Source organism: Pholcus phalangioides, unplaced genomic scaffold (assembly GCF_987345545.1).
Source record: "Pholcus phalangioides strain wild (caught in Gottingen) unplaced genomic scaffold, Ppha-v1.0 ptg000042l_1, whole genome shotgun sequence".
Classification (NCBI taxonomy): Eukaryota; Metazoa; Arthropoda; class Arachnida; order Araneae; family Pholcidae; genus Pholcus; species Pholcus phalangioides.
The window spans coordinates 33,231,974-33,294,076 of record NW_028301628.1 but is presented as its reverse complement, the minus strand read 5'-3'; the positions used below and the strand labels follow the sequence as shown (position 1 = coordinate 33,294,076).

The window sequence follows — 62,103 nt, the reverse complement described above, 5'->3', positions numbered from 1 at the left end:
AAGAAAGTCATCATTTTGTCATGGCGAATAAGTTTGCAAAATATGTGCGTTTAGAGTCTAAGAATGACTTCGGTGAGATAGACATAGTTTTTTTGCTGGGCAAAAAAATTTTCTATATTGTATAAGGTAGCATGTTATTTTGTCATTCTGCAAGATATCGAAATTCTGTGAACGGAGAAACAGGTCAGTGCAGGCAGGGCCGGATTAAGACACTTGAACCCCCTAAGCACTTGAATGGTTTTGGTGACCCCCCGATCCCTATAAGTATATTTTACTTGACATTGAATCCATAAATTAAAAAAAAAATAAAGTTTTATATTTCAGAAGTAACTATTCTAAGGCAGAATAAGGATGTAAATTATGGATATGAATATATAAGTATGGGCATTGAAAGTTTGCCCCCGCCCTGTTTTTTCTACTTGCAAAGCCTTTGATAATTTCTCCTGGATTTTTTTTCTTTTGAAACATCTTTGGAAGTTTTTGGAAAATTTTTCTTTTAAACTTTCCAAAAAGACAGACGATAGATTTTTATTGATTTTTTTCTTCAAAATCTTTTGAAAACATTAAAAAAAGTTTCCCACAGACTGCTTGTTAGGATTTCATAAACCAGCTTTAAAAGCAACCACTGAATCTCTTAACATGTCCGTATATTCGGTATTACTCACTTTATGCGCTGATATGAATAAACATGAGGGAGGCGAAAGTTGCTGGTCGTACGTACACAGGAGAGAGAAGGTGCATTGCAATGTTTTTTCATAATATTATTGGGGGGGGGGGGCTAGTCCCCTTACAAAATGTATTTCGGGGGGGGGCTCAAATGGCCTCAGCCTCTAGGTTCCAGCACCTATGCTCACAGGTACCTTATTTTTGGTGAACCACGGTTATTGGTACCTTTTCTTTCTGATACATTTTCGAGTTGTAATCCACATCTGTATACGGATTACAACTAATATCTTTAACTTCTACGGTAGATGGAACTAAGGCGTTTTTATATCTATATTCTAGGGGCTCTATATCAAACCACAAAAGGGTGGCTCTAGGCTGTGTAGCTTATGCGGACGCATGGAGTACAAAATGACGGGTGAAAGAGAGAAATAATTACAAAAATTTCAATAACAATCAGAAAAAAAAAGTTTTTATGCAAAATTTCAAACTATGAGGAATGACTCGCGGTGAAAACCATGATTTTTGACACATTCATCCGGCTGGGAAAACAGCAGTGAATTTTGAAGATTATTTTACTGGTGCGGCTTATACGCTAGAGGGGCACAGAAACTGTCTAGCATGCGATAAATAACGATAAAATAATGCTCCTAAATTCATCATTGCCCATTCGCACCCCATTCACCGCAGATATTCATTGCATCGCCTTTGAAACCATGCAGTGGATCCACTTAATGACTCATAAAGATTTGCACATTTTTCAGTTCATGTCCTTATTCTGTAGAACTTGGATTACTCTTAGTGCTTGGGTCTCACCCGTATACGGCCCAGACAATTAGATCTGTTTACAATTTGCGACAAATTGGTGGGCAGGTAATTTTAGCTTGATTGGTTGGGGGGAAACGGCTCAGAAAAATCAGTTTGTTCAAGGCCCCCCCCCCCCCCCCATGAAGAAGGCCCAAGCTTACTTTATGGAAATTTCACGAAATCTCATTCCAGAAGCTCAGCAACAACATGTGGTTTCTAGTTTGCAATATTAGTTTTTTGTGCATTTCTGCTATTCTTTTGATAAGGTCTTCAACTATGCAATCAACTGAAACTTCTAGGATTTTTGCTGGATGCTGAAAAAATGTGCATTTTGATAACTTTTTTGTGGTGCCCCTTTTTTCCCTGATGCCCTAGCACGTGCTTATTTTGCTTAATGGTTAATCTGGCCCTGAGTGCAGGTAAAATAAAAGACAAAAAAAGTTAGATATGGTACATTTTTCATGTTGAAATAAAAATTTTCCTTCCCTAAAGAGCATCTCGGTGGTTCTCATGCCCCCCCCCCCTCCGGAGCCAGGTCCCCTAGACTGAGATCCTTTGTGACCCCCCACCGTATTGAATTTATAGTGTAAAAAAAGCAAAAATAATGACATTTGTCTTGGGGCCTCGCGCTAGAGCCCTGCGCTTGTAGGGATCATAGTGCTCACTTAAAACATTGAGAATGGATGCTTGATTTTGTTTACTCAGGAGATATATTCAACAACACCGATGAACACACCCTATGATTCGATGATTAGCATCGTGATCATTTCAATAAAAGCCATTTCGTTAGAGTTCTTGCACGGGAGCTCTTATTCTGGTGATGTTTAGGCCACAATCAAAGCTCTTGATTATCTCATGAATACATTCCCCCCCCCCAATTGGATGACAGGGCTCTAACCTCTTGTGTTCCAACCATGAGCAGGAGTTTAATCGGGCACGGTACGGAGACACGTCCCCTTACATACTGCAGTAGGGGCCTTAGGCTGAGATCTTTGGTGGGGTTCAAAGTTCAGACTCTTCACGGGCCCCTCATTATAAATTTAAAGTGTGAAAAATAAAATTTAAGAGAATCATCTCGGGCCCCAGTCTGGAGCAGTGTCACCCTCATCCCCTTTGTAGAGGCCACGGGGGGGGGGGCCTCAGGTGAATAGGGGTTCCACGATTAGATCTGGTACAATGATGATTTATGACAATAAGTATGTATATTAAGAGCAGAGCGACGTACACGGGGAGGGTGGGGGGATCCATGCCCCCTCTCCCCCCAAGCCAATCAAAAATTAAAGAAAGGGTGAATATTTCTGTTTAAAAAATTAAGATATCGAAAGGAAATACCTTTTATATGCTATTTTAACCAATTTCTGTTAATTTTAATGCTTTTTGAAGGGTGGCAACTCAAACTTTATCGGGAAGGGAATTTTTGTGCCTCCTCCAAAGGTCGATTCTGCGATTCTGCGTACTTCCCTGTATGAGAGGTGTGATTAAAGCCCTCTTTTATTTTGCCCTGGGGCTATGATGCTGTTGAGACGACAGTAGGAACACAATTATTTTGGGTAAATAGTCATAAACTTGTTTGATTTCTGTAGAGCAGCCTCATTATCACCTAGATTTTTGGGTGATAGGGTTCCGCGGAACAGCCTTATAACCATCAAGGGTACCACGACAAGTTCTACGTCGGAAACCCCTACTCTGCTGTAATGCCCCACTTATTAGAACACTTGTTAATATTCTATTACAGCTATCATTCCAGACAACTGAAATCGCTATTCCAGTAATCACTGTATAGGGTCGGAAAGTGTTCTCTATAGTTTTCAATGTTTAGTGAATCAAAAAGGAATAAGCATTCTTTATTATCTTTTCATCCATATCAAATCCATTCATCAAACGACCGATGTACACGGCTCCTACGCACGTACAGAGTCCATTTTTGGATCTAATGTCTTCACATTATTCGTTATCATTTGTTCAGAGATAACCAAGAAAGTGGATATACAGTGAAACATCTCAATAGGTGACACCTATACAGGCGCGGTTCTATAGCGATATGTTAAAAGGTGCGATTCATTGTTTAGGTTCATTGAATCGTCACGTATTTTACGGGACAAATAAATGGGCCACTGGGCGCACGTGCAATTTTTCTCCCTAGACATCGGATTCAGTCACCCATTTTTGTCAAATGGCTTATATGTTGCATTGAGTTGATGGCTGTCTTCATGGGGAGAACGACGCGAGTGATTCGAAACTTGCGAGCACGGGGCAAGAGGAGCCACCACTATAAATGTTTGCTAACTTTTCCGAACATTTTGCTAACTTTTTCTCTGCCTCTTTTGAGGTAACGGAAGTAATGTGCTTTGCATCAGTCCGGGGTTGTGAGCGGTTCTATCTATTTATCTAGCCCATCGTCTGGATCCTTCTGGATCCACGCATGAGCCGAGGCAGACATCTTCAGTTGCGAATAAAGCATAGACAGATATTTTCAGTTGCAAATAGGACTGAGGCAGCCATACTATCAGTTGCAAATAAAGCAGAAGCGATATCTTCAGCTACAAATGACGCAAAGGTGGACATCTTCAGCAGTGAATGAAGCCTAAACAGACATGTCTAACTGCGAATGTAGCCGAGGTAGGTGCAGATGCAGGACGATGGGTTGGGAGGAGCGATTTATTGTTTAGGTTCGTTGAATGAGCCCGTATTTTATTACGGAACAGATAAATTTTTCCCCTGTGTTTTTATTCTTGGGGGGGATGATCGCCCCCCTGGATCCCCACATGCACCCACGGGACCAGACTTCTTGTCCCTTAAATAGAGATGCTCTTTATTCAGAAGCAAATGAGTTCTCTCATTCAAAAGGACACGTATCAGCGAAGGTCCCTTAAGTAGAGGTGTTCTTGTTCGCAGTGCCTCTCAAATTGACTACATACAGGGACATAAGTCAATTGCTTTGGCAGAATGAAATTATCACGCCCACCACACGTTTCCTCGAGAGATTTGTCATCAGCCAGAAACGTGCGCAAAGTGAAGTGGGGAATAATTACTTGCGTAGAGTTGGCTCCAAAATTTGAAGCTTATGATGTCACAGAGCATCGGGGAGGGGGGGGGGGGGTTGATGACAAAAGTGAACCGGAGAACAGGATTGAAGCCGTAAAAGCAGATCGTTGTCCACGTTGGATCATACTACAATTCTCCTCCAGATTCCGAGTTCACGTGTCATAATATTGCAAAAAAAAAAAAAAAAAATGTAAAATAGGTTACATATGGGACTGACTGCAGAGCAGTTGGTTATACGCGTTTGTAATTACAGAATGGATTCGTGAGCCAGCCAGCAACTAAGAAGCCACCTTAGAAAATGCAGTGACCATTGACAATACACGGAACGGATCGTATCACGTATTTCATCTGGACGACCTGATAGTTTTTCATATATCTGTTGCATCGAATTTTTACCAGTATTTTATTTTGAGACAAGCTGTTTTTGTACAACCTTGCGTATGTTATTATAAGTGCTAAATGTTTCTCCTGCCAGACACTCTGTAGGATTGAAAACAACATCATCAAGAAGAATGAAGAAGATGAGATAGTAAAAAAAAATGGCGATGTCTCCTGCCAAAAAATCTGAACGACAGACGCTGATGTTGCTCTTTAAAAATACACCCAGACTTTTCCTAGAAGACACTTTTTTTTGAGTGTGTGTGTGTCTTTCTCCATTTCTCTTCGTTGTTTTTGAGTTTCGCGCTTCTCACTTTTTTTTGTATAATGTTCGCCAATGTCACCTATTTCCAAGACCAGACACCCGACGTGTTCCTTTTTGCACATACTTCCTACTCTTCCTCTTTATTCTTCTTTTTCCGCAGACTGAATACTACCTCCATCCCAACTTTGAACCTAACGACTTCTCCAACTTGGTACGCAACGACGATCTTTCATGTAGCCAACGAACTAATCCTCAGGAAAACTGCGAAAGATGGAGAGAGAAACCTTCGTTACATTCTGTTGCATGCACAGTTGTTTACGAGGCTTTATTGATCACGTGATATTCCCCTATTTTAGGGAAGGGTTTGACGGACATACAAACTGTAACCAAGGTAACCAACATGGCGACCTCCGCGGCGGCTCATGAAAGAGAGAAATCTAGATTAAAGGAATGTAGAAAGGAATAGTTTTTTTCTCTATGTGTGAGCGATAAATATTTCGATTCTTTTTTTTTTGAAGTTCAAGTTATCAATTTGCCTGTTTTTGTTTAAAAAAATGCTCAATTAAAGCTGAGGAATTTCTTCAATGTAATCAATCTATGGGCCACTATTTATTAAAAAAAAAAAATTTAAACTACATGAATTGATGCAGTCGAATATAAGACAATACAAAGAAGTTAATTTTTATTGTTATACTTGAGAAGATATAATAACAATTGAAATCAATGTTATTGTATAGATATCCAATTCAAAAGTAGGTCCTGCTAATTATTTAATTTTTAATTTTCTGGGCTTCGTGTCCCTAAGCGAACTCAATGTTTCGAAAATCATGAATTCAATTCAGTTTTTTAAATTATTGATGTGGCTGGAAACACCACTGAATTTCAACATTTCTACCGTAAAATTGGCAATTTTAACATTGATTTCTATGGGGGATCATTCTGTGCCTATCCTCAAACTGATGCTGATGATGTTTATGACGTCTATTCGAAAAGATTCATTAGCCGTAAGTAGGGTGGCCATGCGACCAGTATCTGCCTTTAGTTCTGATCGTCCAACTTTTTGAAATTTAATTGCAATGCTGTTGTAAAAAAAAATAATAAATGTTTTTATACTTTTGCAAGACAGAACATATGGTAATGACAAGAAGCTGGATTAAAAAAAGAAAAAAACTTTATTTTTTTACATCAATTTTACAAACATGTACGCTATCATAATACTATGCCTCAACACGAGATAATGTCAAGGAGAAAAAAAAAAAACGCCAAGCCTCTGGCACGCGTGTGAAATAAAATGTATTTCTTACATAAAAATGAAAATACTGACTCTACCCATATATAATTCCGAAACGTACACAGTATTTACATTTTCCTGAGTTGAATAGATGGCATAATTTAATTATGCAATTATTTTTTTTTGCCATGAAATGATGAACGTTAAAAACACCGGAAAAGAAGAAAAAAATTGTGCGCAAGACGCTGCTCTGATCTTTATAATTGATTGAAAATCCTACTGTTGAATACGCATTCATTTGTAAATTTGCACACGTGCAGTTTTTTACGGCATCCCCTGTTCATAAGCAGATGCCATCCCGAATCTTGTTGATAGTATGCAGTATGGTGGAAATGTGTAAGATCGAACTGATCACACCAGAAAGAGTCTTCAACTGCTGTTTTTGAGATGAAGTTCATTATTTGCGTCCAGACCGCAAGAAATGTGACACCGGAAGAGATTCACTGCCAGATCTGTGAAGTGTATTGACCGAATACAGCAAAACTTCGATTAACCGTCACCGTCCGGACTAGGGCTGTGACGGACAACAGAAATCTTTTAATACATATGTACAGTAACGTGATTTCATTTCAGGTTTGGGACGAAACGGAAATAAAATCCTTTAAAAGCGTGAATATTACATACACATTGTATTTCATTATACAAAACGATCAATATAAACTTCACTATAAGGTCAGCCCAAACAGTATCTCTTCCGAAATTCGTTGGCATCATCAAGTTAAGCAAGCCTTCGATAAAAACTTTTCTGTAACGTCGCTTTATATTTTCAATTATGACCTGGCCCATAGGCTGGATAAGTGGAGCTGTATTCACTGGGAGAAAGAGACATTTGGGCATAATAGTTCACAGGCAATGCGTTCATGTTTAAATTTTTGAAAGCACGTGATTTTTTGGATTTACCAATTACAAGCAGGGGTAATCTATGATTGCCTTTGGAATTTGCACAGACCATAGCTGTGATCCAATCTTTTTGGACCTTAAAACCTCGGCCTGTTTTTTCTGTGGTTTTTTTTTCGATGACAGATAACAGAAACTGACGGTTAATCGAAGTTTTTACTGTACTATGAATTTTGGAAAGGTTCGTGAATGGAGGAGACTGAAGAAGGCTGGAAGAGAATGTGAACGTCCTTTTCCCGGTCACCTGTAATACTCCACGATCTAGTGTGTGTGTATTAAGTGTAGGTTAAAGCTTTGATGTGCATAAAACATCCCGACTCTCCAAGTTCTTTAGAGGCCTTCATAAAAAGTCTCACCCATTTAAGAATTTCGCCAACATTTTCTAGCGTTAGGATTTAACTGCAAAGCTCTGTTGGTGTCTTTCTCGCAGCCAGGAATACGAATATGAACATTTTTTTTGACGGGAAGCTGACGGATCAAGCTTGTCACACATATCGACACGAAATGCACACATTGCCGACGTGATTAAAAACGGCTTTCGTTTGTGCGCAAGGGTTGCCGGAAAACACCAAGCACGTGCGAAATCATAAATATGTGCTTTCAAAACTAATATTGATATGCCACACGGTTCTAACCACGATCAATATTAGACTTTTGATAATTGGTCAAACGTCTGCGAATGATTTCATTTGTTAAAAAATACTGCATATATTTTAGTATATATATAAGGTGGAAGGTAATTAAATTTTTTCAAATAACTTTTTTCGAAACATTCACGATGAACCTACGAAATGTTAACTAGGAACTCCCTGGCATAAGAAGGAAAAAGATAACTTTTTTTAGCAAAATTGAAGCTTCTTTATGAGCTATACAAGATGTTGCTGTTTCAGTGGGACATCTCCCACAGTTTACAAAAAGCTTTCTTAGCAATTGAGGGCTTATGATTCTGATTTGTGGTTCGTATTTCCTATCCTATCACCAGAAGAAAGATCTAGTGGAGTCATATCCAGTGGTCTGGCCACCATTTCTTCACCGTGTCTGATCGGGAAGTTCTTCTAAAATTATAAGACATGTGTGCCTTAGCGCATAGGTCCCACCCCCCATCTTGCTAGAAGATAACTCGGCTCTAAATGCTGCATTTGGCGTACAGCATGAAGTTCCACCGTTATCCAGGTAAATATGTACCATTACAGATGTCTCAGAAAATGGACCACGCCATATCACGTGAGAGAGAGAGCACAAATTGATTTTAGAACTCTGGTTTTCTTCAACTTCAACAATGTCATGGGAATATTTTGAGCGCCGAATCCGACAGTTGTACTTATTAACATTTTTAGACACATGAAATGAGGCCTTATTTGATTCTGAAGAAATCAGATTTGTGATCGATAAGAGCATATGCAGAAGTGGTATCACCGTAGCAAAAGGCAAGCCATATCCTCCTGTGATAACACCATTTTTCTATTTGTCTGCTGGCAAAATATGTAGCATACATAATGACACATTTACAAAATTTGTCGTTAAATTCTCAAGAGATCTGCAGCCTAATTTTTCGAATATCGTCACATTACGGGGCATTCCTGATTTTTTTCTGGATATTTGAACAAGATAACCCGCACTCTTTAGTGCTTGCCATTCCTTTTCTAGTTAAGGATTACATAGCTATGTTGCTTATTTTTTTAATGACATGAATTCGGCAAATATACAACAAATTGAATGTTTCTAAAACCATTTTGAATGAACGAAACAAATAGTAGTGAAATAAGAAAATGAAAAGTAAAGATATATAAGCGAAAAAAAATACCCGTCTGTGAGAAGCCTTCAACGTTATTCACGCCGAGACCATCTTAAGTCGCCTTCTTGAAAATGACAAATATATGAAACAAATATCTAGGTTGTTCTTTTTCGAAGGGGACAAAAGAAAATACTTAATAAAAACTACTATCAATTGATTATTTTTTTTCCAGTCATGTTTGCCAACCGCACTGTCCAAAAACTACTACTGATGCTTTGCATGGAATGCTCCGTTGAATTCCGTCCATTTTCCCACTCCTTTCGTCTTTGCGGTCTTCGTCGACTGACCAGAGAAATTTCCAGATGGATAATTAGGTATATATGTACAAGTTTTTTCATCACTGACTCGGAAAAACAAAATCTCCTTAACTATGACTTGCAATAGCATTCCGTTGGCACGAGATCCTCTAGGATCGCACCTTCGAGTTCGTCATCTTCTCCGCCGCTGTAAATAACTGGCAATGATTTGTAACTTCCCGCAACGCATTTTGGTTCCTGAAAAAAGAAGAGATGCGATTTATAATTTCCAAAAACCAACAAAATTTTTCATATTTTTCACAGAGAGGTGCTTTTCTTCTTTTTTCAAATCTGAAACTCACCGAATTCAATCTAATGTGTTTGATGATGGACCTTAATAGACCACCGACCTTACTGAATGAAGAAGCGTTCGAATTCCAAGGCATTTGACTCAACTGGGTTTCCTCTTCTGAAGCCGTGGAAGTGCAGGATCCTGTGCAGAAAGTCCACTGAAGTTCTTTAGGGTATATTACGACATTTTCCAGTTTTAGATCTATCGGAGAAAAAGAAAATCCATCAATATAAATAGAGATGAAGGAAAAATTATTCCTGAAATTTCCAGTTCGAGATCTGTTTGGGGGGGGGGGGGAATCGATGAATAAATAGTGGTGAAGAAATTGGTTGCTGAAATTTTAATGACAGGACGAGCAAGGAAAAGCTTACTGACCAGAAACGCTGACCCGTACTGTTTCTTTCCTGCAAGATCCTTCCTGACTAGGCTCTTGCATCAGACTCCTGGGAAGGACCGCCGATAGCTGTTGCCTACGCCGTTGTGCTTGCTGCTGGCGTAGAGATAAATGTCGTTTTCTCATAACCCTCCGGCTGGACTCTTCTCCGTTGGGAAAAGGTGACGATGACTGCTGGTACAGATGGAAACTCGTGGTAGAGTCGTAAGTTGTAACGTCCGCTGTCTGCAAGTCCAAAGTCGGATAGGTCTCGTTGTCAAAGAGCGAAGAGTCATTTTCTCCTATCATTTCTCTGTTTATCTTAATTATGTGTGGGAATGGAGGGTCTTGAGGAACTACGAAAGATAAAAGAAAATTGAAACTCAATCAACAAGGAGTGATTTATTCAACGCTGAAAATATCTCGTATAGAGTGTAGCTTTTTAAGCCGGCTCCTCGGCAGCAGAACAGCGCAACATTCCACAGCGCTAAAACTGGTTTTGGAATGTGGCTACGCTAAATAATCATTAAAATCATCCGCGCTGAGCTAGCCACACCCTAAAACCAGATTTTGCGTTGCTGAATTCTGTGCAGTTCTCCGGGTGTGGACCCGGCTTTAAAAAGTCTTTATAACATAAAGAGTAGTATTATTCCTCACGTGTCGAGAAAAATTCCAAAAATAAAAATATGCGTTTAAAACGTACTAGATTCCTTGCAGGAGCAGTTCATGGTCCGGAAGAAGAGATTAGGATTCAGCTTATTTCCGAAAGCATCCTCGACCCCGATATCGAAGCCGAAGTTCTTGTTATTGTGGCGTAGCCAGAAATTGATAGATGTCACCACATTGAAGTCTACCCATCCCTCGTGTTCTACTGGTAGTGACAGAGTGTCCACCAAACGTTTCCTCTCTGAACAAAAAAAGGAAAATCATTGTTTTAATTGTGCAAATTAAAATGCACAAATCGATATCTACAGGCTGTCCCGAATTGTTTGCACAGCAGATATCTCTACAACTGTTGAATTTAGAGACACACTTTCAATCAGAAGGAGTTTTGAAATGTTTCAGACGAGTAGTTACTAAAAATATCAAAATTTGTCTGAGAGGTCGTGTACATAAAAAAATAAATTGTTTTCTTACTCAGTGCTCGTGTAGAAAAAGTTTCGATTATTGAAATGTGAATGCCTTGATGAAAAGTTATTTGCAAAAAAATACGGAAGCACTATGTTTTGGCAACTTATCACTGTATTGGCAAGTTTTTATTGGCTCAAAAGTTGTCGTGTTTAGGGACTGTACACAAATAGAAGGAACTTAACCATTTCATTATTATTTTTTTTGTGTTCCCAATAAATAAAAATTACATTTTTTGACAATTACAGAATTTTTCCAACATTGAATTGAATTTACGTTTCGCGTTTATGAACCACACTCTCAATCATTGGCGATAAATGCTGAAAACTTCAAATTCAAATATCTCCGCTCATATTGTAATTGTAAACATTTCAACTAATTGGAAGTTTTAGGACACAGGCTCAACATAAAAAGTTAACTTTTCTATTTTTTCATGTATACGACCTCCTTGGAAAATTAAAGACATTTTGAGTAACCGCAGCTCATTTGAAAACTTTTTGTAGCTCAAAATATGTTTGTAGTCAACGGTTGCTGAGACAGAACACTGCTGAGCAAACGATTTGGGACAGCCTGTATAAGGTGTGATTGAGAAATTTGCGTACGTATCACGAAGTCGAAATTCCAAATTTAAATCTCAAACTCACCTTTCCTGTTGGAACGAAGAGGTTTCACGTACTGATAGACGCGCACGTTGATAACATTCGATGGAGAAGTGTGAATCAGAGTATCTATGAGGTTGTAGCGGGAAAGATACACCAGATCAGGATCAGATACGTCGGGTTGGACAGGAGACACTTTGTAGAGTCGTAGCCTTGCAAGAATCACGATCATTTCAGGTCCTGAAGAATAACGACTCAAAGGAAGCTCGTAGTAAACTCTCAAAGCTCCGGGGAGTTCCCACATGTTTTTCTCTGTATTATTCGGCAACGAACCTTGAACGAAACCATCAAATAGAATTCAAATGACTACTGGTAATACGTTATACTGGTTACATACATACAAAGGTGAGTTGTTCTAAATCAAGGCACCTATTACATACATGGTTCAAAGTTTCACGGACTTTTTCACATTTAATACGAGATGGATAGCGATTATTAGTTTTTTTTTTGGGGGGGGGGACGGGCTCCTAGGCCTCAATGGGAAATCGAACCACTGTTCCCTCGTGATGTCCCGCAAGCCATTTAAGGGAACTTCAAATATGTCGCGGGTCACTCAAGTAATCTGAGAATGACCCGCAAGCCACTTAAGTGATGTGGAACCGCGGGTCACATAATTGATCGATCTGGGAAACGTTTCGCTTAGTTCATTTTCACAAAGTTAGGTTTAAACTAGCGGGCCACACAGAGCCCGGATCTTGAGTCCTGCGAACTACGCTACCTCCGAAGGCGTTAACCGAAAGGGACCGATTTTTTAGGACGCTAACTGAAGGGAAGAGGTGATTTTTTTCTCACCAAAATATCATTCGCTTACTCTTGAAAAATGTCCAGAACCGGTCCCGGGGCCACATCAGATGACTCATAGGGTCACATTTGGCCCGCGGGCTATGAATTGAGAACGTATGCATTGCAGCATGCATATCATTTTTATAAAAGCAGGTTTTGAGTACTATAGATAATTTTCAGTAGTCAATATGCATCAGTGGAAAAGTGAATCGCACCAAAATTTTAACCAGAATGTATTAACGTTTTCAAATACTCACAAGAAGGATAAAAGCTTTGTACTTTCTGGACGGTGGTGTGGAACCTGAAAGTTCTTGGAGTGGCTCCGCTGTCGTCACCATATTGCTGTTCGAAAGCAGTCCTAGGATCCGAAGTGGAGTTTTCACTGTTGCTGTTATCGTTGTGGTTGAATTGGTGAACGCGTTTCACGATGGCATTAATTCTACGTTGCTCTTCTTCGCTGAAAACATTCGCGCTGATGTTAGGCTGACGATTCATCCGTAATCTTCGGAGAATTTGTGTCTGTATCACGAGAAGGCGTTCTTGACGTTTTCTGAATGAAAGAAGAAGACTTCCATCATAATTTGATCTTAAATCACCTGCGATAGATGCAATTTTTTGATGAATCGAAAAATAATTTTTAAGTGTTTCGTTGTTTTAACCTGGTGTGGCCCAATTGATACTTCCTCGATTATCCAGGTACAAATTTAAATGTCAACAACCAGTGGCGTGGGAATCGGGAATGCTGGAAAACCCACACTATTTTGTAGCACGGGGCCGAGCTCCCTTACAATTAATTTATAAATCGAAATCTCCTACGCGACAATCAGAGGCATAGGAACTTTTTAGATTGTCGGTGCTCGTCTTAAGCTTTATGTAAGGAATTTCGATTTGTGAACTAATTCTGGGCTCGTGCAAGGTACTGCTGGCGCTCGATTCCGGCGCCACTGATAACATTCAACCAAACATCCACGGGTTTGAAATACAGACGCTCCTGTTAACAACTACGCTTAGAACGAATTGCTAAATAGTTTGAAAAGAATCTTATATGTAAATGTGAAAGTATGTTTGTTCTTTATACAAATCTGCAATTTTAGACCGATAGTCGCCAAATTTTGCTTATATACCAAACAGGGCCGGGATTGAACCATAGGCTACTTTAAAAGTTCGTCAGAGCTGGGCAAATGCCAGAAATGGGCGAAAAACAGGCAACAAAGGTTCCTAGGCCCTAACAATCATTTTCGGAATGTTTACTTCGGTTACCGTTGTTCCCAAACAATGCGTTTCAGACATGCACATATCTGTACCATGGTTTGCCTCTTCTTTGATGCTGTGCTAGTATCATAGTTTATTCCTTTATAATGGTTTGTCCCTTTTTCAATTCTCCCAGCAATTGAAGAAAACCCGAAAAGCACGGGGTATTTTTGCTAGTATCTTATAAGAAAAGAAAATGTCATTCTGACTGAATGATGTGTTTTTGAACAATAATTGTGAACAGAAATGGCGGTTTAAGAAGGATATAGCATGTATATAACAATGGCTTTGTAATAGTACTCTGAGTGTTAAAATACACTGAGAGGCCGAAAAAAAATTGTAATAGGCTATATTGTACAGCAAGTTTTAGAAAAAGCATTACGATCTTAGTAATTTGTGTTGGTCTGCACTAGGATCAGCAATACCGGGAGCCAGCAAACTGAAGTTAGCTGAGTCTCTCAGCATATTTAATGATCATATTTATCTGTCCAATGAACAAATAAATGTAACGATATATTCTTGAAGACGATGAGAAATTGGGGGGAATTGGAAGGAAAAATCATTGGGGGGTATCACTCGGACACTTGGATTGGCCACCATCTGGTCCCAACCAAGTCGAATGGACAGTTTATAGACATTATTAGCGAAGAAATGTTTATTTCTTTTCTGATTCAACATGGATCTTGGTGTAAACAATGTGAAATCAGCTAGAAATACAATGCTCTAAGTGCAAAAATATCAAGTGTTATCGTTATATCGTTATCGTATTAATGATGCTCTGCGGATCAAGAAAAAATATCGTTGCAGGGGGTTATCGTGTTATATCGAGAGGTAGCATTATCAGACCCGCAACTAGAAACAAAAATTAACTCTGTCTCCCGGGGCAGGTATCTATTTTAGCATTCCCCCTTCCTCGTAATTTTGAACGAATAAAAAGTAAACTTGGCACCCTACCTAGTGCAGCACCTGGGGCAACAGAACCTTTCCACCCTGCCCTTCCCTCCCCCAGTTGCGGCACCGAGCATTATTCTCAGGTGCCGCCAAATTTATGCTGTTGTTGCTGGCATCTCTCCTGAATTAGCGTTGTGCAGTACCCCCATAAAAAATGTATTTATAATTATTTATTAGCAGCAAAAAATATTATAATTATGATTAGTTGATTAACCACTTCACGTAAAACTTTTTGGCAACAAATTTGGATTATCTTCTATTTGACGAATCGGCGATAAATCTGGTAACCTCGTCCTAACGTACCCACACGTTAGAGAAAGGAAGGAGAAAGGAAAAACACTATAATAGGAAAAAGTATAGTAGATAAGGCAAGTAAGAGATTTTTAGTCTCTTTTCACCTTCACCCTACGTGCTCTCTTTCGCTCTTGAATGCATAGTGCAAAATACAATGTGTGTGTTATTAAACATCCTCGAAAGAACAAAAACCGGTGAGGGATTGAAAAATATATTGAACGTAGATTTTGGGCGAAATATAAAAAAAATTGTTGTAGCGAGTTTCGAAACATCGTTATAGAGGGATAGATATATCGTAGCAAAGGATATCGTTGCATCGAAAGGAGTTTCGAAAACAACAGGCTTTTCGAGGTTTGGATAGTCTTTGGAGAAACTGGTTCCATTTTTCTTTTAGCATTAGATTAAAGGCAATTCCAAACAAGATTTGGAAAAATATCGTTGTAGATTAGATTTATCGTCATATTGAGTATTGTTGTAGCGAGGTTTCACTGTATTAAGTGCGAACTGTGTATTTCGCATATTTACCCAATGTTAACACCCGCAACAGGATGACTTTTCGGGGAAAAAAAGCTTGGTTCTTGAATCGTGTACAACTCATAAGCGTTATGGGATTAAAGCTGAGATGGATTCGATTAACATTAGGTGTCGTAATTTATAGGATTCGTCGCAATTTCGAAGATCGCGTAACGAACATATGATGAAATAGATGTCTCGGACAAATGTTCACATGAAAGGTTTCACCATTTTCCAAGACGTTCAAAAGCATCGCCGTCTGCCACAAGATGCATTTTTAGTTTTAAGCGACAGGTTAGAGGGGAAATGAATAGAGATGGCGTGTCTTTTCCATTCTCTTCTCTTCTCTAACGTCTTTCTCTCTATTTTGTTTTCTTTTCCACTTTGGTAGTAGACGTTAGACGTTTCGGATAATTACAAGTAAGAAGCCAGACGGTTCCTTTTTTTTTTTTTTACACACACACTCTCTCTTAAACTTGTTTTCGTAAAACCTGGCGAATCCTAAAAACATCCTATAATTGCCCGAATTTTTTTTTTTTTTCCTCTCACTTGTGTCTCCTGTAAACACACTCGTAACAATTTTTTCTTTCCGTACGTCTCGTGGTAAACAAGATAAAGAAGAAAAAAAGAAAAACCAAGTACACGTACGCAAAGTATTTCAAGAGATCATCCAATTCTTTCTTTCACACATCAATCGTCAACAAGTTCTCGTAACTCTCGGTTGTGGGAAAATAGCCAAAACTTCTTCAGTTTTGTTTGAAATAATGATTTAAAAAAATAAAAGGCGTACGTAAAAAGAGAGAGAGAGTCTTGTAAGTTAATATTGCACGAGCTCTTTAAGGTGATGATAGTCCCTATTATATTCAGCTTCTCATTTCCCAAAAAAAAAGTATTTTCCTTATGATTACCGAATGCTGAATTACTGGAGAAGTTTGTTGTGCAATCTAACAGGTGGCTCGCTTCAAACTAAGTTTATGAGTAGTCACATATTTTCGATTGGTATTATATACAGGGTGTCCTGTAAGCGCTAATGCGGTCTTTATCTGATCAACCGTCCGTCGTAAAGGAATTTTCAAATTTTTCAATTTGAAAAATGCTCAAAATACTACCCTGTACCAGTTTTGAGAGTGAAAATACAGTGTCACAAAATGGAAAACAATTTGAATTTTTATACGGTCCCCTTATCCTGCAACTACTATTAAAAAGTTGTTCCTCTGTATCTCCTGAGGTCAACAGAAAAAAATTCCACGTTTCTAGTGAAATATTCGCCGATATATTTGAATTCAGTAATCGGAGAAAAGTTATGAAAGAGCAGCAAAAACTAACGAACAATGCTCCTTTCCTTCATTTATGCTGTCTTTTTCCCGACTTTTCTCCGATTTTTCAATTCGAATATCTCAGCGAATATTGCGCTTAAAAACATAGGAGTTATTTTATTGGACTCAGAAAAGTTAGGGTAACAACTTTCTAATTGGAAGTTAGAAGACAAGGAGATAGTATAAAAATTTTCGATTTTTTTTTTTTATTTTGTGACACACTGTATTTTCATTCTCATAATAATTACAGTGTAATTTTTGAAGGCCTTTTGAGCGCTGTTTAAATTGAAACTATACCTCTGTGACAGACGGTTGATGAGATAAAGGCTACATTAGCACTTATAGGACACTCCCGTATGTGCTTAGGAAAGTCCCTTTATCCCGGAATAAAACGCGAATCGTTGATCCTAGAAGTATACTTCCAGGTGGGAAAGTATCCAACTAACGTGTAAGACATCAGATACGTCATTCATATTGCAAAGAGTTGTATAGTTATTCAAATAAAAAAAATTGAATTCCTATTTGGTCATCCTATCCTGAAAAAACGATGAGAGAGAAAGTTTTTGCCCTATTTTTCCTGAGCGCAACAAAAAAAATTCACTGTTTTCAGTAAAATTATTCACTTGGATAGTTGAGTTCGAAAATCGCTGAAAATGAAGGGGGAAAAGAAAACGTATAAACTGACAAACTTATTCTATGCTTCATACACTGTTCCTTACCCTGATTTTCAGCATTTTAGAATTCAAATATTTCGGCAAAACAGTCGTCATCCATGAAAGCATACATAATTACAGAAATTACGAAAATGTCCAAAAAACAGTTCTTAATGGGAAAAAAAATTGAACTTTTGAAAGATATAATGATTACAAAATTGATAAAAGAGATAATTTCAGAATTACTGAAATTATTTCGTAATTAAGGACATAATTACATAATTATAATTAATCTAACTTAAGGACGAATAATTCCAGAATTACTAAAAGAAATAACTTTGGAATTTCGGAAACAAATAATTTTAGAATTAGTGAAAGAAATAGCTTAACACCATCAAGAAAAGGAGTAATTTCGAAATTAGTGATGGAAATTAATTCAGAATTACCGAAATAAATAATGACACTATCATACAAAGTAATTTCAGAATAATTAAAAGCAGTGGTTGATCAAAAACTTTTCAGAATAAGTGAAAGAAATGATTTCACAACCAACCAAAATTGATAATTGATACAATATATATTTTCAGAATAAATAAAAGTCTCCAATTAATCCCCCCCCCCGTAATTCTGGAGGGGGGGTCCCTTTAGCCCTTCAAGAAAGACGTCACTGCATTATATTGGAAGCCCTTGTAAATCTGGATTCCATCTTACAATTCGAAATACCTCAGTATGAGTTGGTGGTCCGCGGGATTCGTAGGAAGTTTCGATTTGACCCCATGTCTGAACGGTTGAAAACACGTGGTATACAATGCGTAGGAAAGCCCTGTCGAGCTAGAAGGAGAAAGCTATAGATAACGATATGGTAGGGTTACCTCACCCAATCAAATACATAAAAAGGCATGGCGTAAAATGACAACTCAAGAGAAGGGAAATAAATTGTGTATAGCTCTATATATAAAATCTTTAAAAAAATTGAATTTGTGAAATTTACATGCCTCTCTGTTTTGTCAGAAGAAATTTACTCCGTAATATTTAAATGGAAATTTGCCGAGATATTAGTGATTGATATTTTTTATTTTTCCAGCTTTCTTTTAGTGCTAAAATGCAGAAATCTTTATAAAAGAGTACGGTGATGCTTGTGATAATTGACAAAAGTCAAGAATTTCAATCACTGATATCTCGGTGAGTTTTTATCCAAATGTTGGGTGAATTTTTTATTTTTTTTTAGACCGTTCCATGTACACGTAGTCACTTCTAAGTTGCATAGCTGTAGCTCTCTCCGTTCGCAAGTTAATTCAGGTCGACACGACTATCATATGAACCATGTATATTTTTCAAAAACTTATTCAGCTAAAATGTGTGCGTCGGAGGAGCTTTTGAGCTCTTTATTACAGCCCTCGAAGAAGTTATAAAGCTTTACTACCTTCGAAAATATGTCATCTTCAATACGAAGTCGTATGAAAGCGGATTCCAAGAAATTACTCAGCTTTATACAACTAAGTATAACGTTGAATTTTTTATTTTCTCAAATTAAAAATTTAATAAAGAAAAATCGATAAATTTTTATAAAGAAATCGGTGTAATGAGTTTTTTGACCAGAGCATGTATTTGCCATCACGTACAGTCAGTTCCGCTTAATCGGATAGCAGATACATTACTTAAACGGATAAAATCATCCCGCACCAAAGTTTCTCCCAATGTTAAAGTTCCCCGCTTCATACGATTATTACGATTTACTATTTACGATTTACTACTTACTATTACTATGATTACGATTTTCCCCCGCTCAATCAAATATAACGCTTCACATGTCAACTGTTAATACATATCAACCCTTACACACATAATGTTTTTTATTGAATGAAACATTTGAAATTAATGAAAAATATGTTACAGGTTAAGATAAATACATTTGAGAGAGGTAGGTCTCTAAGTATTTAAGTTGTCTTCAATCCGTACATTTGATTATTATATTTTTGTTCAATATTGAGCCAATAGAGAGCGCCAATTTACTTAATGAAAAGAAAATCTTAGGTATGGTGATAATTGTGATTATATATAAACATAATTTTTTCATTTCATCTTTTATGTCGGATTTGTCGGAGAAGCTTTATTAATATTCATCCTTCACCAGTTTTCAATATACAAACTATGCTACCGGTGTTAAACAGCAATTGAATTATTCCCCGCATAATCGGATGCCACACTTAATCGGATATTGTTCGCTGGAATCATTCATTTCCTATTAAGCGTGGCCGACTGTTAAATATACACTGGATCATTGAGGGTTAAAATTAAAACACGAAGAATATAATAAATGTATTAAAATGTACCGTACAATGTGCTTCATTGGAACAGCTCGTAGGCTGATCAAAGTGGCATAAAATGTGTTTTTTCTCTACTCTTTCCCCAGACTTGAAATTCTATATGAGCGCTTTGTATTTCTATGAAGGTCAAAGTTTGAGGTGAAAGTTTAACGCCTGAGAAAAGAGAAGAAAGAAAACAAAAATGTCTGCACCATTTCCGTCCCCAGCTCACGAATGGTGAATTCCTGTGATTAGCCTTTCATTATATACATATACGATACTATTTTTTATTTTTATTAGTCACTTTGAGTGATTACAATTATCGGAGCTATCAGACCTTGTCACAAGATCTCCAGATAGATCTAGCGTAATATTATTCCTCGAGATGTCCGCGACTAATGTGTAATTATTTGCAGATTTTTGGAATTACAGGGTGTCCGGTCTAAGGGTATCCAAAAGTATTAGCTTATTCTGAGAGAACCATACATGCTTAGTTACGGAAGTGCTGCATCTACAATAACGAATAGTTGCAAGTTTTTGAATACAAATGCTTTATAACGGTATCGCATGCGCACTGTCAACAGCTGCTTTGAGACTTCCGCTGACTGCCAGTATGGAGGGGGAGGGGAATGGTGTTGCCGGTTGAAGTTGGTTTTCCGTGGTTTTCTAATTCCAAGGTACAAATGCAAGCAGATCTCCTGTTTGGCTGGGATGACACTGTACAAGTTTAATGAAAAAAACTTTTGCAAAACTTTAAAACTTGGGGGGGGGGGGGCAAAGAAAAACAACCGATAAGCCTATTTCTTACATTCGCTCGAATGTAACCGATACGCTCATTGGTTGCATTTTTCAAGAAGTTTTATAAAAGAAATTTTGTGAAACTTTTGTAGTGTAATCCCGGCCTTTATGGAAAAGTCTTCCTACAGAGATAACAAAAAAAAAATTCAGGCCTATACAACATTTAAAAATCACGCGCAGTAGCCTACATAGTACAAGCAAAATATACTGCCGAGTTATTCATTTCCAGATTCGGAAGCCAGGTGGCAAAACGTCTGCATCACGGTGACAGGCACGTCATTTGTTCCTCTGAAACAAATTTGACGAAAATACACAACACATACACGGCATATTCCGACATGCACCATTCCTTTAGAAATTCCTCAAATGAATGTTTACTAGGTGCATGTGCGGTTTATAGTAGCAGTAGTAGAGAGCAGCATGTTGCGCCACAATTCAAGGGGTCATGCGTGCTTAGGCTAGCTGAATTTAAATCAGTGATGCAAGTTTAACGCAGTGTACGAACTGTAAAGAAACTTGTGAAATTCGAAGCCTACCACGTGGTTTGAAAGAAACGTATCTCTGCAGCGGTGGATTCAGTATCACCTCAAATGCTACTGAACACCTGACAAGCGATCGAGCACCGTCTGTGCATCTGCAAAGCCACTATGTGCTCACATTGAACTTTATTAACCTGCAAACAAACTTTAGGAACTGTCCTTTTTCAGTGCAACTTAAAATAATAAGTAATCAGGGGTGTGGTCAAAAAGTCCTAGTTATGGCCCTGCCTTTAGCTCTGAAAAACCAGATGCACCCAGAGGTTAACATCACTTTCTTCGTTGTTCTTCAAACTGTGATACGAGGACACCCGGGGGTTCCCCGCATAGGTGGAGATATACTTGGAAGTCTGGGGAGGGCACGGTCATTATTGCTGGGGGGAGGGCAAGATGATGATGATGTCAATTCATATATACATAAGATCAGTCGACTCCATCTTTGAGTCTAGGGCGGCAATGCCCCCCCCCCACGTCCCCCCCCCCGTATCTCCACCCATGGCCCCCCCCCCCCCCGGTACTCATTGACCGGACGAAGTGACCCGTCAAAATTGAATTGTCATGTTATGGGAGGGACGTCCGTAGTGCATTGACCGTCACTACGGATTGGGGGGGGGGGGGTCTGCCACATCCATAAGGTTGGGAAACAATTACTTAGGTAAATGTAAGGGGTCCGCGAACATAGGCGGAGATAGACTTGTAAGTCTGGGGGTGGGGCACAATGATGATGATGTCAATTCATACATGCATATACGTATACATTAGATCAGTCAACTTCACCTTTCACCCTGGGGGGGGGGGGAAATGCCCCCTACGCCCCCCCCCCCGTATCTACGCCCATGTAGTAAGGGTACCGCGAGATCATTTCATTTACTATCTTTGCATAAATAAATGCTTCCTCCGGGGAACCCCCGTATGGCGAATCATATTCACCGGGCCAAGGTAAGTTACTCATCTATTTTGTACTGTGAAATTGTAACTTATTCAATTTTTTATGATATGCAAATTTATAGGAAACAGTGCATTTTGTATTTTATGTGAGGGTGGCGTCGAAATTGATCTTCTGACACTACAAGGGAGAAGGGGGGGGGGGTCCACGGTGTATTGACCCCCTACAAGGGGTCTGTGACATCAAAAAGGTTGGGGAAATACTGACAATAATCTATAAATGTGCCGTGAACATCACGTTTTCTTCGTTCGGTCTGGGGCATCGTCTTCCCCAGGTTTTCCTTCCACCATGGCCCACGCCCCTTCGAGATATCCAGCTTATATCCCCTGCGGGGATAGAGTAGGGTACCACGGCTAGCTGCTCAACTAGTCACTTAAGTCAGAGGGTTTTCAACCTGCGGTCCGCGGACAGCCGGTGGTTTGTGAGTATTTTGTAAGGGGTTCGCGGGATCATTTTAATTTACTACCATAGCATGAATGACACATTTTGGGCTGTGAAATTTTAACTTATTAAATTCTTTTTATCAAAAAAACAACAGACTTTGGTTTTATGGGAGGGTGGTGTCTAAATTGACCTGACGAACTGACCCATCAAAATTGAATTCTGACGTTATGGGGGGAGGGTTCCGCAGTGCAATATTCATTGATCTTCACTGTGGGGGGGGGGGTGTTCCTCAATGTTCGGAAACACTGACTTAGTCAGTTTCGTACCTTGATACATTTAGCTCGGCACCCTGTATCTTGATTCATTTAGTCACGAAATTTCGAATCACAAAGTTGGATCGTGATACAAAAAAAGAACATTTTTTGGCGGCAAGTTTCTCATTGAATGAGAAAGACAGGAAACATGTTAAATGTCTTTCTTCGTGTCCCCACGCTGTCTGGCAAGATCTGCGGCAAGTCTTGGTGTTCTTTCAGACACGTCTTCTTCAAATATAAATAATGGTTTTTTTTTTCTTACGAGAATAAAATAGCGTAACACGTGCCTTCGTTCATTGGAAACGAAAATGACTTGTTTTCTTAGCAGTTTTGTCTCTCACTTTCAGGTTGCTGCGTTCAATTAACTGACGATATCCGATTTCACAAGGACTCCAATTGAACGCATAAAGTGGCTTTCGCTTTTCGAGCACCCACAGTATTTTGTAGCGTACGTAGCGTATATCAGTGGTTCTCAAACTTTTGTCCGGTTGTCCGCGGCTCTCTTTACCAATTCATGGTTCATCTGCTGCTCCCCAAAATAGTTTATATAAGATATTTTTCACGTATGAAAAAAACATTCCAACGCATAAATAGGCATACAAATGAATATCTCCAGATAACCGCGGTGCCACCAACAAAGGTTGACGACGCCCCTATGAGCCGCGACGCACACTTTGAGAAATAATGTCCCACGTGAAGCTCAAGCCGAATACACGCAGATTTAAAACACTTCCGACGCCACTGTCAAAATCCAAATCTAATGCGATTTTGCTTCCATCTATGATATTTCATGAGTATAGAGCAAAGTCGTTACGAAGAAAACATTGGGAGCGGGAGAGAGCTGCAGGAGACGCATGCAGGAGTGCTGAGACGCATGCAGGAGAGCTGCTGAGGGAAGGGCCGAAAGGGAATTGAGATCCTAACCACGGGACAGCGTCGATTCTCACTAACAAAGTTGCATTGCTTATAAACAGCTCTTGGTGGGTGAATAGTGCTGCAGCAAGTCCGCAGTGAACTAAAATTTATTTACGAAAGTAAAGACTAAAAATGGTACATGTAACATTAATTTTTAAAATTGTGAATTATCTTCGTCCCCAAATTCAAAGTAAAATTTACGAACTGAAATAAGGCTTTTTGAATAGACGTCATAATCATCATCAGCATCACTTTGAGGGACAGGTACAGGATTATCCCCATAGAGATCAATGTCAAAATTGCCGATTTTACTGTAGAAATGCAGAAATTTAGTGAGGATTTCCGCCACATTAATAATTATAAAAACTGATTTGAATTCTATATTTTCGAAATATTGAGTTTGCTTAAAGATACGAAGTCCAAAAAATTAAATATAAAATAATTAGTGGACCTACTTTTGAGTAGGTCCAGCTTTTATTCAATTTTTTATTTTATTTCATTAAATTTTTTATTTATATCTTCTTGAGTGTGAAAATTGAGTTTATGTCCCCTTATTCCCTTTTAATACTCAACTGCATCAATTCATATAAATTTTTAATGTTAAGTTTCGTTTTAAAATTAATAATGGCTATTGAGATAAGCAATTGAGATAATTGGACATGCAGATAGATAACTTGAACTCCAAAAAAATAAAAATCTGGATATTTGGCATTCATTTAATAAAAAAAATCTTTCATTTGTACATTTCCTCAATTTATGTCTTTTTTTTTACTCATTCATGAGCTGCCGAGGAAGTCGCCATGTTGGTTGCTTTGGGTACGGTTTGTATGTCCCTCAAAGAAAGAGGGAAATATCACGTGATCCAAGAAGCCTCTTTAGGTTCGCTAAAAAGGGCAAAATTACGGGCAAATAACGGAATGTCCCGTTCTCTTTCATCAGTCATATGAATGAGCAAGTCAGAGCGTCAGACACAATCCATCTTTGATTTTCTGTTTGAAGCCTCACGGGTTTGAGATTGAGATTGTTTATTGTTTTAATTTTTTACATAAATACAAGATGAAACAAAAAAAATCAGCCAAGGGGTCTAGAGACCCATACTGGATGATACATTGCAAATTTATAATGAATAATAAGGAACACAGTTACTTATTAGTAAACAACATCAACAAACTAAAACGGAAAAACGAAATATTAGAAAAACACATACACACGCACACACAAAATGGGGAGGGGTTTCAAAAAAAATAAATAAAAAAAAAATAATAATAAATAAATGAAATAAATCAAATGCCAAAACAAAACTTTCACATAATTTGTAGTATTTTTGGCAACAGCAAGGAGTGCAATTTTATGAAATACGCATTGCATGAGTTTTAGGTAAGTATATGCAAATAAAAATCAATATAATGTTGCAATGCTTAAGATCAAATAGATTCATAATTTAACTGATTGAGGAGCATAGCCAAATCAAAAGAAACTCTCTATGTCACTGACTGAAAAAAGATATTGCTTCATGTGTCTTTTGAAAGGTAATAAGTTAGTAATGTTAAGGATAGCAGGTGGTAAAGAGTTGCAAAGGTCGGGATGAGGGTTGCAACAATTAAGTTACCAAGTCTGCTTATATGAACCTTTCTTTCTCTCAAACCGAGCACAAACCGCCTGTTGTCCACGAAACTCACGCTGGATCCACACCGGCCACACTACACGATTTTGAGCTGCACAAATCCGCTTTTTTGGGTGTGGTTCGCGCAGAGCGGGCGATTTTTAAAACATAGCGGCCAAATAAAAAAAAACTAAAAAAACGGTTTTCGCGCAGCTTGAAATCGCGTAGCGTGTCCAGTGTCGACCTGAAATAAATTTGGGAAATGTTGCTCATCACATTTAATCTGATTCGAGTGAAAACACTGACTTTTATTGATTAAAGACACATACCTTTCTCTGTAACGAGACTGCAGGAGCTGAGTCAGATTGTCGCTTTCCAGATCAGCCAGACTCGTGTTTGACAGTGTCTGCGATATATTGGCGTTTGTCCGGTCCCTCAACTTTTGGATGTCGGATGCGTCCACCATCTCCGTTTCGCCTCCATTCCGGGCTGATTGCCTGATGGCATTTGCAGGATCATACTTTGGTAGTTCATTGTCGTCGGTGTCGCCATCAACTGCCAAGCTGTCGGTGACTGGATTCTCCAGCAACGATTGCGATGAAGCTGTCAGTGACAGAAGCAGCAGGGCGGCCGAGAAATAGACGACGAACGTTTTAGTCGTCATTTCCACGTGCTTCTTGGACATCAAACTAAGTCAACTATAAAAAAACGTTATGACTTATTTTTACGTCATTTTTCTTTATCTGTTATTATACCAATAGATAATAAGAATACACAAGTTAGACGAGAAGTCCTGAACACATTTTAAAAGTTGGTAACAATTCAATCAATTGACATAAAAAAGATTAAATTTGCCTCAAAATACTTACCGCGCGTGGCCTACAGCTTTTTTAAATATATTTTTTTAAAAGTTCAAATTTCACTCACAGGTGGCGCTTTAAGGTGGGAAAACTCGGCACAACACATAACATGCAACACAAACGTTGCATAATTAATATTAATGACAATTTATGTTGTATAAAACTATCACATTTCAATACATGAGCGTCCGTTTTTTATCTCTGACTACACGGTCTCTAAACGGATGAAAATTCGCTCATATTGAGTATGGTAGTTTTATGTAACGCAAATTATCATAAACATTAGGCTTATTATGCACTGTTTGTGTTGCATTCAATGTTATGTCGAGTTCTTCGTTCTACAACGCCACCTGTGAGTGAAATTTGAACTGTTTTTAAATGAATCAAAAGAAAACAAGAAAAAAAAAACTCTCCGCCACATGCGGCCGGTCAAGGGGTTCCATCCGGCCTACGAAAGTGTTCCGGTAGAAAAGTATCAATACACGTAACACGATAAGTACTTAGGCTGACCATATTTCTTTCATTAAAATACGACAGATCGCCAAAAAAAAAGGGCAAACAAGTAAACACGCCTATTATAATTGAAAAAATTTGTCAAAGGCAAATAAACTTCCTGATTACAGCTCAAAAGAATTGTCAATTGGGGGGGGGGGGGGAAGGGGAAGTAAAGTAAATTGGCCAACTATCACTAAAATTGCTGAAAATCCGCTACCAATGGTGGGAATTAGAGAGCTACTGTAAGCTGCAATGAGTAAAAATGTATTGATTTAGAACAGGGGTGCATAACCTTTTCAGTCCGCGGGACAGACATGCGCTAACTCTGCCGCTCGTAGGCCAGAAACTTGTATGCATAGGGTGACCATATAACCTGAATTTTACGAACGATCCCCGAAATTTTGATCATCCAAACGCTCATAAAATGCCTCTTTTTTTCTCTTCTTCTCAATGAGGTTCTTGAGTTTTTGAAACCAAAAATTGAGAGAGAGAGATTATTTCCACAACTTATAAATTAATGCCTTTGAGAATTTTTTCTTTCTGTAATTACTCACAGGCAACCAATACAGTTTGTACCTTACTTACATTTGACAATTTTTTTGGCTGCAATTGAATGCATAATCCGACCATCACTGTGGCATCGGAGGTGGGGGGCTGTATGAACGCAGGTCCTCAAGATTACTTGACCACCACAGCGGCATCCCGATTTCCCGTATTTTTATGAAGGAAATATATGGCCAGCCTAGGCTTTTATCTTGTAATGTGTGTGTATATTGATACTTTTATGAAGGAACACCTTTCACTGGTCGGAGGGAACTTATTGGCCCACGGGCCGGAGATTTTGCACTCCTGATGTACAGGTTGTCGCTCGCATTCACAAACAGTTTAAAAATTCATAAAGATTGAAGGAATGGTGTATTTGAATGCAAGTTTGCGAAAACATGATTTTCACGAAAGGATTTTTTTTTTTTTTTTTTTTTTACAGAAACAATTTAGTTCAAATTTTTGTTTATAGAGGGCGCGGTACAAAAGAATATACCGTAATTTTGGACGGGAACCTTTCTTCAATATATTCTGAGAAAAAAAAAATGGAACTCACATGTTCCAGAAGGATGTTTCAGCAGACAGTAAGTAAGGTGGAGCTTCAATAATGGTATAAGCAGCATTTGCTTGTTATGGTCGGGCTTCCTTAACTCTTGAAATTGGTCGTGAAAATTCTGATTTTTTTTTAAAGGAGATCCCCAAGAAAAATTTCCTACTGATTGGAGAAGATTTGGAAGAACCAAACACTTCAACATTACAACGTGTCTATTCAAAGATCTGCTGCCACAAAAAAACTCTTTAACCACGAAAATGTATCGGTTTTAGACTGGCCATCAATGACTTGAATCCTATTCGGAATTTATGGGGCATACTTAAGAAAAATGTGTTTGCAAAATGAATTTTGAGGTTCTTAAAAAAAAATGAAAAGTCTATTAGCTATATTGAAATCTTGTTATTTTTGTAAATCTGAATTTTTTCTAAAATTTTCAGGCAGCCATTTTTTGTATTTTTGATACTATAAATATTCTAAAATGTTCTTCGTAGAAATTTTTTTTCCATAAATGTAGAAATTCTTGAGGTATTATTGATTAAAAGGTACTAATTTTACTCTCCGTATTTTTCTTGTTATTTTAAGAAAAGTTCGTTATCTAAACCTTAGAGACGGACAGTTTAAATACAAACACACAAATTCTAAATAGGCAAATTACTCGACAAGAAAACCCAAAAAAGAAATGAAAAGGACAAGATTAAATGTATAGGCTACACAAGGAAATAATATTGAACAAAAAAAAATTCCCATAAAAATATGGATGTTACAGAGCCTCAATATATATAGAGGGAACCAAACTTAATTCAATATTTTATTGAAAGGGAAAAATTCAAATACACACATATACTAAAAAATTTTTTAGAGATGAAACACTGCCGAAATCAAAATATGGTTATCATCAGAGTAGGGATAACTTCTTGATTTTTTACAATCTTTATTCGTAACTCATAAAATGATAAGTATCGAGTGAGATATAACACTAAAAAATCCCAATTAGCTCATGGAAATATAAAAATATATCTCTGAGAAATAAATATTCGTAAATTAAAACTATGATGCCGAATGTGAAATTATGTTAACCCTCCGCTCACTTCCATAAAATTACATTGAATTTTTTTTTCACAAATATGGATATAAATTAATATTTTTAATTGAAAAAATATATCAGCAGAACAATGTAATTAATTAGAGATGCGTATATTTAAATATACCATAGGAACCTAAGGGTAAAATGTACAGTTTAATTTGATTTTATCTATAAACTGGTAAAATCTTGCTTTACAAAGTTGAATAGTTATTAATTATTAACTCTCTATGGTTCACCTCCATAAAAACGTATAGAAAAAAAACTTTTTTATAAATGCGGATAAATTGGTGGATACACTGATATAAATCGATGCTATTAGCATATTTTTAATTAAAACAATACATCAATTAACTAACACCAATTTAATTAATTAGAGGTAATTTTTTTTTAATTAGATAGAATGATTAATTAAGGGAGGAATATATAGTTTGCCTTGATTTTAATGATATCTATGAACAGATAAAATCTTTCTTAGATAATTCGGAGGATTTTTACATTGAATTTCATTTCCAAATCTCTCAATTTAGCGCAGTTTTAAAATACCCCGAACACTTAAAATTTCAGCAGGCCTTAAAAATGACACCGACAAGGAATCAAGTCTGTAAGTAAAAAAATATTGTATGTATAAAGCCGTATTTAGTACTGAAATGACTAAAAGATGACTTTTGACTGAAATGACTTTCTAAAACACCAAAAAAAAAAAAAAAAAGAGTGGAAAAGAAATTGATATAATTGGGTTTTTTTTTTGTCCATGTATTTGTCATGTATATTCAAATATCCATGAGACCATAGAGGGTTAACTTAAATTTTATTTACAATTATCCCAATTTCATGTGATTTTAAAAATCTCTGAACACATAAAAGTTCAGCAAGTCTTAAAAATAACACTGACAATGAATCACCTATTTCTAGATTTAAAAAAAGTATAACATACTGTCCTATTTTGAATTGAAATGACATTAAAACATGTATTTTCTAAAATGCCATAAAATTTTGAAAAAAGAAATTGGTATATGTAACTGTTTTTTTAATTATATATTCACGATGTATATTGAAATATACACAAGATCTAGAGGACTGACTTCCTACACTGATTTCAATCAATTTTTTTTTTAAATTTCCCATAGAAAAAGTCATTTGATTCTTTATAAGAATAATTTAATAAAAACGACGTAATGGTACTTACATTCTTTAACACAGAGTAATAAAATCTCTCGATGAGGGAAAACAGAGCTGAATTTTGTTCGAAACTTCTGCTCTGCACACAGCACGTGTTTTTTGCCTTTAAAATGTACCAATTTTTCTGTAGCACCACAAAAATGTTTCCCGCCGTGTCCGTACAAGTTTTTATATAGCTTTGGGGGGCGTGGCAAAAGGGACGAGGGCCCGTCCCACAAAATGCGCAGACAAACGCGATTCGGTGGCGGCTTCTCCCGCCAAAAAAGAAAAATTATTGTGTCCCCCCACCCCACAACATTAATTAAGTTGAGTAGTGCAATTACGCAACATATCAAATGAAGCAATTTCAACACTTTAGTTGATTCTTCACTAATTTGATTTAGGATAAATTTAATGCAATGCTTATTGTTATTTAAAAAAAAAAGAAGCCTAGTCTGTTTTTCCTTACCAATATAGTTTCGATACTGGAAAAAGAATTAATAAATAAGAAAGTGCTGAAGGATTGTAAAATTTTGTGCAATTTCCAAATAGTTTGAATATTTATGTCACTGATTTTAACTTATTTTCGACCGCTCTTCCAATTCATGACCAAATTACTCGATTTCTTATACAGGGTGTCCTATAAGTCCGTCATAAATAGTTTTAAAACTCATAAAATTTGAATGTGGTTTGCGAGAAAGTCATTCTCATTGAATAAGGGGGAGATTTTTTTTTTTACAGAAAAAAATTAGTTCAAATTTTTCTCGACAGAGCGCTGCACGAAAGCAAATAACTGGAAATATGCCTATTAGAGAGAGCCCTACAAGTTCAACGATTCGGGACTGATGCAAAACAACTTCACCAATAGTGCCTTTTGTCTGCAAAATTGTCTACCACAATGGTAACTTAATGTAAGCACCAGTAACAAGGAAATTCAAAAACGAGCTGTCAATCCTACACCATGCTTTTATCCTACACTCTCCATATTTCCAGTGCTTTGCTTTTGTGCTGGGCCTTCTATCGACAACACTTTGTACTAATTTCTATTCCAAAAAAAAAAAGTCCCCTTTTGTGAGAATAACTTTCTCGCGAACCACATTCAATACGTCAATATTTCTTCAATTTTTATTAATTTTTAAATTACGGTATTTGCGAATTTATGGGACACCCTGTATATGATGACTGGTTACTTAAATAATATGTTTGAGAAATTTAAAAAAAAAAAATTGATGTAAATTTTTAAACATGCATTTAAGTTAAGATTAAAATAATTCTGTTTATTCAATCAAAACTCGCAGACACAAAGCATTTTGGGATTAAGTTAGCTTGTTAGTCCCGGAAAATAATTGTTATATGTAAGAGGGTACAAAATAATGAGAAAAAGGTAAAAGACATTATAATAATAACAAAGAGATAATTTAATTTTGTTTGAGTTTACAATCATGATTTTAAATTTATGAAAAAAGATTTGCGTGAAGATTGCTCAATTATTAACTGTGGAAGTAAATTAAGGAGTGGCCAGTCCGTGGCACGCCATGGTATTAGGAGTGGCACGTGAACAATTTTCAAAAATCAATGAAATTCAATATATTCTATTTTTCAAACAAAAAAATTCTCTCCAACACTTTGAAACAATCCTTTTCTTATGAGTGATGGTCTGCCAAACCTATATTTAGTGTGGTAGGACCTTTCAAAATAATGATTATGAAATCTACAGGGTGTTTCAAAAAGAATCACCCGATTTGAAATGCGTATACTACGAAAAATATTGAATATGTAGGCACTTAAGATTAATTTTATATCACATGGCTAATCATAAAGTTTTTTTTTACAAACCAAGTTAAAAGTGCTCAATATGTCCACCTCAATATGACTTTGGGATGCACGGCATATGTTTATAAGGTAGTCAAATTCGTCCCAAACTTTTGCGAGCATGTTTGCATTCACTGTGAGTGGATTTCTGTGGACTACGTGCGCGACTCTGCCGGATGCACTCCACATTTCCGTGGTGGATGGCCATGCATGGATGGCCAGGGGGTTTCCCTTTGCACAGACAACCCGTGTCTCGGAATTGTTTATACCATCGCCTAATGCTCTGAGCGGTAGGAAGTTCAACTCCAGGGTATTGTCGACGAAAAGCACGATGAACAGTTGTTACAGAATCACATTTCAGACTCACACTTCGCGAAGCTTAGAACAAAAAACTATTTCTGTTGTGCAGTCACGATTTTGACAAACACTGAAGTGGCGGCCGAAGGAAGACCATTAGTGCTACCTGTCGGCAACTGCGTGAAACTCGAGATTTCCCTCTTTCTACCTATACATTATTCGATCAAAACGGATAAATGGCTGAATAGTTATGATTTTTTTTAATCGGATGATTCTTTTTGAATCACCCTGTATATTCAGTACGATTCTGTTCTGTTTTCCACCTTCGGGCATAGTTGCTGGACGTCCCATGTGTACCAGATTCAAGATCGTCCACATGAAGGGGAGCATGCATCGTATAATACGATCTCATTATTTATTCGTGAATTTTTTTTGTTCGGGGGGGGGGGGGTCTAAAGCACCCTGAGTCCTCAGATTCTGGTGTCTATGCCTAAATGGTTAATGGTTAAGTAAGAAATGAACTTTTACCGATACGTACACTACACAATCTGCATTTCGATAATAAAAGCAAATTTGGAACTTAAGAGAGAGACAAGCTGAACATCTTTACGGAAATAAGAAGACAGCCGAACAATATTTTGCAGGAACGTAGAGAAACTCATATTCCGTAAAAACGGGACGTATATGGTCTGCTTATTGCAATTCGTAGAGTGGTACGCATATTGATTGTGGCACACGGCTTGGAAAAAGGTTGGCCATCCCGGCTTAGAAACTATAGATTTTTAACTCCACCGTGGATACCGTTTCAAATTTTTTTTTTTTTTTGTTTGTTATCAAAATACAAAAACCTACTTTAAACTTCGGTCATTGTCGAGGAAAATAAGTTTTGGATTTTTTTAAACTCAAAATTGTTGAAAAATAAAATGTCTGTCAGCTCTGTCTCAAAAGTTAAGAAAGATTCTCCATTATATACAAATTTCGAAGATTCCGTCTGTATGGCGTATCAGAGACGTAATAGTACAAAAGTGGAAAGCTGTCGGATTGATTTATTAAAAAAAAATAATTCCGAAGTCATTGCATATTTTGTACGATGAAATCCTTCGAATACATTTGAAAGCAAAAAGATAGACTGTAAAAGACATTGCTGTTGCTTTAGCATAGTTGGCCGTGCACAGTGGAACTTATGGTTGGGACTCACGGGGTTGGAGTTCAATCATCCTATTGGGAGACATACTCGTGAATCAAAAGCTTTGATTGTAACCCTCACCAGAGCTCCTGTACAAGAACTCTAGCATGCGCTTTTAAATAATCTTGAAAATGCTTGAAATAATCATGATGATGATCGTTAAATCACAGGGTGTTTATCTGAGTTGTCGATTTTTTACACTGTAAAATTCACTGTGGAGAAGGCCCCACTAAAGATCTCAGTCTATTGGGCCTGGCTTCAGGATGGGGAGGGGGCATGATCAGCACCGAGATGCTCTAGGGGAGACGAAAAATATTAATCTTTCATGTGAAATGTGCCCTATAACTTTGTTTTCTTCCAGATGGGGCATATTGTCTTTTATTTTACCTGCACTGACCTGTCTTTCTGCGCATATAATTTCGATATCTGTGCAGAATGTCAAAAAAAAAAAAAAAACAACAAACACGAACATGCTACCCTATACAGCATAGGGGATTTTTTTCTGCGCAGCAAAAAACTATATGTACACAGAAGCATTCTCAGATTCTAAACGTCCATATTTTGTAAACTTAATAACCACGGAAAAATAGTGCCATTCTTAGTTACTTTTGTCTACAGCCAACAAATGGGTAAAAATAAAGTTTTATCATCAAAAATATTGCCTTTCAAAAAACAAGTATACAGTACAGGATGTATTATATTGAGAAACATTAAACTGGGAACCCTTCTGCCACCTATCAAATACAAAACACAACTTTTATATGTCATAATTATTCAATTGGAATTGGGTTACTGTTTTTTTTTATTAATGTGCCCGATGAAAAAACCAATGTAGTATGACATTAATAAATATTTTGTAAGCAGAAATATTAGCTAAATTGCGTTAGGTCTGCTTTAAAATTTCAACATTTGATATTTGTATACAGTAAAATAACGTTGACAACATTCACAAAGTGTGTCCCTTATTTCTTGTGGTTATAATCAAAAGCCATACAAACCGAAAAAACTGTTTTAATCAAAAGCCATACAAACCGAAAAAACTGTTTTAATCAAAAGCCATACAAACCGAAAAAACTGTTTTAATCAAAAGCCATACAAACCGAAAAAACTGTTTGATTCCGGTTTTATATACTTTCGATTGCAATCACAAGAAGGGAATGAGGGCTTTGCCAGTGATACTAACGTCATTTTAATATACAGAAATATGAACTGTTAAAGTTTTGCAGAAAACTTGATAATTCAATCTATATTATTGCTCAAAAATATAATATTTATTAATATTATACTACATTATTTTTTCATGCGGCACAGTAATCAAAAATCGTTCACCAATTCAACAGAATAATCATAACAGCTGTGCTTTTTATTTGATAGATGGCAGAAGGGGTTTCAGTTTGATGACGTTTCTCAATATAATACATCCTGCATTGTATAGTTATTTTCAGAACATATTTTTGCTGATAAAAATTCTTTTTTACCCGTTTGTTGGTTACGAACAAAAGTAACTAAGAAAGGTACAATTTTTATTTCATGGTGAACAGGGACATTTAGAGTCTAAGAATGACTGAGGATGCTTCCGGGTGCGTAGAGTTTTTGCTACCTAGAAAAAAATTCCCTATATTGTATAATGTGGCATGTTATTTTGTAATTCCGCATGGATATAGAAATTCTGTGCACAGAGAAATAACAGATCTGTGAAGGCGAAATTAAAGAGTGTGTATATTATTATTGTATCATTTCCGTACTCAGTATGCGAGAGAAAGCGTAGAAGTAGGGTTACCAGAATTTCTTAAGCTTGGTTGTGAGGTCTCATGCGCGAGCATTTTTGGCTATGTTACTTACGATACTTATGAGAGATGGCGCCACTACACCAACAATGAACAACTACTGTTTTCCAACTAAAATAGAACCACACCTCTGGAGCTCTTCAACGGAGGACATTTATTTAAATTAAGGCATGTAGTGTTGTTTCATACACTTTGTTTGTTTTTAAACTGAAGAAAGAGATATTTTCTTATTCTTTAATAAACTACCTCAGTGCTGTCTTGACGCAAGGGCCAACCAAGCACGTCCCGGAGGGCCTACTCTAACGAATAGGGGCACTCTACAATAATGAAATCAGGCGCTATAATAAATAGCATGGGCCGCTTTGGCAAATTCCTCTTTTTTCCACATGGAAATTTGAGCAATTGACAAGCACATAGTTTTAGGGCCGTCCAATGATGGCTTCACCCGGGGGGGGGGGGGTGGCCGCGGAGGCGAATTCATCGTTTTTTGGCTTGTTGGCTATACATTCCGCCAAATTAGCCCGCCCTGGACTATAGCCTCCTACCACACCGTAAATATGCTCCTGTGTCCAAGTCACTCATCCGGTCGTTCACATGCTTTCACACCCTCTAGCTGGCTGTTTTCGTTCCTCGCTCACCTGTTTTGGTCACTCACATGCTTTCGCATTCTCTTGGTTAGTTGTAGAAGTGGTCTGGATTTTTTTTAAACGACAGACTCGTTTAAATTTAAAACAAAGATCAGCTTTGTGAATATCGTTTTTCAAAAGAAAGCTTTCGCCTTTGAAAAGCTTTCCAGGATCCGGGGATTTTTAAGAGTTCCGTGGCGTTTGTTCATGTTGACCCCCCCCCCCAAAAAAAAAAAAACTGTCACCAGTTGGAAACCCGTGCTCTAGTTAACCAATGATGACACTGCCTCTCCCCCCCCCCCACTTCTTTCATCTTACTGTAAAAAATATATTATATTGTTTTTTGAAGTTTGGTCCCTTAAGATATTCGGTAAATATGCATCACTCGTAAATCGCACAAACCATCCTGCTAATCATCGTGAGCATTGCATGGTTTCATACTGCTGCCATACACGAAACATCACGACGTATATCTCAGATTTAAAACAGCTACGGTATTTATCATATCGAGCATCTTTTCAGAAGCAAAGACAAGTTCATTCATTCACTATCTCTGTTGTTTACTCCGATCATCATTCTCGGAAGCAGGCAATTCATCCTCATCAAATCCATCATCCTTCAATTATCTCGACTTCTGTTGCTTCTATTTTTCTCCCGCTATATCTTCCTTCCTTCTTTTCCTTCTGTGTTTTGAAATTTTAAATTTCTGCCAATTATGAAGAAGGCATTATAATATTCTGTCAAGGAAAGGCACGAGATCCGAGTCTTTCTGTCTTTCTTACATGTCGCCGCCACCTGTTCAAATCGTGTCCCCCCCCCCCTCTCCTCGTGCTAGAAGCATTGAATGTGCAAATTTTAACATTTTTTTTTTATTAGCTGGTTAGATACCTTATTTTGCAATCTAAGTTTTGCCTGAAACGGGAATGTTTAACCTCTGTTGAAAAGCATGTTACAAAACATCGTAGGAAAATAACTTCCATAGAGTAAACTGCGTAGAGTAAACATTCAAACGTCATTTGCCGCGTTCTTTTTTTTTCCAAGGACATTCCACATTCTTCCTTCTAACAGTGGACAGCGGCGTATTTACGAGGGTGGGGGGGGGGGTGCTTAGCGGGCTATGGCCCAGGGCCAGGTCCGTCATTTCAAATTATTCGGGGGGGGGGAGGGTGCAAAGAACATACACTCAATGTATGCATATATATTTCACCTTGTTTGCCCATTTCTATTGGACAGGGCAATAGCCCCCCCCCCCGCAAATGACGGGCCTGTCCAGGGCGGCAAATTTGTATAACCCTCGATAAATCCGCCTCTGACCAGACAGAAAGGGCCTAGGCCAGGGAGTTACCAAAACAAAAACCTAATAAGTTTACAAGCACGTGAGTGAGCAAAAGAGTGACAGAGCGTGAGCAAACATGTAAATGATCAAACAATGACCTACAGAGGGTGAGAAAGCATGTGCATGACTAGACGAGTGACCTACAGCGTGGGGGGGGGGGACCAGGGCAGTGAGTGACCTTAGAGCATGTGCAAGTGTACGAGAGTGATCAAAACAGTGTGCCAGCATGCGATGACTAAAAGAGTGACTTCAGAGACGCAGTGAACTTGCACGAGTGGGGAGGCCAACCGGGTTACAGCACAGGGTGGCGAATTCGAGGAAAGAGTAGTCAAGGAAATTGGAATGGGAGAAGGGCAGCAGGGGATACGGGACATTCAAATCATGTAAATGGTGATTTGTTTCTTATTACATAAATAAATATCGGAATTTTCAGACAATATTTCAAACAAACCGCATTTGTTAGTTACTTGGTTTTCCACACTGCGATTTTTATAATTAAAAACTCATGGTTGTCTACGCGACATAACATCACCATTCCTAGTTTTCTCCGTGTTTGTTTTCCGTCACAAACTGATATTCAAAAATGTCCCTTGCGAACCAAATTACATTCAATTTGCTTCAAATTTTACACACTTGTTTCCTATGACCCATTTGAGATAACTAAATATCCTTTTTTTTAAATCCTCAATATTTACTTCTAAAAATATGAATTGTTAAAATGGGCAAAAAATTCCCCCGTTTGGTACCATTATTTAGTCTTTATTTATTTTTTCTCACATACCATTGGACAGATCCTATAACGCATGCTTATAAATGTTTGTGCGTGTCTTCGGAAGCACAATTGAAAATATGAATTAAATTCCTTCAAAAAATTACACACAGGGAACAATTATATCTCATTTCAATTTTGCAGTTATTTTTCAATAAATTATTCATTAAACAAAAATTTTCCAAATAATTTGATTAGATACACCAAAATATATTTATTGTGTCTGTTTACACTATTTAACACTATTTTACACTATTTAAAAACACATTAGATATAATGATAATTTTGAACGTTTCCCCTTGTTTCCTTAAAAGAGAAAAAAAAATCCGGTTTTAAAACAATTGAAAAACAAAATAGCATGATTTAACATTTTGAAAAATGTTATAACGGAAAGTAAAACGTAGTTGTTCTCTTTCCATATAATATACCTCCCGTTCAATGAAACGGGACTTATGGTCAGAGTACAACAACCATGATTATTTTTTTTTTCCGGATGTGGTTATCAATTGGCTATTGTTATAGGGAACCCCGAGTTTCAATGTGATCACATTAAGCGGCATGCCTATGTAAAAATAAAATACTGTCTCTATATTTATGAGAGAGACGCACTAATATATTGCAGAAATCTCTCAAGAAAGATCGTCGACCCTCATGAAATCACCCAAGTAACTTTTTTTTTGTTTCGTTTCTTCTCTATACCAAGTTGACATTAATGTTGAAAAAGACGTCGTCTCGTTTCCATAGGTGAGTGTCCGCTGCCGCGAGTTCATTTGCTTTCTGTATAAATTGGATCAAAACAAACGGCGTAAACAATCTCCGATCGATCGAATAGCTGTTTGCAAATTCCAAACGCAGTCGAGGCAGGGTTAATCTTCTCTCTCTCTCTCGCATCTTGAGTCTTTCTCGGAAAGCGTTTAGTAAACGTCTCGAGAGATGTTGAGATTTTTCTCACTCAAAAGAAGATGTGAATTACCAACATGGCACCTGCCTCATAATTAAGAGCAGAATAATTTTAATGACTTGGAGAGAGAAGAGAGAGGACATTCACTCTAAAAGCCATGAAGACAAGCAGATGGCTTCCGATTTTAAACGCATGTAAAACTAAGATCTAATCCTCATCATTTTCTATCATTAAATGATTTCCATATCTCCGAGAATCTACAAGATTGAAGATGGGATATTTAATCAGGACTTTATAGTAAGGGCTGTTTCTCCTCCCCGTTAAAAAGTCTCGGCAGAGAGAGCAACAGGTCTCTACAACGGTACAATTACTCAATCATTATACTTCACTCATAGGTAGAAAAATTGATGGCAGATGGCAGCACTACACATAACAAGCATTTGCACGGAAATAATTCCAGCTCATTCCAAAACACGCTCATTCCAGCATGTACCAATTCGTTAGAAGTTGCGTAGAGGAATATGGACGAGGTGCATGTGTGGTTTAGTGGAAGTAGTAGTAAGGGCTGTGTGTGTGTTTCATCCCTTTGAAGTCGCGCTTGCCGCCTTGGGTCCGTGGGCGTGGTCTCGGAGCAACTCTATGATGTCACTGCTGAAACACTTTTTTAGTAGAATGTTAATGTTTTTAAATGATTGATCTCTCGTTCATAGTGCTGTTGTAGTGTCACAAATATGTGAGTGTGGTATTTTTATTATATTTTTATCATCTATAAGCAAGAAAATTGATTAAATCCAAGAAATAGTCGGTATCTGATAATATCTTTTGATATTAGCATTCCAACTGATTTTATATCAGGATTTTTTTCATATTTGCTTTCCAAAATGTTTTTATCTTGCGGTATTGTTAATAATGACGTCCAAAAATGTTTGGTAATAATAACGGTAATAATCACATTCTAAAAGCACGCCGAATTCGAATTAAAACAAAGCGGTAATTAAAAGTTATTATAAAGTTCAAAATATAATTGTGTGAAATTATCTGTCTCGAGTTGGCGGGGGCTTTCAATCAACCCAATAAAAATTAATAAATGCAAGATTTCTTAATTTAAATTTTGAAATAGTTGAAAAAAAGAAAACCAATAAATAAGCAGATACTAATGAAAATAATCGGAGAGATAATTTTGGAAATAATTTAGTGGAATGGGCAATACAGCGATTGAAAACTATCGATTGACGGGGTAGCAAAGCGGGAGCACTCCCTTCTGTTTAAGCAATGACGTCACGCATGACGTCAGCTAGTACAGCGCGTCATGAAAGCCCATATTATTTAATAAATATAATAATAATAAATATAATAATAAATATAATAATAATAAATAATAATAAATATAATAATAAATATAATAATAAATATAATAATAATAAATATAATAATAATAAATATAATAATAATAAATATAATAATAACTATAGCCCTCATATTGAATGCTAGAGACAGAAGTGTATTTACAGGGAGGCAAAATGGGCTATGGGATGCCGAAATTTCGCCCGCGACATTTCACCCCCGATATTTTGCCTCCAGAAATTTCGCCTCTGACATTACTCGTGACCTGATCGTATGAGTGACAGAGTGTTACCAAGTAAGTGACTGACTATGTGAGTGATCAAGTGGCTACAATCCAATCCTAATGGTTGATAGCACATATTGCTGAAAATCATTCGGAAAAATATGATGTTTGTTTTTTGGTGAAGCGCACTGTCTAAAAACGCCCTCAACCGCATTTGCTATTGCGATTCGACAGCCCATTCTATGATTAAAAATGCTTGTTTAGGTGTCTTATACCACTTCTGAAAGTTTGTCCCATAAATTTAGAATCACCCTGTATTACATGTGAGAAACATCAATTAACTAGAACCCTTTTTTTCCGCTACCTATCAAATAAAACTGTTAAAATTCTTCAACTAAAATCAGCATTCCATCGAACAGTCTTATTTGATAGGTGACGGAAGGGGTTCTAGTTCATTGATGCCTTTCTCACATGTGATAAAATATGATTCCATATTCATGGTAATATAATACTGTACAGTATAATTGTTTTCAATATTTTCTAGAAAGCATATTTTTGCTGATAAGATTTTATTTATATTCGTTAATTGGTTATGGAAGACAGTAACTAAGAGAAAGACACAATTTTTTTATTTTTTCTTCAATAAATTTAAGAAATATGGGCGTTTAGAGTCTGAAAATGCATACGTATACCCGGAGTATATAAAGCAGTGATATCGGAATTCTGTGAGCAGAGAAACATGTCGTCTATCTGGAAAAGAAAAAAATAAAGGGCACATTTCATGTAAGAATAAAATTTTTAGGAAGGAAATCATGCCCTACATCAATGCTCATCATGCCCTACTTCAATGCTCATCATGCCCCACATCAATGCTCATCATGCCCCCCTCCCCCAAGACTGAGATCTTTGTTGATTCCTCCTCTATGGTGAATTTATAGTATAAGAATATATTTGTTCCAGCCACCGTGCTAGAGCTCTTCGAGCCCTACCCTTGTAGGAGTCATAGAAAAGGGGCATGCTTGATTTCTTACTCAGGAGATTTTCATCGACAACTCAGGTGAACACCCTATGATTCAGTGATTATCATAATGATTATTTCAGTTAAAGCCATATGTCAGGGTTCTTGTACGGGTGCATTTCGTCTGGTGATAGTTATAATCAAAACTCGATCCGTGAATATGCTTCCCACTTGGCTTACAGGGATACCACCTCGTAAGTTCCAACCATGTGTTCAACTAGGCCCTAATAGCAGTTAGGATCGATGTACGTGTAGCGCTACTTTTGCAATGGCTTTCTTACAGTGAAGGAGTTTGTAAGGTAAAAAAAAAAAACAACTCTTTTTTCAGTTCTTTTGTCAGTTCCTTTTAACTGACAACATTCAAATTTTTCAGCCTGAAGATTTTCACAAAGGAATCTACAGAGAACGAGTTCCAACTTGTCACGATTTTAAATTGCAAAAGGAATTTAAGTTAAAAGTGTGTGTGTGGGGGGGGGGGGTAGTCCGGTTTTAGAACAATCAAAAGAAAAATGTACGACTTAACATTTTGAAACCTGTAATGTGAGAAATAAGAACGAAGTTGTGCCGTTCTACCAAACGGACATAATACGGTCATCGTACTTACAACCGGGACTTTTTCGAATATAGTTATCACAAACCCCGGGTCGCGATGTGATCACATTAAGCGGCTAATCTATTAACCACTTGCCCGTGTCAGACACAGGCATGCGCTTCTTCCCGAAATTGACTTGCCCGTGCCTAGTACGTGCATCATAACCTTTGCCCCTAGAGGGCGTTAACGAAAAGTAAAAAATTAATTAAATCTGTACAAAGGCTATGGCTTCATGTAACAGCAATATAATGTGATATCTAGATACAAAATCTTGTAATCTAATTACATAGACACATAATCTTGTAATCTATTTACACATACCAAAAGAGCTCAGGACTTTCTAAACTTGCATGATAAATAAGAAATACAAAAGACTCATAAGAAGACATCAAAATTGCTGTACGTATAATGATTTTATTTGCAATATTAGCTGAAAATCTTTCTCTTCTAAACTTCCTGTTTATTATTCTTCGTTATGGATTCATTGAACAATCGGGCCACTAGTATGAAATTTTGGCATCGGGTTAGCTTGCCGAATCAGTGACCCCCTGACGTTCCGAAAAACGACTACACAGTCGACAGAGCGTTAGCGACGCACGTCATCACAGTGACTTAAGTGGCCACGATTGGAACGTCACGACTTTTTTTTTTACAGTTCACAACTGTTAATTATTAATATTTGAGCCGTAACGTTCGTTGGGGACGCGATATTTTACTTTCAATTAAGTGACTACCTGCCTTTAGCTATTTAGAGTTACTTTATGTCGTCTAATCCTATATCCAATTTGATATCGCGTCCCTCACCCACCTCTAAGACACCCGGAAGCGTTCCTCCCAATATGTACATATTCGGTTTGTAGACAAAGTTTGCGCCTCTCACTTCTACACCCATTTTTACGCATCTCCTCCCACCGCTGCCCACCTTGTACATCAAACCGTTATTCCCACCCGTGGAACGCTAAGGATGGGTGTAAGCCATGATCACTTTGATTTCCACATACCCTCCCATTGCACACAAAATAAAAATTAAGAAAATTATATTATATTATTAAAATATAAAATTATATATATATTGAGTTATAAATATAAAATTATATTATATTATTAAAATATAAAATTATATATATATTGAGTTATAAATATAAAATTATATATATATATAATAAGTAATGAACTTAAAGATGTCTTCTATTTGTATATCCCTCTCTCGACAATCATTTATAAAAACATAACCCAACAATACTCGTTTTAACACATCTCAAGCGGGGCGACTGAGATCTCTCATTCTTCCACTGCAGAAAGTTGTTGAATGTGGAATCTCCTTTGTTTGTCACATTTTAAAACGGGGTGGAAAAAATGGTGTTCGAATTAGGTCTTCTTTCCTGCTCTTTATCTGCTAATGAGAAGGAGGACAACAGGGGGTTGCATTATCGCGCCAGTGTTGCGAATAACAAGAAAAGGGTTCCGAGGTGCCGTCCTCAAAAAAATATGAAAAAATTAATGTATCTTCATCTCATCTAGAAGCAAATGAAAACAAAAAAATATATTGAAAATAACAGTTGGCCATGGCCCCCTAGGCTACGCTACATTACCGCACACCAAGTCCGGTTATATATATCGCCACACGGCAATTTCGAACCAGTGGAGTTGGGTAGGGAATGAAGGCGCCATCTATCGGCGGTCGCCTCAGGCTCGGTAGATAAAAAACTTGTTTGACGTTCTATGCCCGGATTCGAACTTTTCAACATTGACGGTAAATGTCGCAGTGGAAGACTTAGCATCTTACCGCTACGCCACATGCCAGCTTTTTCACGGGCCCCTCTATAGTTAATTTATAGAATTAAAAAACAAAATATGATGACAATCGTCCCGGGCCCCAGAGCTGGAGTTATGTCAGTCCCACCCTAGTAGGGGGCCATGCAGTTGGCTACTCATTCCCTCTTGTGCTTCTTGGCTGATATCTACAAAAAACTTCCACTTCAGCTTTCTCTGTTCCAGAAACTCTCTAGTTGGTTTCCTTTTTTCCCCTTTTTTTTGTCTGTGCTCTACTTGATCTTGTGTTGTTTGAATGACGTCACTCTAACACGCTGAGGGGTTGTGGGATTTTTCAAGTCATTCTTGGCCTCTATTGGCGTTCAAAATATTAATAATTACATTTTCTATTTTGACTGACCGATAATAATTCCGCCTGATTTTTTTTATATATTTGGGCATCTTTAAGTTAGTAGAATCAGCGGTAATTTTTTCAAAACTTTCTGAAGACAGCACCTTGGTACCCTTTCCTTGCACTGGCGTGATACTGCAAGCGATGCAGCATGCAACCTCGACACGGATTGGTTAAAAACCTGAATTTCAAGCTTTCTAACCAATCCGCGCTTAGTTGCATGCTGCATCGCTTGCAGTATCGCGCCAGTGTGCAAAGATCAAGTCCCTAAAAGAAATGATAAAACACTTTTACCATTACAACTGAAAATCGTCCGCATATGAAGTGTTGGAGCATGAACTTGATGCAAAATATGGCCTTCTATTTATATACACCTCTCTCAACAATCATTTATAGCAATCGAATCCAACAATACTCATTTTAACAGGGAGGGTTTGAATTTTTCCTCTCGCAACAGAGAGAGAGAGAGAACCAGAATTGATATTAGAGTCTCTGTTGGATCGTCACTTACTCGCTTCGTGCATCACCATGATTGTCAACTGTTGCCCATGGAGCCAACACAAGGAAAGAAATGAGCTGACTGGTAAACATTCTATTGTTATAGTAAATTTTTGTGCAAGCAGGCGTTCTCAAACTATTCATATACATCAATACTCCTATAGAGAATTACCAGATTCCAAAACATAGACATGAGGACGCATACGCGTAATCTTGACACCGCCACTTGAATGCCTTCAAAACAGATGATGAAACACTATATCAACAACGACCAACTATGAAATTCAATATACCAAATCAATAGATTTTCTGGATATTAGGCTGAGGTGAGCTTGGAACTCTTTACCGGGAATCGAACCCAAAAGCTTGCATATTTTTTTTTTCGTGTACTGATACCACCCCCCCCCCCACCTCGAGAATAACTTTTTCGCAAACCGCGAATTCAGAAATATACCAATTACTTCAATTTTTATGAATTTTAAAACTTTTTACGATATTTATGGGACACCCTATATTTGCATATATAGAATTGAATCAGTTTTACTATTTCAAAAATGATAGAAAATTTCAATACTTTTGAACCGGAAAATTCGGTATTTTACTGAAGCTGCTTTCGTAATTCATGGTTTATCGAATGAGGTGAAAATTGAAAACTTTGTGTCTTTCAGACGTGAGCTTTCATTTTTTGGAATTTTCAAAATGTTTTTGCATTTTTGTTACTAAAAAAAGCATTAAAAATATAAATGTCAGCAAATCTTTATTTTTTGGAATTATTTTACAAATTTCCATTTTTTCTTTATTTTTTTGTGAAGAAATAATTAATTTGGATCATATTTTTTCAGCCAAGATGATGCAGGGTATATTCATCTTCACATATAATTTTTTCCATAATTTTATTGTGAAATTTTATGTAATAAATCATACTTTTCCTTGAGGTACATTCTCCTGAAAACGATCTTAAAAACCTATGAAAGTTCAACTTTAAGTGCTGCCCTCTGATGAAAGCCCCCCAGAAGGTGACATTCACTATACACTACACAAAACAAACCTTCAAGTCAGGGCTTAACCCTCTGGAATCAAAAGAAAAATTCTACAATAAGAAAAATCGACCTACACATTTGTGGCACCCAGTGTCTGAAAGAAATATTACAGTCTCGACGCCGCTTATTACAGTTGCTGATAATGCTATCATTCGGGTATTGTTGATATTTTTGCAAAGACTGAAATAAACCAATATCATAACATGGGGAAAAATTTGTAGTTATCCGGACTTTGGATAACGTTATCATTTTATTTTCAACGAAAAATTTTGTAAAGTGAAACATCTTTAAGGACATAAGCGTGAAAATTTTGTGAAGGAAAGAAAATCCGTCACAGAAAGTGGAACGCTTTCTTTTTCCTTAAAACTGGTTCCCTGGAATTATATGATGAAGTTCCAAGAAGCCGATGGGTTGTGGTGGGGGGGGGGGAATGCCAACAGAGGTTCAGCCATGTAAGAAAATAAACTTGTGGGGGGGGGGTTGGTTTGGCCAATTTGTGTAGGACAAAAACAGCTTATCACCTCAATTTTCCCCTCCCTATCCCCGTGACACCGCTGGAATCGTAGAACGTTCCCTTCAGTATGATGGGCGATGCACATAGTTTGAAAACAAAGAAAATTGGGTTAAGGTAGGGAGTGGGAAGGAGTGTGTGTTCCCACACTATTACCACAGCCTAGGAATTAAACAACTTACAAGTTTCACTTCTATCGCGCGAGATTCTCACGCAGATTTTTTGCATAGTCTGAAGCTAAGATTGAACCAAACTTATTTTTTCCCTTGAAAGTTATTGTTATCACGCTGCAAGAATATGAAGGAGGCTAGCAGGTGTTCTCCTTCATCTCCCTTGTTGACAAAGATTTCCATGCTTAATGTCGTAATCAGTCCGTAGTATTCACTGTGATCCATGTACATGTAGAGATATTTTTGCAATGGTCTTCCTATAATAAAGACAAATGTATGACAAATAAAGCCTTTTCCGATCAATTTCCCCCCTGGTCAGTTTCTTCCAGTTCACCAGATTCAATTTTTTTTCCAGAGAGACATGTATGGAATGTACCGTGCATTATGAAAAGTATCGTGATTCGTAATTCACATTTAGCAGTTCCATTCTAATAGCTCATACGGCTGAATAAAAAAATGCAACATTTTAGTTTAAAGGCAAAAAAAGTTTTGTTTTAGAATAAAATAAAAAAATTTCACATTTTGCAACCAATTACAGTGTGTGGAAAGAAGAAAAAAAAACAGGACCCGTTTTTTAGCATGCATCCATCCCGTTCGACTAAATGGGATGTATGGTCACAGTATTGCAAACGGGAGCTTTATCGGATATAGTTATCATTCGGTAATTATTATCCTCGAGTCCCGATGTGATCGCATCAGGCGGCGTGCACTGTGTAGGAAAGGTTTTAGAAGTTCAAAAATAATGCACAATTTCAATGCCTCTTGAACGGGAAAATTTAGTTTTTCATAAAGCGGCTTTTCGCAGTTAATGGCCACGAATGAAGTGAAAATTTTAAACCTTTATAATGTATTTTGTTAACCTCTGTAGGATCACTGAGTGTTGTCGCATCAACGTGATTTCATCAAGAATTCCGAAACATACGGTTTTTATCGTTTCCACGTCACTTTCCTATATTCAAGCTTCGTTTCAATCGTTTCTCATACGAGAGTAGAGTAAACATTGAAGAGAAGCATTCATTCCAGAATGAACATTTCTTTAGAAATCGGGGCAAAAACAAAAAATCAACAACGTGTCGCAACTCCTAGTTGTTGTGTGTGTTTTGTCTTCATCATTAATGGCGATAACATCATCTTTGAAGTCACGTGAATCAGAGATATACTATATACGATGATTACCGATCAGAATTTCACATATTTTTCGACGGGAAAAATCACCAAGAGGTTTTTTTTTTTTTTTCTCGAGACGAGTCGAAGCCGATGTTTACGCTGTCATTCGGTTATTTTTCTCGGGATATCAATGAGTTCGTCGGAGGTCATCCGACATCGACCCCTAAGTGCGTAATTCACTAATTAATACAGTTATTATTTTTTTGTTTTTCACTTTTCCATAATCATTTATCATTTCCTTGTTCTCCTCTATATGAGATCTTGAGAAATCGTCTCACGGGGCTATTATGGCGGCAAAATATAATTTTTCAAAAACAAAAAAAAAGTTGACCTTGTTCGGGTAAGAGGTCAAGTTCGTTTTTTTGTTTTTTCCTTTCTTTACTATAATATAGTGGTCGAAGGTTTTTTGTGAATGGAGCCTCGAGAAAGAGACGTTTCTCTTTTTCACTCATAAAAGTTCTTGGTTTCTTCTTCAGATTTTTTTTTTTTTTGGATGAAAACAAGATCTCCACGTCATCAAATATTTTGCTTCGTAAAATATATACAGGGTGTCCTGTAAGTGCTGATGCGGCCTTTGCTTCATCAACCGTCCGTCGTAGAGCTATGGTTGCAATTTAAAAAATGCTCTCAAAGGGCTTTAAAAACTTACCCTCTATCAGATTTCAGAGTGAAAATACATCAGTGTGTAAAAAAAATCTAAATTTTTATGCGGTTCCCCCCGTCCTCTAACTTCCAATTACAAAGTTGTTGTCCTGTCTCAACTGGAGACTACAGGCAGGCTACTAGACAGGTTTCTACAAAAACAATCCAAGTTTTTAAATGCAATATTCGCTGAGATATTCAAATTCCAAAATCGGAGAAAAGGTGGTAAAAGACAGCATAAATGAAAGTACGGAGCCTTGTGCGATAGTTTTTGCTGTTCTTTCCAAACTTTTCTCCGATTTTGGAATTCAAATATCTTAGCGAATATTGCACTTGGAAACGTGGAATTTTTTCTGTTTGCCTCAGGTACGGGGAAACTTTCAAAGACACAAACAATTTTCTAGTTACAAGTTAGAAGACAAGGGGATCGTATAAAAAATTCAGATTTCTTATTTCGTGACACACTGTATTTTCACTCTATAAATTGGTAAATTTTTGAACGCCTTTTGAGCATTTTTTTTTTTTACCTGTACGACGGACAGTTGATGAGATAAAGGCCGCATTAGCACTTACAGGACACCCTGTATAGCCATGCCTTACTTTGGAGTAGGGCATTTTTAGAAAAATAATACCGAACGAGTCGTTCTGAAATTTCGGTCATATAAACCCCATGATTATACTCACAATTTCCAGTCAAAATTAAGTCGAGGTTTTTTTAAGGGACCGACAAAAATTAAAACAGGAAAAAATGTTTTTGATCAATCATACATCATAAAAAACGGGAAATGAAATGGTTTGTAACTTTCACAAAATATTTTACTAGCTTTGCGCGTCATTTGTGCTAATTTTCATGGAAATAGTACGTATATTCACGAAGATATAAAATGTATCTTATAAAAATTCAAATTTTTATTTCGTGTTATATTTTTGTTCATAACATGCGGAGTTTTGAACCAATTTTTACGAAATTTACAGAAAATTCGATACTATACATGAGACACACTGTAAAGTTATTTAAAACGTTCAATATTCAATAAGATATGAACATTTTAAGTAAATAATTTTGAAATATGCATGCGCAGGAAACATCAATTTAATTTTTTCATAATTTGGTTGCCAGATATATAGTGCATGAAAATTAGAAGTGAATGTCGCAAAAATTCAGAAGATATCGGTGATATAGTGAGCTCTAATTTACGTTACTTGCTGAAAATAGCTGGATGGTAAAGTGATCGATTTTTCACAAATCCATATTTCGATTATTTTCTGCCATTTAATTATTGCTTTCATTTTGACATCTTAGACTCGTGTTATGCTAAAGCACTTTTCTTATATACAGTGACCTCTCACTTAGGCGTCGGTGCAAGAGAATCAGAAAAAAGATGCATAAATGAAAAGCGTACAAGTGAAAATCAAGAAAATTTTTCACGAGATAAGACACAAGTACATTAAAATTTTTGTATACATTGGTAATGGCCCATCCCATCGCAGTTAAAGAATGTCTTTTCGCCAAAAGCCCTCAATTAAATTAAGCAAGCGTTTCCCATTGGTTCTATACTGGAACAATGTTCCACACCTATTCAATGATTGAACTTTCACCGCTCATGATACGAGTTGATAACCCATGTTTTTTTTTTCAATTTTCGATCCATCTGTATGATGCACACAAAAAATCTCAATTCTTGATATAAGCGACAATTCATTCATCAACGTGATTGCATCGCAGTTTTTCGAAATCCCTTTAGCATAGATGTTAAGATGATCTGCCAACGAAGACTCTCTACCCTTTGGATTCCAGAAGTTCAAGATATGTATGGGGATGGAAATTTCATTTGCCATCAAGATTTTTCCTATATGAATTGCTGCAGCATCGATATAGCTTCTTAGACATAGTCAAAATCTTCATGGCAAATGAAATTCCCATCTCTATACAAGTCTTCAGAATTAAAAGATACTAAAGGTAGAGAGCCTAACGTACACCTCCATCCATCTTCCATAAATATTCCGATTCATTCGTCTCTATTTTTATGTTCCGGTAGCTGAAGAATTCATTCGAATATGAAAAACGCAGATTGGATCAAGAATTCGGCAATGTCCGTCAAACATAATCGATACTTCTTTGGTTTCACGATACCTGATGATTGTACCTGATACTGATCCTAATAAGAGATTGTGGAGTCTGCTAAAAAAAACCTAATAATTTGCAAAACAGTTGCTATCGGCTCCAAAGTAGCGACGATGGGATTTATGTTTGTGGTCCAGATCTGTGTTGGATACTTATAAATTCAATGTCTTGATGCATAAAATCCATGGTCAAGGCCAAAGATGGCCACAGAACAATGTATTCATATGATATTCACACGCGTATCCTCACACTGCCCTACCAAATACGCATGTAATTTTGCGTTTGCAGAAATGTCCCGTTTTTCTGCCCGTATTGCAAAGATTGAACGATTCTAGGAAAGACATAAAACATGAATTCGATATAAATTTTCATGAAATTATTCATGTAATAATCCGTTTTAAGTCAAATGTTCTAATTTTTTGAAACAACTTTCGGGGCGTTCTAATTTTTTGAAACAAAAAAGTAATTTGACACTTTAAGCAGCTGAAAAGAACTTTAAGAAGCATTTAATCTACTTTACGCAGATTTTTTGCCTCCTGATATGCTCAAGAAGCACCTTATATAGAGTGAAGTGTAATGAATGAATAATTGTAACGTTGTAGGCCTGTTCCTCTTTTCGGCGAGACTTTTTAACGGGGAGATCGGCTCACATTCGCGCCTCGAAGTTGGGAACCGCAGAAAACCAACTTCAGCCGACCACCACTGTGGCGACGGTGGGGTTTGAACCCGGATCCCCGTGATGCGAGTCCGTCGCTATGACCACTCGACCACCACAGCGACAGGGCTCTTGAACTGCGAATCACGATGCAAACTTGATTCGCAACGGGGCTTCCGAGGTGAATCGTACAAATCCACACATTTACAGTCCTATAATGAACTCAATGCGCTCGTTACTGTTTTCACTAATTTCGAAGAAAAAACATCCCCACGGGTCGCGACGCTGATCTTTTTGTTGATTTAGGGCCGCGGTTGAAGAAAGTTAAGACCCTTGTCAAGAAAAAACCCTTGAACTAAAAAGGGGGTACAGGTAAAAAGTGTTCCATTGAGAAAACAACTTTACAAAATATTTTGGCTTATCAATGCTGAAAGGCTAAGAGGCTTTCCTCCTGTGGAGGAAAATACAAATTATACAACCGTAGTCTAAATTTGGGCTTTCCATCTTGAGATTTTCATGAACTGCTCTCGCAAATTTCTGGGTATTCTAATTTTTTGAAAAAGACGTGTATAAAAGAGAGGGTGTATAAGCGAGAGATTACTTCAGTATCAGACACGCGTCTTCGCTCATTCTCATAATAACGTATGGTACAAGGACACCGATCGTTTCAGAGCGTCTTCGAAATCGACTCTGCGGTGATCCAAATAAGTAAACTTTATTTAATATGGTATTGGATGATAACAAACATTTCCACCGATAGCATATCAACTGAGTTCAAATAACTTATTCGGGGAGAAAAAAACCAAATACCATATGGTTTTTATTGAAGGCGGGAATTTAAGAACTATTAGAGTTTTTGTTTTCCTTTTTGTTGATTCTCTGTGACACATAAATCCGGATAAAATTAATCCGACGTGTAAGTTTCATCACGTCAAGAAGAATGAAGGATTTTTGTGAGAAATTCTTCTGCAGCAGCAGCAGCAGCGGAAGGCCTCTGAAGTGTATCTGAGTCTTGAAACAACACGTTTGAATTATATGTTTTTTTTCCCCGTTCCTTGTCTAGCCTAAGAATTAAAGATCCGCGATTCATTAAAGTATAAGTATTTAGTTATTTTTATTATTTTCTTTCTCCTGTAGAATCTGAGAGAAGTTTTCAAAGGATCGGGAAACTTTTAAGAGTGAAGTGCGATTTTTTTGTAGTTTATCCATCTCTCGGGATTTAAGAGCGGTCAAGTCCAGGGTGTATGGGTGCGATGGGAAGATAACTTTATGAAAACACACGTGTGTGACCTCTAAGAAATTTTGTTAACCCTTTAAACGGCATTGACGAGATATCTCGACTTCTTAAAAGCCTCTTAGCCTTTCAGCATTGATAAGCCAAAATATTTTGTAAAGTTGTTTTCTCAATGGAACACTTTTTACCTGTACCCCCTTTTTAGTTCAAGGGTTTTTTCTTGACAAGGGTCTTAACTTTCTTCAACCGCGGCCCTAAATCAACAAAAAGATCAGCGTCGCGACCCATGGGGATGTTTTTTCTTCGAAATTAGTGAAAACAGTAACGAGCGCATTGAGTTCATTATAGGACTGTAAATGTGTGGATTTGTACGATTCACCTCGGAAGCCCCGTTGCGAATCAAGTTTGCATCGTGATTCGCAGTTCAAGAGCCCTGTCGCTGTGGTGGTCGAGTGGTCATAGCGACGGACTCGCATCACGGGGATCCGGGTTCAAACCCCACCGTCGCCACAGTGGTGGTCGGCTGAAGTTGGTTTTCTGCCGTTCCCAACTTCGAGGCGCGAATGAGAGCCGATCTCCCCGTTAAAAAGTCTCGCCGAAAAGAGCAACAGGCCTACAACGTTACAATTATTCATTCATTACACTTCACTCTCTATGAGTTGAAAAAAGTTCGCAGTTTAAAAAATAGATGGCAGCACTACACACAACAATCATTACACGGAAGCAAACTTCACGGAAGGTTCATTATACATACACACACATTCCAACAAGTACCAATTCGTTAGAAGCTCCGCAGAGGAATATGGTCTGCGTGCATGTGTCTAGTTTAGTAGTACAGTAGTAGTAGTTAACGAATACCGTTACAGTGAAAATCTCGTTTTAACGAACACTTTTCTAATACCCCAGATAAGTTTACATAGAAACAATGCGAATACCTGGAATTCCTTTATAACGAAATTTCGCTATAACGAAGTGATTTCTCCGGTCTCTTGGAGTTCGTTATAACGGGATCCGACTGCAGTAGAACCATGGCTATAAATGGATTTTTACGTCCAAACTCGTAAGCTCCTGTGAATCAAGATTGGGTTGGAACCCTTTGCTCAAAAACCCCAGAACCCCTGGCTGTAAGTGGGTTAGAACGACTCATCTCGGAAGCGCCTTTGAATCAAGATTGGATCGTGATTCAGGGCTCAAGAACTGTAAGTGGATTCGTACGACCCTTCTCGGAAGCCCCTGCCAATCAGATTTGGATCGGGACCCATTGCTCAAGAACCTCAAAACCCCTGGCCCTAAGTGAATTTTAGCGAAGCCCCTGCGATCTGAAATTACAAGGTTTGACTACACAAATTTTGCCGCCCTTCTACCATTCTACTAATTTTTTTCGTCACTCATTCCTCAAATTTTCCACTTTTCCGAACTTGTCGCACTAGGCTATAGCCTGCCAAGCCCCCTTCCCCGACCCCTGTAAATATACTACTGGTAATAACTGAGTTTAGTTGCTTTGTATATCGAAATTTTCATCTCATCATCGAAATATTATTCTAGACATAACATTTCGGGTTGAATTTTTTTTGGCCATCGTTTTTATATTTTATTGCTTTTCCATCTTTAAAAATGCCTTCATGTTTACGTCTACAGATGTCTCTGTCGACGGTTATTCAAAAGAGGCCTTGAATCAATCTTTCAATTAAGATTTTTTGCGAAATAGTGACCGGAAATGTATATATTTTTTAGGCACTTCAAACGAACTATTTCATATCTATTTCAGTTGAAAGAAGAGAAGAGACCCAGACGTCTAGCACGTGATATAGCCTACTTCCGCGGTGTATACTACCACTGGCATGGGCCGCCTCGTGACGATTGTCACTGCCTACATTTTTGAATCAAGAGAACCGCCCTCTCTTCAGTGAAAAAAAATACATATACCACGCCTAGGTCTGCGAAACTGACGAACGAAGCCGTAAAATTTCAATGTGCATTCAAACGCGGCTATAATGACCTCGGTTGTATAACGCCTATATCAGCGGGCTTGACCTACTCTCATGGATAGGGTTACCAGACGTCCTCCTTTTTGATGTAATTTCAAGCGTCCTCCTAGGTTTTAATAAAATTTGCCCTTTTGTCCTCCTTTTCGGGTTTCCGGAATTATTTTTGTTTTTTTCCTGAAGAATTCCCCCCCCCCCCCCCCCATCTAAGCATTTTTTCACCCTTTGATATATCGTCGTCGAAATTCCCAGAATACGAGAACTCAAGTTGCCTCAAAGCATGGCAAATGCTACATTCTAACCACGGCCCAATGCCAATTGCTCCAGGATAATATGTGCAAAAAAACAATTCTGGAAAAACTAAACCGCAACATCCACTTTACCATTGTATGGTCTCCAACAGCTAATGCCGTGCACTGAAGTGTATGTGTGGAGAATGGGAGAAGCAGGGCGTATTTATGGTTTTACCGCTTGTGGGCTACATGAATTTTGCCGCCCTTCTTCCATTCTAGTCTAATATTTGACCACTCATTCCTCAAATTCGCTTACCTGTTCTACAAGCAGCTTAGTCTCATCATCCCCAACTTCTGCAAGTACACCTGTGTCTCTTTGTCACTCTCTTAGTCATTCCCATGTTTGTACATTGTTTTCGTCACTCACATGCTTGCTCACTGTTTTGGTCACTCACGTGTTTGCGCATTGTTTTGGTCTTTCACGTGATTACACACTGTTTTGGTCACTCACATTCTTGTAGCCGCTCTAGGCCACTCTTTTGGTTGCTCACTGACATGGTCACTTTTGATCATTTACTTGTTTACATATGCTCTTCGTCATTTTTTGGTTATAAAAAAGGTGCTTGCACGCGTTCTAGAAAAATATTTTTGTCATTCACATGCTTCCACGCTCTCTATCTCACTCTTTTGGTCATTCACATGATTGCACACGATCTAGGTCACTCACTCTAAGATCAGTCAAGGCCCAGGCTTTGTCCCTTGAGGGATATAACAGGTCACTCACTGACTCGGTGCCTCGATCTGTAGGATACGCTTTTTTGGTCACTCACTGAACTAGTCCCTCACTATCTCGGCAGAGGTGGATTTATTTAGGGTCATAAAAATTTTGCTGCCCTTCTCCTATTCTACTAAATACGCCACTGGGTGGGGGGGGGGGTTCCATTCACCACCTCTCCCATTCAGAAATACAGAAAATAGGATGCAAACAACAATCAATGCCGATCCCTATGAAGAAATTGTCTCCGGCAAAAAAAAGGACGCTCTCAAAAGAAAAAAAAACTTCTGAAGGTAGAGAAAGAAAAACCTGTCGCCTTGATCCAGGCAAAGTAATAAAAGTGACCAGATTGTGTGTATTGAAAGAGAGGGGAGACGGATCATTATTTGCTCTTTTTTTCCCCCTCTTGTTTTAGTGGTTCTATTCAAGTAGGAAAAACTTGTTGCTGCAGCAGGTTTTTTTTTGTCAATATAATGGCTCCGTGTGTTTTTTAAATTGGGAAAAGTGACGTCACCAAAGGTGCTTGAGTAAGCGCCCTCCTTTCTCAGTTTTCGAATCTGGTAACCCTACCTATAGGGAATAATGTTTATGAACCTTGCTTATAAAAGCCATGAAAAGCGACCAACTCGGATATAACAATAAATCGTTTGTCACTTTTTCTTTCTATTTCAGTGACATTTTTCCAAGAAGTCCCAGGATTGGAGCTGATAAAATTGAGGGAATGTTCTTCTGTTATTTTGTTTATACCTAACAATTAATAAAAATGGGCAATATCCCGTATTAATTCCGATCAAAATTTTCTCCCCTAATCATGAAGAAATAGGAACTTCATGCACAGTATGAACAGTATTTTGATTGACTCGGATTATATTTTTCCGTCAGAAAAGATCTTGAAAACGTCAACCTCGGTTATAACGGCAAAATTCTGCCGAGACTTCGATATCGTTATAACAGAGTTTGATTTTTCCTTAATTCGCGATTGAAAATTTCCTCATACGAGGGCCGGCCGCTATCAGGCTCGAGTCAAGGCGCGGAAATAAAAGCTCGACCAGCGGTGTTTCGTTGCTAAAAAAATTTGTTTGGCCTTTTTAGCCTCAATTTTCATAGTTTATTGAGAGCGGGGCGGGGGGGGGGGAAGTCGGCTTTCACAAAAGAATCAGATCATTGTTACAGAACATTCAGGAATGATGCATAATGTCCAAACAAAAAAGTGGAAGTGAAACCATTAAATGTAAACTGAAACAGAAATTAATGAAAATTTCGAATTGATGGAAATTATAAACTGAAGAAAATTTTAAATTAATGTTTGAAATTAATGACAAACTATTGAGGGTCGGGAAATTAGGACTTGATGAAAGAAATAATCTGAATTCTAACAAAAAATTTAAATATTAATTGATACATTAAAAATAAGAAAAATAATTTCAGCACACCCATGAGAATTCGTACGAGAAAGAAATAATTCTAGAATGTGAAGGAAAGAAATAATTCTAAAATTGATGAAAGAAATGAATAATTCTAAAATTCATGGAAGAGATATATATATATATTTTAATTTTACTTTTTTTTATTATTTTTTTAATTTATTTAACAACACAACACTGACATCGTACCATAAAATACAAAATAAAAATACACTACAAATGAAAGACAATACAACAAAACAGCACATACATACACTATGCAACTTTTAGGGACTCACTTGGTCCGTCCCAGAGCTTAAAAAAAATTCTATACACAATAAACGGCAAATAAGAAAAAAAGAAATACATAACTGAAAGAAAGAAAGAAATAATTGGATGAAAAAAATAATTCACGAATTGATGAAAGAAAGAAATAATTGAAATAAATTAATAATTCATGAATTGATGAAAATTCATAAATGATAGAAATAATTCAAAAACTGATGAAAGAAATAATTCCAGAATGATTTAAAAGAAATGATAAACACAAATTGTTTATTTAAAAGAAATGATTTAACAGAAATGATTTATTTAGGCAAGAACACGGTCAGTGTTTCTCATAAGTTCGCTCCCTGGGCAAATGGGAATTATTGGAGGCCCTTAACGCTCCCCTTATACATAGTGTTCTTTTAGGTAGAGGAAAATACAAGAGGCGGGGGGGGCGGCTTTCGGGGCCTTAAAAGTTGTGGGCCCTGGGCACGTGCCCCGTTTGCCCATACGAGAAACAGACTGTGTGGAAAAACCTTCGATGACTTGGGGCATCCAGTTTGATTCGGGTCTGTAACAGGGCCTGTTTATCGCATGGGTGCAAGTGCCCACGGCTCACAAACTTTCATGATTACGAAATTGGCTGCCCTTTGTATTATAGGCACAGGTCGCCCCCCCCCCCCACGCCTCTGCCTCAAAGAACACTGTATGTAGGGGGGGGGGTCAAAAAATTCATATTTGCCCAGGAACAAACTTATGAGAAACGTCCCCTGTTCTGTATGGATCCCTTTACCCCGGAAAGGAAAACTCATGTAGTCATCCGGAGCAAGCATCTATTTTAGAGGAACCCCCTTCCTATAATTTTGGATGGAAAAAAAACACGGTGAATTTACTACTCTGGCCCATGGGCGACAAATACACCTTCCCATCTTTCCCCAGTTATGGCTCCGATAGCCAGTGAAGTCGGATTGCTTATTTTGCATTCGTGGGTCCGATTCAACGGTACACTGTGAGAAATTTTAGTCTTGCACAAAAACGCCCGCTAATCAATAGAAAATACGTTGATAGCAATAAAGTTTTGGAATTACTTTTATTGTGATGAGCACACTGAACCCAATATCTCATTATTCATTTCCGGAGCGTATGGGGAAAACTTGACGAATAAATCGAGAATAATTTCCACCATTATTGCACTGAATTGAACCGAAATGGTTCTTTAAAACGACAATTGCTCAGAAATAAATTCAGGAAGTTGTGATTCCCAATTTATTAGCGGCTTCTAGACTTGAATAACGGTTTTACAGTCCGTCTCAAAACTTTGGATAATGCACTTTCCTTAAAATAACAAGATGAATACGGTGAGTAAAATTAGCACCTTTTTTAAAGCACCCAAAAAATTTCTACGAAAGAACATTGAGAATATTTATAGTATCGAAAATATAAAAAATGGCGCTGTCTGAAAAGTTTAGAGAAAATTCTGGTTTACAAAAATTACAGGCTTTTAACAGCTAATAAATTACTTTTTTTCTAACCTCAAACGCACTGTCCTCCATGGATACGCTTCGATATCTCCTTGAGATGGGAAGCGGGGTGTGTCCCGTCCTTCAATGTTCAATGTCCTCCATGAATCTAATTAAATTGTGTAGGGTTTCATCATCAAAACTGTACCATGCTTCCTCGATACAGTTCTTCAAGTCATCAACAGTCGAGTAATGAATTTTTTTTTGCCGCAAGTAGCAATTAGGGGTCATTCACGTATTACGTCAGCATCGATGGGGGGGGGGGGGTTTCCGATTTGATTACTTTTGATGACAAGGGGTGGGGGGGTTGAATTATGCTTACGTTATCAACCACCCTTTATAAAAATATGAAACATTCTTAATGGCACCTTACTCGGTGCGCCAAAAATTAGAAAAAACCTTTCGCTAGTTTGTAGGCACCTGAACTAACATTCTACCTATTAATAAGTCAGAGAGCCACTATAGAGCCACTTTAGTGATCTCAAAATGTTTGGTGAATCCAAGTGCTCTGGAACTGTGTCACGCATCACTCAAGTGATCCGTAATTATGCCTGAGATCACTTGAGTAATCTGGGAATGGACCGCGGGTAACTTGAGTAATGTAGAACCACACTGGGTGCCGCTTAAGTGTTCTAAATCTGTGCCACGGGCCTACTTGGGTGATTTGAAAATGTGACACGGACCGCTTGAATGTTCTGGAATTGTGCCACGGGTTACTTAAGTGATCTGTAAATGTGCTACTTAGTTCATTTTTACAAAATTAGGTTCCAGGGGGGTGCAGGACACGTCAAATAACTCCCAGGGCCACATTTGGTCAGCGGACCAAGGGTTTATCCTGTACAGCTTAGAGCAGGGAGCGATAGCCCGGTCGATAAGATACTCGCCTAAAGTACCAAAGGATGTTTAGAGGTGTCGCGAGTTCGATACCCGGTTCGTCCTTGTCAGAAAACTTTCCTGACGCAGGGGTACAACAAAAAAAAAACAAAAAACGGCGACTTGACCGCAGCAGAAAATTGCTACAGCAGGGAGGGGTTAGCGTACCAACCTCTCGATGAGTATAAAAAACAAGCCTGCCGTTCGGAATCGGCAATAAATTGTAGGTCCCGGTCTAATTAGCCCTCGTGTGCAGAAAATGACCGTGGTGCGACAAAAATGATCAAATGATCAAAGCTTAGAGCAGGGGTTCTCAAACTTTTTCAACCCGCGGCACCCCCTTTCTCTAAGTAATGCTCATCTGTGAGCTCCGCCGGCTCCCTAGAACTGTTTAACAAAGAATCTCTTCGAAAAACCTTTGTCAAGGTGACCGCTCCGCGGCACCCCTAACAAGGTTGGAACCCCTGGTTTAGAGGGTGGGTCGCAATGAATTCTTAAAAAGGAAATTTGATCTCTTCAAATAGCATTGATAGAAATAGAAATTAATTATAACCTATAAAGGTATTTTCTTCAGATATTTTAATTAGAAAAAAAAATTTTTTTCATTAAAAAAATAAATTTTTGATCGTTGGGACGAGCCCCTCTATGCCTCCCCTCGTGTACGTCTCTAATCCCACCAATCCACCAATATGCTAAGGGGTCTATGGGAGGGGTCTAAAGTGCCTAAAAATTTGCTGACGTAATACTTGAACGGCCCCCTTAATTGGTCATCGTGTTCTGGTTTGAACATAAGTTTGATAGTTGATGGGAGAATAATTCCCACTTTGTCCGCTAGGGAGAACTGCACCGCTGTATAGCGGAACCGCTATAACACATTTGGCTAAGTTGAGGCCGTCAAGAAAGCACAGAACACGTACTTGTGAGAGTTACGCGAACTCAGCACCCGGAATTGGCAAACACATTTATCGTAAGTATGCCCCGTACGTTACTAATAGGATTCAAGTCATCGATGACCAGTCTGAAAACGATACATTTTCGCGGTTGCAGAGCTTTTTTTATGGCAGCAGATCTCTTAATAGACATGTTATGATTTTGAAATGTCAAGTTTGCTCTTCCTAAATCTTCTCCAATCAGTAGCAATATTTTCTCGAGGATCTCCTTTAAACATCAGAGTTTTGACGACCAATTTCAAAGGAAGCCTGACCATTAGAAGCAAATGTTGTCCATACCATTATCAAACCTTCACCTTACTGTGTGCTCAAAACATCTGTCTGAAACATGTGAGTTCCATTCTTTTTGCTCCACTAAATATGATACCAAGCTATTTGCCTCCTTAAAACATAAGATTTCGTGCCCATTCAGTCTTTCTTCTCCACCTGCCTTTGGTGCTTCCTTGTGAAAGGCGTTTTCCTAACCACTCTTTTATGAATCAAGTACAAGCCTCTCTGATCTGTCTATGAGCTTTATCTGTTGAAATTTTCACTCATGGATCTGTCATGATTTCATGCAGGGTCATTTTTTGCGTTGTAGCCAGTCTTCCAACGGTTTTGTTTTCGCGTAAACTTGTACTGCGTTGCCTACCACAACCGGGTTTTGGCTTTTGGGATACACGTAGGGTCAATACACGTCAGACACTTAATTTCGCCATGAGCAATTTACTACCTAGTGAGTTGTGCTGGAAGTGTAAGTGTGTGTACCTATAAGAGTCTGAGTGCGAATCTAGTGTAGTGTCTGGTTTTTCACATTTCGACCTGCTCAAAGCAATAGCAATGCACTCACGGCCTTTCTTTTTGCTTTCAAATGAAGTACTCGAAGGATTTCGACGCGCACAAAATATTCAACGACTTCAGCTATTTTTTTTTAATGAAAACCAATCCGATAGCTTTCCACTTTTATACTATCATGTCTCTGATACACCACATAGACGCAATCTTCAAAATTTACGTATAATTGGAAGTTTTTCTAAGCTTTTGAAACAGCTATTTCACAAAATTTTGAGTTTAAAAAAATCCAAAACTTATTTTCCTCCACAATGACCGAAATATTTCAAGTAGGTTTTTGCATTCTGATCACAAGCAAAAAAAAAAAAAAGAAATCACAACTTGAAACGGTATCCATGGCGCAGTTAAAAATCTATAGTGTCTAAACTTCTGAGACGGACTGTAATTACGTCTGAATCATTCCGTTTGATCGAGGTTTTGGTTCTGAAACTGTTCTAGGGGAGAGTCTTATTTTTATTATCGTTGTGTTTTTCCCACGGAGAGGATCATAATTATATTTCAACGGTGTAGTCAGTTCCAGGAAAATTCTTTTTCCGAAAATTTCTGTTTTCTTTCCAACTGTTTTTGACTGCAGACATTATGGGAAGCATGTCTGGTCCGTCTGCACAAGTGTGTGTGTCTGTGTGCACGGGTTTCACAAAGCATAAAGTGGAAAGAATTTCCCCCAGCAATATGTTTTTTTTTTCCGCGAATGGGAGGAGAGATGTCAATAACATGTTTCCTGGCTTCCGGAAATTTCATCATTCCTCTGGCGGAATGCGAAGGTACCTCAAAGGAAAATAAAGAGGAGGGATGAAGGATCCAGCAGACAGAATTTGACCTGCCACGCTGTTTTGAGGGGCATTTTCGCCGGCCGGCGTCTCGTTTTTGTTTGTTTTTTTTTTTTTCTGATCATTTTGCCGAAAAATCGTTTTGTTTCCTCCCTCTTATACGAATTTCTTTTGGAGGCGTAACTAACTAACTTTGCTTACCATCAGCAGAAGAACCGTTCCGATTTCCCCCTTTTAGGTGCATGAAGAATAAG

General features: G+C 37.7%; 1 protein-coding gene across 1 annotated transcript; it reads right to left on the bottom strand.

Annotated features, from left to right (window-relative positions):
• Positions 1–6,311: 6,311 nt before the first annotated feature.
• LOC149064919 (uncharacterized) lies at positions 6,312–30,312 on the bottom strand. Its single transcript, XM_089254980.1, has 8 exons — positions 30,174–30,312; positions 25,782–26,150; positions 12,930–13,222; positions 11,875–12,162; positions 10,806–11,009; positions 10,105–10,458; positions 9,740–9,930; positions 6,312–9,635 (listed from the first exon to the last, which is right to left on the bottom strand). Exons 2-8 carry the CDS (start codon positions 26,135–26,137, stop codon positions 9,510–9,512), a joined length of 1,812 nt encoding a protein of 603 aa, XP_089111106.1. The 5' UTR covers positions 26,138–26,150; positions 30,174–30,312; the 3' UTR covers positions 6,312–9,509.
• Between the last annotated feature and the right edge of the window lie 31,791 nt (positions 30,313–62,103).

What these genes read in the sequence shown, in the direction of transcription:
- LOC149064919 (XM_089254980.1), bottom strand. Translation starts at nt 26,137, where the DNA reads ATGTCCAAGAAGCACGTGGAAATGACGACTAAAACGTTCGTCGTCTAT. An exon ending in ACAAAGCTTTTATCCTTCTT is followed by an intron (nt 12,163 to 12,929) that starts GTGAGTATTTGA and finishes GTTTCGTTCAAG; the next exon opens with GTTCGTTGCCGAATAATACA. An exon ending in AACACATTAGATTGAATTCG is followed by an intron (nt 9,636 to 9,739) that starts GTGAGTTTCAGA and finishes TTCTTTTTTCAG; the next exon opens with GAACCAAAATGCGTTGCGGG.